Source organism: Oncorhynchus clarkii, chromosome 7, assembly GCF_045791955.1.
Source record: "Oncorhynchus clarkii lewisi isolate Uvic-CL-2024 chromosome 7, UVic_Ocla_1.0, whole genome shotgun sequence".
NCBI classification, from domain to species: Eukaryota; Metazoa; Chordata; class Actinopteri; order Salmoniformes; family Salmonidae; genus Oncorhynchus; species Oncorhynchus clarkii.
In genome coordinates this window covers 1822671-1894467 of record NC_092153.1, presented here as the reverse complement: position 1 = coordinate 1894467, position 71797 = coordinate 1822671, and the positions used below count along the sequence as shown (strand labels likewise).

At 44.5% G+C, this 71797-nt stretch overlaps 3 protein-coding genes and 1 pseudogene across 3 annotated transcripts; 1 reads left to right on the top strand and 3 right to left on the bottom strand.

Annotated features, from left to right (window-relative positions):
• Positions 1 to 13398: 13398 nt before the first annotated feature.
• LOC139412712 (zinc finger protein 658B-like) lies at positions 13399 to 21397 on the bottom strand. Its single transcript, XM_071159376.1, has 3 exons — positions 21336 to 21397; positions 17754 to 18011; positions 13399 to 15346 (listed from the first exon to the last, which is right to left on the bottom strand). Exons 2-3 carry the CDS (start codon positions 17857 to 17859, stop codon positions 13911 to 13913), a joined length of 1542 nt encoding a protein of 513 aa, XP_071015477.1. The 5' UTR covers positions 17860 to 18011; positions 21336 to 21397; the 3' UTR covers positions 13399 to 13910.
• Positions 21398 to 28605: 7208 nt separating this feature from the next.
• On the bottom strand, positions 28606 to 41267 carry LOC139413975 (zinc finger protein ZFP2-like; annotated as a pseudogene).
• Positions 41268 to 44124: 2857 nt separating this feature from the next.
• Positions 44125 to 48428, bottom strand: LOC139412716 (zinc finger protein 79-like). The gene is made up of 3 exons (XM_071159379.1): positions 48323 to 48428; positions 46490 to 46738; positions 44125 to 45435 (listed from the first exon to the last, which is right to left on the bottom strand). The coding sequence occupies exons 1-3, from the start codon at positions 48348 to 48350 to the stop codon at positions 44504 to 44506; spliced, it is 1209 nt and encodes a 402-aa protein (XP_071015480.1). The 5' UTR covers positions 48351 to 48428; the 3' UTR covers positions 44125 to 44503.
• A 7296-nt stretch (positions 48429 to 55724) lies between these two features.
• Positions 55725 to 69869, top strand: LOC139412711 (NTPase KAP family P-loop domain-containing protein 1-like). Its single transcript, XM_071159375.1, has 12 exons — positions 55725 to 55788; positions 58113 to 58241; positions 60553 to 60827; positions 62329 to 62493; positions 62870 to 63142; positions 63464 to 63679; positions 67207 to 67320; positions 67451 to 67873; positions 68124 to 68258; positions 68343 to 68444; positions 68539 to 68733; positions 69576 to 69869. Exons 1-12 carry the CDS (start codon positions 55776 to 55778, stop codon positions 69867 to 69869), a joined length of 2334 nt encoding a protein of 777 aa, XP_071015476.1. The 5' UTR covers positions 55725 to 55775.
• Positions 69870 to 71797: the final 1928 nt, after the last annotated feature.

The window sequence follows — 71797 nt, the reverse complement described above, 5'->3', positions numbered from 1 at the left end:
AGTCAAAAGTATAACATTTTGGATGACATGGGTCCCATTATGTCTGGTGAAAACCAAACACTGCATTCCACAGTAACCTTATACCAACGGTCAAGCATGGTGGTGGTAGTGTGATGTTTGGGGATGCCATGCTGCCTTCGGACCTGGATGAAGCATGGCGGTGGTAGTGTGATGTTTGGGGATGCCATGCTGCCTCAGGACCTGGATGAAGCATGGCGGTGAAAGTGTGATGTTTGGGGATGCCATGCTGCCTCAGGACCTGGATGAAGCATGGCGGTGGTAGTGTGATGTTTGGGGATGCCATGCTGCCTCAGGACCTGGATGAAGCATGGCGGTGGTTGTGTGATGTTTTGGGGATGCCATGCTGCCTCAGAACCTGGATGAAGCATGGTGGTGGTAGTATGGTGGTTTGGGGATGCCATGCTGCCTTCGGACCTGGATGAAGCATGGCGGTGGTAGTGTGATGTTTGGGGATGCCATGCTGCCTCAGGACCTGGATGAAGCATGGCGGTGGTTGTGTGATGTTTTGGGGATGCCATGCTGCCTCAGAACCTGGATGAAGCATGGTGGTGGTAGTGTGGTGGTTTGGGGATGCCATGCTGCCTCGGGACCTGGATGAAGCATGGCGGTGGTAGTGTGATGTTTGGGGATGCCATGCTGCCTCAGGACTTGCCTGAATAGGGTTAAAAATAGGTTTTCTCTGGTTGTAGTCTGGATGTAGCTCTTCTTCTTCAAAGGAAATGGATCACCTGAGACCTTTGATAACAGGCATCCCAAATGGCACCTGGTTCCCTTTATAGTGCACTACTTTAGACCAGAGCCCTATGGCACCCTATTCTCTATTTGGTGCACTAGTTTTGATCAAAGCCCTATGGCACCCTATTCCCTATATAGTGCACTAGTTTTGACCAAATCCCTATGGTAGTAGTGCACTAAATAGGGAGCCATTTGGACACGAACCAGGTCTAGTATAATATGGTGCATTATGCTGGACCCGAGATGTCTCTGTTCATGATGTAAAAAAACAAATGAGATTAGTCCGTCCTCTGATTTAATAAAAGGGTTCCTGGTTGCTATCACACTGTGAGATGAGATGGTGTGATGTGACTGTAAATTAGATGGTACAATTATATAGAAGGAGAGAGAGAGAGAGAGAGAGAGAGAGAAGATAGAGAGAGGTAGAGAGAGAAGGAGAGAGAGGGAGTAGATAGAGAGAGGTAGAGAGAGAAGGAGAGAGAGGGAGTAGATAGAGAGAGGTAGAGAGAGAAGGAGAGAGAGGGAGTAGATAGAGAGAGGTAGAGAGAGAAGGGGAGAGAGGGAGTAGATAGAGAGAAGTAGAGAGAGAGGAGAGAGAGAGAGAGAGGTAGAAGATAGAGGTAGAGAGAGAGGTAGAAGATACAGGGAGAGAGAGAGGTAGAGAGAGAGGGAGAGAGAGAGAATATATATATATATATATATATATATATATATATATATATATAGAGAGAGAGAGAGAGAGAGAGAGAGAGAGAGAGAGAGAGGTAGAAGATAGAGGGAGAGAGAGAGAGAGAAAGAGAGGAAGAGAGATGGAGAATATGGAGAAAGAGAGAGAGGTGGGGGGGTGCTTTGTATGTACACCTGGCCACCCTGCTTCTCCTCTCCCCTCTTCTCCTCTCCCCTCCTCTCCTCTCCCGGGGTGATAATGCTCAAATTGCAGCCCTGCCTAATAACAACCTTGAGGCTCTTGAAATGTAGTTATTTTATCGCTGTAAGAGGAAAGCTTTCATCATATTTACCCCCACCCTGTCACCCCCACCACCCCCGAGGTATCTGATATTGACAATAAAACAGGACAGGTGGGGGAAGGGTGAGATTTAGTGATCGCGCTCCAACTCAGGCTTTCATTAAGACCTTCACCACCAGAGCCTGAAAACCTTCAGGCTCTAACAGGACCAATCACAGACTAGGCTTTGTAATGTGGACCAATCACAGACTAGGCTATTTAATGTGGACCAATCACAGACTAGGCTCTTTAATGTGGACCAATCACAGACTAGGCTCTTTAATGTGGACCAATCACAGACTAGGCTCTTTAATGTGGACCAATCACAGACTAGGCTCTTTAATGTGGACCAATCACAGACTAGGCTCTAACAGGACCATATCACAGACTAGGCTCTTTAATGTGGACCAATCACAGACTAGGCTCTTTAATGTGGACCAATCACAGACTAGGCTCTAACAGGACCATATCACAGACTAGGCTCTTTAATGTGGACCATATCACAGACTAGGCTCTTTAATGTGGACCATATCACAGACTAGGCTCTTTAATGTCGACCAATCACAGACTAGGCTCTTTAATGTGGACCATATCACAGACTAGGCTCTTTAATGTGGACCAATCACAGACTAGTCTCTTTAATGTGGACCATATCACAGACTAGGCTCTTTATTGTGGACCAATCACAGACTAGGCTCTTTAATGTGGACCAATCACAGACTAGGCTCTTTAATGTGGATCATATCACAGACTAGGCTCTTTAATGTGGACCAATCACAGACTAGGCTCTTTAATGTGGACCAATCACAGACTAGGCTCTTTAATGTGGACCAATCACAGACTAGGCTCTAACAGGACCATATCACAGACTAGGCTCTAACAGGACCATATCACAGAATAGTCTCTTTAATGTTGACCAATCACAGACTAGTCTCTAACAGGACCATATCACAGACTAGGCTCTTTAATGTGGACGAATCACAGAGTGGCTCTTTAACTGCAGAGCTTTAGATGTGTTTACTCAGCTTCACTACGGGGGGGGGGGGGGGTGGAGACATGACAATATGACATCACTCATACTATGGGGGGTGAAGAGAGACACATGACAATATGACATCACTCATACTATGGGGGGTGAAGAGAGACACATGACAATATGACATCACTCATACTATGGGGGGTGAAGAGAGACATGACAATATGACATCACTCATACTATGGGGGGGTGAAGAGAGACACATGACAATATGACATCACTCATACTATGGGGGGTGAAGAGAGACACATGACAATATGACATCACTCATACTATGGGGGGGTGAAGAGAGACACATGACAATATGACATCACTCATACTATGGGGGGTGAAGAGAGACACATGACAACACTCATACTATGGGGGGTGAAGAGAGGCACATGTCAATATGACATCACTCATACTATGGGGGGTGAAGAGAGACACATGACAATATCACATCACTCATACTATGGGGGGTGAAGAGAGACACATGACAATATGACATCACTCATACTATGGGGGGTGAAGAGAGACACATGACAATGTGACATCACTCATACTATGGGGGGTGAAGAGAGACATGACAATATGACATCACTCATACTATGGGGGGGTGAAGAGAGACACATGACAATGTGACATGTGTTACGCACACCACTACTTACCTAACCTTCCCTCTCCTATCTTACCTGCCTACCCACCACCCATCTAATTTAGCACCACCTGGTGCCCTAACCAGAATACAGGGGGTGGTCCGCCCAGGTCTTACCTAGTGTGCCTAGACAGTGAATATACTATGGGTATATGTATGCCCGCGGGCCTCTTGGCTAAACACTCCCTAGGTGCCTCCCCTTCTCCCCTGGGAACAAACCAAACTGAATTTTACAAACAATTTCACAATCAAAAAACAGTCCTTTTTGTCATAGACATAACCTCAGTAGGACCGGCTACAAAAATACTGGCAACAAATTATACCTCCTCGCAACAACGAAAACACAGGCCATACTAATCATCTCCCTCTGAGAACAACCAACACAGTGTGTAACCCACAGCTATCAGCCTTCTATTTCAGCAATCATCTCTCCTCTGAGAACAACCAACACAGTGTATAACCCACAGCTATCAGCCTTCTATTTCAGCAATCATCTCTCCTCTGAGAACAACCAACACAGTGTATAACCCACAGCTATCAGCCTCCTCTCTCAGTAATCATCTCTCCTCTGAGGACAACCAACACAGTGTGTAACCCACAGCTATCAGCCTTCTCTTTCAGTAATCATCTCTCCTCTGAGGACAACCAACACAGTGTGTAACCCACAGCTATCAGCCTTCTCTCTCAGCAATCATCTCTCCTCTGAGAACAACCAACACAGCTATCAGCCTTCTCTCTCAGCAATCATCTCTCCTCTGAACAACCAACCCAGTGTATAACCCACAGCTATCAGCCTTCTCTCTCAGCCATCATCTCTCCTCTGAGAACAACCAACACAGCTATCAGCCTTCTCTTTCAGCAATCATCTCTCCTCAGAACAACAGAACACTGGCTTTCATAGCTGGAGAAGGAGTCTAATGGGACACAGCTGTATCCTGACAAGGGGGCGGGGTCAGCTCCAATTAGCCATGGAGTCGACCAATCAGCAGCTCGGGGGATTTCAGGAAGCCATCCTGAAACACACACGTAACAAACCACAACACAGAAATTGGGGAGCGTAACAACGTGTAAAACAACACATTACACTGCACCTATCACACTACTATGACTGACCCTGTACAACAACACATATCATACTACTATGACTGACTCTGTACAACAACACATATCACACTACTATGACTGACCCTGTAAAACAACACCTATTATACTAATATGACTGATCCTGTAAAACAACACCTATCATACTACTATGACTGATCCTGTAAAACAACACCTATCATACTACTATGACTGACCCTGTAAAACAACACCTATCATACTACTATGACTGACCCTGTAAAACAACACCTATCATACTACTATGACTGACCCTGTAAAACAACACCTATCATACTACTATGACTGACCCTGTAAAACAACACCTATCATACTACTATGTCTGACCCTGTAAAACAACACCTATCATACTACTATGACTGACTCTGTAAAACAACACATATGTGTCAATCACAAACATACAGTGTCTATACTACATGCTACCATGACTAGGTTTGGCTTTCTCCCTGCTGTCTGTTTCTCCCTGCTGTCTCCCTGCTCTCTGTTGTCCCTCAGAACATCAGAGAAACTAGCTGTGGCCATGGTGACTGTGTGTTGCCAGCTCTGTTATATATGAATGACTCTAGCACCACCTGGTGATGTAATATTTTATATAAATGACTCTAGCGCCACCTGGTGATGTAATATTTTATATAAATGACTCTAGCGCCACCTGGTGATGTAATATTTTATATAAATGACTCTAGCGCCACCTGGTGATGTAATATTTTATATAAATGACTCTAGCACCACCTGTTATTACATGCGCTATAGACTCAAAGGGGAAGCGAACGATCATCTGGGCAGTGTCCCAATAGCACCCTATTCCTTATATAGTGCACAACTCTTGATCAGGACCCATAGTCTGATATACTTCACGACTTGACCAGGAGCCCTCCCCCTCCTAGGCCCCTGTTCTGTGGAGCCCTCCTCTTCCCCCTCCTCCTAGCCCCCTGTCCTATGTAGCCTTCCTCCTCCTGGCCGCCTGTTCTGCGAAGCCCCCCTCCTCCTCCTCCTAGCCCCCTGTTCTGTGGAGTCCTCCTCTTCCTCGTCCTAGCCCCCTGTTCTGTGGAGTCCTCCTCCTCCTAGCCCCCTGTTCTGTGAAGCCCCCCTCCTCCTCTTCCTAGCCCCATGTTCTGTGGAGTCCTCCTCCTCTTCCTAGCCCCCTGTTCTGTGGAGTCCTACTCCTCTTCCTAGCCCCCTGTTCTGTGGAGCCCTCCTCTTCTTCCTAGCCCCCTGTTCTGTGGAACCCTCCTCCTCTTCCTAGCCTCCTGTTCTGTTAAGCTCTCCCCCTCCTAGCCCACTGTTCTGTGGAGTCCTCCTCCTCCTAGCCCTCTGTTCTGTGGAGCCCTCCTCCTCCTAGCCCCCTATTCTGTGGAGTCCTCCTCTTAGCCCCCTGTTCTGTGGAGCCCTCCTCCTCCTAGCCCCCTGTTCTGTGGAGCCCTCCTCCTCCTCCTAGCCCCCTGTTCTGTGGAGCCCTCCTCCTCCTAGCCCCCTGTTCTGTGGAGCCCTCCTCCTCCTAGCCCCCTGTTCTGTGGAACCCTCCTCCTCTTCCTAGCCTCCTGTTCTGTGAAGCCCTCCTCCTCCTAGCCCCCTGTTCTGTGGAGTCCTCCTCCTCCTAGCCCCCTGTTCTGTGGAGTCCTCCTCCTAGCCCCCTGTTCTGTGGAGCCCTCCTCCTCCTAGCCCCCTGTTCTGTGGAGCCCTCCTCCTCCTAGCCCCCTGTTCTGTGGAGTCCTCCTCCTCCTCTTCCTAGCCCTCTGTTCTGTGGAGCCCTCCCCCTCCTAGCCCCCTGTTCTGTGGAGCCCTCCAGATCCTCTTCCTAGACCCCTGTTCTGTGGAGCCCTCCTCCTCCTAGCCCATAGATGGTGCTAAACCCATACAATTCTACATAGCTGCTGAGACAACATGAAGGCCTACCACTATATCACATTTAGTTACTTTCTAGAGACATGGTTTCACGAGCCAACGCAAACTACGTTGTGTTTCGGAGGACGCATGGCTTTCGACCTTTGTCTCTCCCGAGCCCGTACGGGAGTTGTAACGATGGGACAAGATAGTAATTACTAACAATTGGATACTACGAAATTGGGGAGAAAAGGGAGGTAAAATGTATTTTTTTAAATAAAATAAAACTGCACGCAGACATAAAATGGTTATCCATGAGTTCATCTGACTGTGGGCAAGTAGATAATGGGCTTAAACCAGGGGTGTCAAAGTCAAATGGACGGAGGGCCAAATAAAAAAATCAGCTACAAGACGAGGGCCGGACTGTTCGAATGTTCATTGAAAAATTTTTAAATGACGCATATAGTCTAGTGAACCTAATTGAACCTACTGAAAACCTAACAAATATATTACAATATGATCAGATAAATAAAGCAATATTTTCTTATGGCTCTGTCAGTAATCTTTAATTTTCAACAGACACAAAAGACAAATTTCCTTTATATAAATATCCCCATAACATGAACATTAAATGAAAGAAACCGGTATTCAAGGCACCATCAGTAGACTATATTTTCTATTTTAGCAAAAGTGGGCTAAATTTACTTCAAAGAAAAAACAATAATAGCAATTTTCTATCATCCACTCAACTGAAATATTTTTAAAATATAATTGGATTGAAATACAAAAAAATAAAGTGCAAAAATCTATTAATCAAAAACAACACTTTGTTTAAGGAGAAGTAACATGCAGTGAAAACAAATATTAAATTTTAACTTTTAAACTTGAACTGAGTAAAAACTCTAAATATGTGATTGCACAGTAATGTTCACTTGTTTGAGGTTGAGGGTGATACTTGGTGGTGTCCCATCTTTTCCACAAGTTCATCAATGTTCGGGGTAAGGCTCTGAGCTGAAGAAATCCTCAGAATTGAGTGGAGGTGTTCAGCAGTAAGTCGACTTCTGTGTGATGTTTTGTTCAGGTTCATCAAAGAAAACAGTTGTTCACACAGGTATGTGCTGCCAAACATAGACAACGTTTGAGCAGCCTGGATGCGCAGCTGGGGCATTGTGCCGGGGAGGAAACGGGCGAACTCCGCAGCACCCACTGCCGCATATTTTGCCCTCAGTGCATCATTGCATTGGAGGTCAATCAACTCCATTTGGAGGTTTGGTGGTGAGCTTTCCACGTCAACAGCAAATGGGTTACCGAGCAGTTCCAACCTGCTTTTTTGTGCTTCAAAGTCAGCAAATCGGCGTCGAAAGTCAGCGGCAAGCATACCTATTTTATCAGCCAACTGTGTGCTCGGGAACGCACTGGTAGAGAGCTTCTCTTTCATGGTCTGGCAGCTGGGAAAGTGGCTCAAATTTTCTTTCCGCATCTGCGTCTCCCACAGAGTCAGTTTGGTTTTAAATGCCTTCACTGTACTGTACATATCAGAGATGACACGATCCCGACCCTGCAGCTGCAAGTTTATTGCATTCAGATGACTCGTAATGTCACACAGAAAAGCCATTTCACACAGAAACATTTCGTCTCGGAGTTGTGTTGTGTCTTTCCCTTTGCTGTCCAAGAACAGACAAATCTCCTCACGAAGCTCGAAACATCTTTGAAGCACCTTTCCCTGGCTTAGCCATCGCACCTCTGTGTGATAAGGCAAATCACCATGCTCCGTTTCTAACTCCGTCAGAAATGCCTTGAACTGGCGGTGATTCAAACCTTTGGCTCTGATAAAGTTAACTGTGCGCGTGATGATGCTCATTACATGCTCCATTTTCAAGGCTTTACCGCACAACGCTTCCTGGTGTATGATACAATGATAAGCTGTCAGCTCACCTGTCGCGTTTTCCTCTTGCATCTTTTCCCGTATCTTCGCCACCAGTCCGCTCCTGTGTCCACACATCGCAGGTGCTCCGTCGGTTGTCAAACCCACGAGTTTTTCCCAAGGCAGCTCCATCTCATTTACACATCTTGACACCTCTTCATACAAATCATGCCCCGTAGTTGTGCCATGCATAGGACGTAAAGCCAAAAACTCCTCTGTCACGCTTAGGTTGGAGTCCACTCCGCGGATGAAAATTGACAACTGGGCAATGTCAGAAATGTCGGTGCTCTCATCCACAGCCAAGGAATATGCAATAAAATCTTTTCCCTTTTTCACAAGCTGCTCTTTTAGATTGATGGACAACTGGTCTACTCTCTCGGCAATGGTGTTTCTGCTCAGACTCACATTTAAAAAGAGTTGCCTTTTTTCTGGGCAAACTTCGTCACAAACTTTAATCATGCAGTTTTTGATGAAATCCCCCTCCGTAAATGGCCGGGCTGATTTAGCGATCTCTTCTGCCAAAATAAAACTGGCCTTGACAGCAGCCTGGCCTTGTGATTTGGCTTTTTTGAACAGAGCCTGTCGAGATTTGAGGCCTCGTTTTAATTCCTCTGCCTTTTGTAGCCTTTGTTCCATGTCCATATTCTTGTTTTTGTCCGCGTGTTTCGTTTCATAATGTCGTCTCAGATTATACTCTTTCAGTACCGCCACACTTTCTCCACACAGAAGACACACAGGTTTTCCAGCTACCTTCGTGAACATATACTCCGACTCCCACCTTGTTTGAAACCCCCGGTTCTCAGTATCCACCTTCCGTTTTGCCATTTTTGATGGGTATCTGAAAGTTAATTTTACTGTGATGCTGACGACTGCTGTGCCAATAAATATTGAAATGAAGCAGCCTACTGCTCGGTGCGTCACCTTTGCATTGTGGGAAATGTAGTATTGGTGCGTGTAAAAGATCTGCGGGCTGCCGGCTTGCTGCGGGCCGGTTCTAATAATAAATCAAGATCATCCCAGGGGCCGTAAAAAACCTTCTTGCGGGCCGGATGTGGCCCGCGGGCCTTGACTCTGACATATGTGGCTTAAACTGTCAAAATCAAACCATCTCTGCATAGCTAGCATTAGCTGATCAATGTAACCTGTTGGTGGCTAATTGACTGGCAAGTAACGTTAGCATGTTTTCTATGCTAACTTTAGCTAGCTATATAACTTATACAGTTGAAGTCGGAAGTTTACAAACATTTAGGTTGGAGTCATTAAAACTCGTTTTTCAACCACTCTACACATTTCTTGCTAACAAACTATAGTTTTGGCAAGTCGGTTAGGACATCTACTTTGTGCATGACACAAGTAATTTTTCCAACAATTATTTACAGACAGATTATTTCACTTATAATTCACTGTATCACAATTCCAGTGGGTCAGAAGTTACATACACTAAGTTGACTGTGCCTTTAAACAGCTTGGACAATTCCAGAAAATGATGTAATGGCTTTAGAAGCTCCTGATAGGCTAATTGACATCATTTGAGTCAATTGGGGGTGTACCTGTGGATGTATTTCAAGGCCTACCTTTAAACTCAGTGCCTCTATGCTTGACATCACAGGAAAATCCAAAAAAATCAGCCAGGACTTCATAAAAAAATTGTAGACCTCCACAAGTCTGGTTCATCCTTGGGAGCAATTTCCAAATGCCTGAAGGTACCACGTTCATCTGTACAAACAATAGTACGCAAGTATAAACACCATGGGACCACGCAGCCGTCATACCGCTCAGGAAGGAGACGCGGTCTGTCTCCTAGAGATGGACATACTTTGGTGCAAAAAGTGCAAATCAATCCCAGAACAACAGCAAAGGACCTTGTGAAGATGCTGGAGGAAACAGGTACAAAAGTATCTAGATCCACAGTCAAACAAGTTCTATATCGACATATACCAGCAACAGTGTGTGAAAACCTTGTGAAGACTTACAGAAAACGTTTGGCCTCTGTCTTTGCCAACAAAGGGTATATAACAAAGTATTGAGAAACTTTTGTTATTGACCAAATACTTATTTTCCACCATAATTTGCAAATAAATTCATTAAAAATCCTACAATGTGATTTTTCTGGATTTATTTTTCTCATTTTGTCTGTCATAGTTGAAGTGTACCTATGATGAAAATTACAGGCCTCTCATCTTTTTAAGTGGGAGAACTTGCACAATTGGTGGCTGACTAAATACTTTTTTGCCTCACTGTATATCCACAGTCAAATAAGTTCTATATCGACATAACCTGAAAGGCCGCTCAGCAAGGAAGAAGCCATTGCTCCAAAACCGCCATAAAAAAGCCAGACTAGGTTTGAAACTGCACATGGGGACAAAGATCGTACTTTTTGGAGAAATGTCCTCTGGTCTGATGAAACAAAAATAGAACTGTTTGGCCATAATGACCATCGTTATGTTTGGAGGGAAAAGGGGGAGGTCTGCAAGCCGAAGAACACCATCCCAACCGTAAAGCACTGGGGTGGCAGCATCATATTGTGGGGGTGGCAGCATCATGTTGTGGGGGTGGCAGCATCATGTTGTGGGGGTGGCAGCATCATGTTGTGGGGGGGCTTTGCTGCAGGAGGGACTGGTGCACTTCACAAAATAGATGGCATCATGAGAATAGAAAATGATGTGGAGATATTGAAGCAACAACTCAAGACATCAGTCAGGAAGTTAAAGCTTGGTCGCAAATGGGTCTTCCAAATAGACAATGACCCCAAGCATACTTCCAGTAGTGGCAAAATGGCTTAAGGACAACAAAGTCAAGGTCATCACAAAGCCTCAATCCTATAGAAAATGTGTGGGCAGAACTGAAAAAGCGTGTGAGCAAGGAGGCCTACAAACCTGACTCAGTTACACCAGCTCTGTTGGGAGGAATGGGCCAAAATTCACTCAACTTATTTGTGGGAAGCTTTGGCTACCCAAAACGTTTGACCCAAGTTAAACAGTTTAAAGGCAATGCTACCAAATACTAATTGAGTGTATGTAAACTGACCCACTGGGAATGTGATGAAAGAAATACAACCTGAAATAAATCATTCTCTATTATTATTCTGACATTTCACATTCTTAAAATAAAGTGGTTATCCTAACTGACCTAAAACAGGGAATTTTTACCAGGATTAAATGTCATGAATTGTGAAAAACAGAGTTTAAGTGTATTTGCTAAGGTGGATGTAAACTCCGACTTCAACTGAATATATCTGAAGTACAATATAAAATGCACCACGCAACAACTTCTAAGACTTTACTGAGTTACAGTTCATACAAGGAAATCAGTCAATTTAAGCCCCAACCTGGGGATTTCACTGGGCAGGGATGCAGCCATGGCCTTGGAGGGCATAGGCCCACCCACTTGGGAGCCAGGCCCAGCCAATCAGAATGAGTTTTCCCCCACAAAAAGGCTTTATTACAGACAGAAATACTCGTCAGCACCCCGACGATCTCGCAGGTGAAGAAGCCGGATGTGGAGGTCATGGGCTGGTGTGGTTACACATGGTTTGCAGTTGTGAGGCTGGTTGGACAAACTGTCCCCCACCCCCCAAAAAATACATTGGAGGCAGCTGATGGTAGCTCTGGTGGATATTCTTGCAGTCAGCATGTCAACTGCACGTTCCCGCAAACCTTGAGACATATGTGGCATTGTGTTGTGACAAAACTGCACATTTTAATAAAGTGGCCTTTTATTGTACAATGCACAAGGTGCACCAGTGTAATGATCATTCGGTTTAATCAGCTTCTTGATATGCCACATCTGTGGATGGATTATCATGGCAAAGGAGAAACGCTCATTAACAGGGACGTAAACACATTTGCCCACAACATTTGAGAGAAATAAGCTTTTTGTGTATTTAGAACATTTCTGGGATTTTTTATTTCAGCTCATGAAACATGGGACCAACACTTTACATGTGGCGTTTTATATTTTTGTTCAGTGTAGTGAGACAACCTGAACCTGTCAGTCGATAATGGGTTACTAAAATCAACATCCGCTACAACAGTTTAATTAAATGACTTCCATCAAATCCCGAGTGGTGCAGCGGTCTAAGACACTGCATCTCAGTGCAAGAGGTGTCACTGCAGTACCTGGTTCGAATCCATGCTGCATCACATCCGGCTGTGATTGGGAGTCCCATAGGGACTACTAAAAGCTGCTTGAACTGTCAAGTCTCGACATGTTCTGGGGCAATGGAGAGCGGGAGATAGCTGTCTATCAAAATATTTTTACAGGCACCTGAAAGCTGGCTAGGCAACAGGAGAGCGACCCATCTGTCCACCACTAAACTTTGTACCGGCTGCTAAAAAATGCAAGAGAATTTTTATTTATTTTTTTAAATGTATTCAGACATCTAATGTACAGGATTTCCCATTTTTTATTTAACCTTTATGTAAATATTCGATTTCCCGCACAAACGCCAGTATGCATTCTAAAAACGGTGGAAAAGGCAACATGTGACAATAACACAACTGATGGCAGTTGCTAACTACTGTAGTTAACTAGCCTCTGTAGCTAGCAAGCAATGCTAAAAGAGATTGCAAACGGGTTAGCATAACTAGCCAAACAAAAAACATTTTTTTCCCCCTAAATATTAGCTAATTGACTAGTATTCATGAGGCCAGCAAACAAATTCCTCACATACTAGGAACGTATTTCCTCCAACGTTATACTGAAAAAGGAGCTTCTCGGTCACAAAACAAGTTTTCTGGAGACTTGTGGGAGTGCTGATGACGTCGCTCACTGTGTGCGCTTTCGGTAGCCGGATTGCACCCAGACTGAGGAAAAATCCACACACAATTGTCGTGACTTTACTTTCATTAATCTGATGACTGTTATGTATCTAAATCAGCTAACTCTGTTTGTTACCCGATTAAATTAATCATGTAACAATTAACTCATTAGGAATTTTTGGGGCACCATGAGAGCATCTCCCGAATTAAACTCTAAAAAAGGTATTTACCTATCACATCCATAAAACAGTCAACGTATTAATCATAACCTCGTCTCATATCATCATTCTGAACCGTCGTAACCTCCTGCATCTGCAAAAACCCCAGCCTTACTTATGATTCAGTACTACACAAATTGATTTAAATATTTATTTACTAGCTAACTAAATGATAACACAGGATAAACACACACACTTAATACATGAGAAAAGGTCCCTAGCGGACTGACACAATATAGTGTATTTATTTTATTTTTTTACAAAAGGAGAGAGAGAAAAACGACCCTTATCATTGCTACATTTTAGAAACTATTCTCACAGTAATCATATACTTTGCAGACGAGAAGAAATCATGAATGTATTTACGTGTGAATGCCTTCGTTCGTTGGTTATCTGTCGGAACCAGACCTTCTTAGGAAGGGTGTGCAGCCTTTCCATGCGGCACGTTTGTAAGGTTCTGATTGTCCAAAAGGGTTTCCTCTAAAATGAGTTCCGGCACCTATTTCAGTCCAAGTCAAGCAATGAGATTAAAATCACCTATTTCAGTCCAAGTCAAGCAATGAGATTAAAATCACCTATTTCAGTCCAAGCAAAGCAATGAAATTAAAATCACTCCATCACCTAATTTTAATCTTAGCTGGTCTGAGAGAACTGATGAGTCTTCTCTCCTTTATGTATACGTCGGTGTGTTTTTAAGTTGCTCTGTTGAGAGAAACTCTTCCCACAGACAGAGCAGTAGTAAGGCTTCTCTCCTGTGTGTATACGTTCATGTGTGTTTAAATGGTTCTGTTGAGAGAACCTCTTCCCACAGTCAGAACAGACATAAGGCTTTTCTCCAGTGTGTGTTCTCAGATGAATTTTTAGATCAAATGATGTTGTGAAGCATTTTCCACAGTCACAGCAGGAGTAAGGCTTCTCTCCTGTGTGTAGACGTTGGTGTTTCTTGAAGCTGCTCTGTTGAGAGAAACTCTTCCCACAGTCAGAGCAGATGTAAGGCTTTTCTCCAGTGTGTGTTCTCTGGTGAACTTTTAGATCAGATGATGTTGTGAAGCATTTTCCACAGTCAGAGCAGGAGTAAGGCTTCTCTCCTGTGTGTAGACGTTGGTGTTTCTTGAAGCTGCTCTGTTGATAGAAACTCTTCCCACAGTCAGAGCAGACATAAGGCTTTTCTCCAGTGTGTGTTCTCTGGTGAACTTTTAGATCATATGATGTTGTGAAGCATTTTCTACAGTCAGAACAGGAGTATGCCTTCTTTTCTATGTGAAGACGTTCATGTGATTTTAAATAGTTCCGTTGGGAGAAACTCTTCCCACAGTCAGAGCAGTGGTAAGGCTTCTTTCCTGTATGTATACGTTCATGCGATTTTAAGGTACCCAATCGGGAGAAACTCTTCTCACAGTCAGAACATGAGTATGGCTTCTCTCCTGTATGTATACGTTGGTGTGCTTTTAAGCTACCCTGGTGGGAGAAACTCTTCCTACAGTCAGAGCAGTAGTAAGGCTTAATTCCTGTATGTATACGTTTATGCAATTTTAGGGTACCCAATCGGGAGAAGTTCTTTCCACAGTCAGAGCAGGAGTATGGCTTCTCTCCTGTATGTATACGTTGGTGTGCTTTTAAGCTACCCTGGTGGGAGAAACTCTTTCCACAGTCAGAGCAGATGTAAGGCTTCTCTCCAGTGTGTGTTCTCATATGAACTGTTAGCTCCGATGAGGTTGTGAAGCATTTTCCACAGTCACAGCAGGAGTATGGCTTCTCTCCTGTGTGTAAACGTTGGTGTTTTTTTAGGTTGGTCTGTTGAGAGAAACTCTTCCCACAGTACGAGCAGGAGTACGGTTTCTCTTCTGTGTGCACTCTCTGATGAAATGTCAGAGCCTTTGATGTTGTGAATCTCTCCCCAGAGTCAGTACAGGAATACAGATTCTCTCCCGTGTGGATTTTTAAGTGTATTTTTAGCTTTGATAAACCTGGGAACATCTCCTCACAATGTGGACAGTGGTGAGACCTCTTAGCTCTGTGATCTTCCGGCTGTTGCTCTCTGGATGTAGAGAATGTCTCAACGTGGTCTCCTGTGTGAACGACATCAGAAGAACCAGTCAGTTGGTGTGATACACAGTACCAGTCCAAAGTGTGGACACACCAACTCATTCAACTGGTTTTCTTTAACTATTTACTGTGCAAAGTTGTCATCAAGGCAAAGGGTGGCTACTTAGAATACAATATATATTTTGATTTTGTTTAACACTATTTTGGTTACTACATGATTCCATACGTGTTATTTCATAGTCTTGATGTCTTCACTGTTATTCTACAATGTAGAAAATAGCAGAAATAAAGAAAAACACTTGAATGAGTAGGTGTTGTCAGGATTCACCTAGGGGGTCATGATTTGGGGCTGTACAAATATTTGATGTATTAGAATAATTGATTATGCGTATGTTATATTAATAGAAGGGGAGGGGTTAAAAGGCCCCTCCCTCCTTACATTTATAAGGTTTTATACTACGGATTAACAATATCTATTCATTGTCGAGGTTTAGTATTGTTCTACAGTTATATTTTAGTTCTCTCTCTCTCTCTCTCTTTCTGCCTCATTATAAAGAGGCCCCTCTTAGAAATGTGTGACTTAGACAGAACTCTGCAGGGGAGTGAAGGAGATGAGACTAGGTAAACATTCCACTATAAATCCACTTTGGGGACGAGGGGACATTTACTGCTAAGTGTTTAGCTGACAGTTAATAAAGGACCTGTTTATACAGCTCTGTAGGCCTGGTTTTGGTCCCAGGAGTAGAGGATGATGATGTCGGCAGTGACATCATCAAGGCGCGACTCAGGGTGTAATAAAACAACTGGAGGCCTTTCGTTAGACGCAGAACTTACTCTGAAACATGCGTGCCATGTTCCTGGTTTGTCAACGTCTGTCTGCAAATTGCATTAATAAAAGGTTTTTGAATGATTTAATTAAAGATAAGATTGTCATAATGCTAATTTCACCAACGAACCAATGATTGACAAGGAAGGAAGTAAGGAACGAACCGTAACGGTGTGTCCAAACGTTCGACTGGTACTGTACTTATTTTGAGTTTGAGTTTATTTTTATTTTTACAGGGACAGTGCACATTAATCAACGTTTCAGTAAAAGTGCCGGTTTTAGCCAGCCGGCTAATGAGACCCCTCATTTTATGGAGCTACATTTACATTGCCTGCTCTTTGGGGTTTTAGGTTTCTGTAAAGAACTGTGTGACAACTGCTGATGTACAAAGTGTATCATAAAATACATGTGGCATGTATAAGTGCTGAACAGAAACCCAGCCTCAATCCCCAAAGAGCAAGCAATGCAGATGTAGAAGCACAGTGGCCACGAAAAACTCCCCAGCAAGCAGGAACCTAGGAAGAAACAGAGAGGAACCAGACTCTGAGGGGTGGCCGGTCCTCTTCTGTCTGTACCGGGTGACATATGTATTCATATCAGTAGCCTGTACAATACAGGGGAATACAACTATTCTAAAAGTGGGTAACAGTCTGGGTTGGGGTCAATTCCTTTAAATAACAGTCAATTCAGAAAGTAAACCAAATTCCAATTCCACATTTTGTTAATTTAAAGGCATTGAAGAGAATTGGAATTTCAGTGTATTTCCCCAAATATCTGGAATTGACACCAACCCTGACAACAGTCTAAGGCAAAAAGGAGTGAAAATAATTATCCATAATCATCGTCCACTCACTATCACAAGGGTTAGTAACTACACAGACTCATTTCATATCATCCTCCACTCACTATCACAAGGGTTAGTAACTACACAGACTAATTTCATATCATCCTCTACTCACTATCACAAGGGTTAGTAACTACACAGACTCATTTCATATCATCCTCCACTCACTATCACAAGGGTTAGTAACTACACAGACTCATTTCATATCATCCTCCACTCACTATCACAAGGGTTAGTAACTACACAGACTCATTACATATCATCCTCCACTCACTATCGCAAGGGTTAGTAACGACACAGACTCATTTCATATCATCCTCCACTCACTATCACAAGGGTTAGTAACTACACAGACTCATTACATATCATCCTCCACTCACTATCGCAAGGGTTAGTAACGACACAGACTCATTTCATATCATCCTCCACTCACTATCACAAGGGTTAGTAACTACACAGACTCATTTCATATAATCCTCCACTCACTATCGCAAGGGTTAGTAACTACACAGACTCATTTCATATCATCCTCCACTCACTATCACAAGGGTTAGTAACTACACAGACTCACTTCATAGGACTTTAAAACACTGGCAGTTTGTCTACTTCACTTCTTTAGTCTACACTCTGAACACTCCAGATAGACCAGTTGTTCAGGGATGTGATGTCAGAATTACAGAATTCAACCTATCAATAAGCTGGTCATAACTTAAGGAGGTCTAATTTATGAAGATAACTTATGGATAGAACCTGCTCTTACCATGACTAACAGTTGTCCTAATCTTCTCCTCCTCTTCTTCTTCATCTTTAATGTTGACCTTCAGCTCCAGTGTTTGACTGCAGTCTTCCAGCTTCACTGATGCCATCTCTGGATCCTGCAGAGCAAACTGAACAAACTGGACACTGTCACAATCAGGACCCAGTGACTGTAGGTTTCTACTCAGTGTGGAAGGAGAGAGGCAGGCTGGGTTTGTCCTCACTGTTGATGTTACCGCCCTCAGACTTAATCTGAGTTGGTCTGTAGTAATAAAGACAAGCGGAAAACAATCTTGACAGTTCTGGTGCTTTCTTTGTCCTCAAAAAATGTATTATCTTTTTTTGTTGTTCAATTCTCTCATTTCAAAACAAAACATTCATTCAAAACATTAGACAGAAAGTTCACCCTTTAAATAACACAAAGTAAGAGATGGATCTAAATGTACAGAATGGTTACCTGGAGGAAAATGAGGGAGGGTTATGCTGTTTCCATTTCAGTCAAGGAGAGGGTTTAGTATTGTTTTAATCTCGTCCAGAAGAGGGTCCTGTCATTTGTAATTGGTGAAATTTCAATATTGCTCAGTGTTTAAGAATGAGTTGCTTATTAGGCTTTATAAACTAGGTGGTTGGAACCCTGAACGCTGATTGGCTGACAGCCGTGATATATCACACCATATACCAGGGGGATGACAAAACATTCCCGTTTACTCTTCTAATTACGTTACGTACGTTATAATAGCAATAAGGCACCTCAAGGGTTTGTGGAATATGTCCAATATATCAGGGTTAAGGGCTGTATCCAGGCCCTCCACAACAGCCCTTATCCGTGGTATATTGGACATATAACAAACCCCCTCTGACCTTATCGATTAAATAAATCAATGTGTGGCTGATGCCTCCCCTCATCTCTGATTCTCTGCTGCACAATATCAAGTGGGACTATGGGCTATTTAGTGTGATGTCAATCAAATGATCCATAGCCTATAGAATACCAAGTGCATGCTGGGAGGAAGCACAGAGCAAAGTTATACTGTATTTCTAAGACAGTTGCTGAGATAGTGTAAATACAACTAGGCTGCATTACACACCACAAAAGGTTATTCCCAACCCTGAGCCCCGACTTGCTCTGCTTGTTGATTCAAAACGTTTTTTTTTAAATGCTACCTAACCAATGGCTGTGATGTGTCGGTCAATGGTGGCAGTTGAGGAAGAGAGTGAAAGGTTTCTTCACATTTTGTTGTTGTTGATTAGACCAAGTTCCCCAAAAACATAAACCACCATCTTGCACGCGGACTAGCCTATTCCTCAACCCACCCGGGACTTTTTAAATAGCCTACCTCCATGTCAGTGAAGGGCTGTTGAGTTAAAACCCAGACTCCACTTGAGGGGTTATGCCATAGGCCTCTTTTAGTGAAGAAGATGTCAAAAAAGCACAGGCCTACCACTTGTTCGATTAACATGAAGAAAATAAAACTGATCCGATTATATAAAGAGATCTATAACAGTGTTTTTGGTCAGCGCTGCTTTACGCTAGAAACAGGAAAGATAACCAGGAAAGAAGTGACTCAGATGCAAATCACGGTTTCATTTCTTTGACGTTCAGAGGCTGAGATATAACCTTCTATATCCTACGAGACTAAACGAAAAGAAATATACTAATCTAATTCTGTCACTATCAATTTATTAAGCTATTTACTGGTCTGTACAATAGAAGATGTTTAAACCCAGACAGCTTTTAGGGAAATGCTTGTTGGGATAAAGACACAGAATGAGAGTAGCCAGCAGTTAGAGATTTACATTTCTCTGCTAAAAGACTGGATGGTCAATCCGATATCTTAATGCAGATGCATCCTCAGCAGACATCCGGGCTTTTATACTTCTAGCGCTTACCGGAGCAGAGCTGTTGTCAAGGAAGTGAGTTTGTGTTTATACTGGACCTCCCGCCCACCAATCATGTCAATGCAGACAGAATAAAAGACAATTCATGTTTGATCCCAAAATGTGTCCGGAAGCTTCTTAGGGAGGGTTTGACACAATTTCTGAACCCACGGAGGCAGAGGTCAAATCAAGCTCCTATCAAGCTCCTATACGGAGCCCTTCACACTGTTACAAAACTTGAAGAGGCACACGGCGATGCGTTAGGAGCTTGATTTGACCTCTGCCTCCGTGGGTTCAGAAATTGTGTCAAACCCTCCCTAAGAAGCTTCCGGACACATTTTGGGATCAAACATGAATTGTCTTTTATTCTGTCTGGAGTGGAAAGGTAGCTTGTCTTTTACTCTGTCTGGAGTGGAAATGTTGAACTATTTAAAGCACCATGATCAGATGGTCTCACATTTGATTATTTGTAAACAGGGAGTTTAGTTGCAAACGAGACACATTGATTTGGCATCGGAGAAATATGATAAGATGAACACACAGGCCTCTCTCTCTCTCTCTCTCTGTCCATTCTTAACCCGTGTGGTAATAAAAAAGATTCTACTAATAAGTAAAATAACGTAGACTTGCATGAAATGTTTATAAAAGGCATTGTTTTTCTCAGACCTGCAAATACAATGATAGATTCATGCAATGCTTTCACCATAAAATAGATGTCAACCCCTACTCTTGTTCACGGTGGTTTGCGAACCCACGACCTTCTGTCCCGCAGCCCTGAACGCTATCAGAATTCCTGCGTTGCCATGCAACGCTTACAGGACGAAGAACAGTTAATAAAGTTCATATCTAAAGGCTCTGGTCTGTCCAAGAAGTGTTGGTAAACGGTAGACATGTTCTCTACTATCAATCATGTTTTAATCATTATTTTGGCTATGGGGGATATTTTTTTAAATTTTTATTCAGCGTTCAGGGAGGGTTTATGTCAAATATATTTTGCTCACCAGACGGACATCCATTTTCCTTTCAGATATCCGTATTAAAAAATAATGTTCACTACCCAAGTGCAGTTAATCTATAGTAGTCTTCCTAAATTCACAAATTACTAAGTAAACAATTAATACAAGGTTGCAGTTTGAGGCAGAACTATGTCATATTTTCCACTTTCACTCACAAAAACATATTGTATTTCCCATTCACACCATAGTAACAATTATAAATAAATATGGAAACTGAATGTGTCTGAATATTGTTACAGTGACATGTAGAAATCAGACGAACGTGACATTCTGCTTGTAAACAGTAAAACAACCCTGAAACTGTCTCTCTGGTGCAGCCGCACAGCCTGCAAGTCTATTGACTCAGACCGAGAGGCGCCGCCATTTTACCAGCTCATAAACATATGGAAATAATCAGAATAATAAACATGTCAAACGAACTCACAAATCTCAAATCAATTGATTCTTTATGAAATTAGATTGACGAAATAATGTACATTCATTCACTCTGACAAACCCAAAGTCTAAACTTAGCTAGCTAAATGTGACTTCTAAAATTATATTTAATCACGTTCTTCACTCACTCGGTTCAGCACAAAACTAAAACGTCATAAAACCTTTAACAAACGCGATAACATATTGACGGATTTGCTACCTAACATGTTACGACATGTTCTTTCGATATTAGAAAGTTTAAACGTGCTAATGCATACCTTTAGTTAATACTTCTGAAACGGACACAACCGCTATCGCCTTCAGAGAACAATTGTGGCCGAAGCCTGCCCGGAACTTCCTGTTCCCCGACTATCAAAACGCAACAGGACTACTTCTTCTTCTTCGGTGGGTTTAATGGTGGTTGGCATTCAATATGTTGCATTAGTTTATTTAGTAAATCTTTTCTTAACCCAGGTGTTGCAAGAAGGCCAATAAGGGTATTATCTTTGAAAAACAAGGGTCCTGAAAAACGGACGTTTCTTTTTTTGTTGATCAAGATATAACTGAGGGAGTCAAACAAACACTTTTTGGTTGTAATCAAGCTCTGACTTCACTACTTGTTTTGACCAGTGCCTATAGTCTGATAGACTTCGTACTTTGCGCTGATTATTTGAATTAAACACACCACTTATTTTGTTCATAAAGCTGTAGGAATTTAATTAAGTGTCTGGTTAAGATCATTTGAAATGCTCAGCCTCCGGCAGATTACTCCTCTACTTTACTGAGAGAGAGAGAGCACCTGATTGTTCAACTACTTGAATTTACATGGTTGTTACGAGAGAGAGGGAGAAAGGGAGGGAGAGAGAGGGAGAAAGGGAGAGAGAGAGGGAGAAAGGGAGGGAGAGAGAGGGAGAGAGAGAGAGAGACATAGAGAGAGAGAGAGAGAGAGAGAGAGAGAGAGAGAGAGAGAGAGACATAGAGAGAGAGAGACATAGAGAGAGAGAGACAGAGAGAGATAGAGAGAGAGAGAGAGAGAGGGAGAAAGGGAGGGAGAGAGAGAGAGAGACATAGAGAGAGAGAGACATATAGAGAGAGAGAGAGAGAGAGAGAGAGAGACATAGAGAGAGAGAGACAGAGAGAGAGATAGAGAGAGACAGAGAGAGAGAGAGAGACAGGATACATTTTATTGACCCTGTTCTGTGGAGCCTTCCTACTCCTCCTCCTCATCCCCTGTTCTGTGGAGCCTTCCTACTCCTCCTCCTCATCCCCTGTTCTGTGGAGCCTTCCTACTCCTCCTCCTCATCCCCTGTTCTGTGGAGCCTTCCTACTCCTCCTCCTCATCCCCTGTTCTGTGGAGCCTTCCTACTCCTCCTCCTCATCCCCTGTTCTGTGGAGCCTTCCTACTCCTCCTCCTCATCCCCTGTTCTGTGGAGCCTTCCTACTCCTCCTCCTCATCCCCTGTTCTGTGGAGCCTTCCTACTCCTCCTCCTCATCCCCTGTTCTGTGGAGCCTTCCTACTCCTCCTCCTCATCCCCTGTTCTGTGGAGCCTTCCTACTCCTCCTCCTCATCCCCTGTTCTGTGGAGCCTTCCTACTCCTCCTCCTCATCCCCTGTTCTGTGGAGCCTTCCTACTCCTCCTCCTCATCCCCTGTTCTGTGGAGCCTTCCTACTCCTCCTCCTCGTCCCCTGTTCTGTGGAGCCTTCCTACTCCTCCTCCTCGTCCCCTGTTCTGTGGAGCCTTCCACCTCCTCCTCCTCGTCCCCTGTTCTGTGGAGCCTTCCTACTCCTCCTCCTCGTCCCCTGTTCTGTGGAGCCTTCCACCTCCTCCTCCTCGTCCCCTGTTCTGTGGAGCCTTCCTACTCCTCCTCCTCATCCCCTGTTCTGTGGAGCCTTCCTACTCCTCCTCCTCGTCCCCTGTTCTGTGGAGCCTTCCTACTCCTCCTCCTCATCCCCTGTTCTGTGGAGCCTTCCTACTCCTCCTCCTCGTCCCCTGTTCTGTGGAGCCTTCCTACTCCTCCTCCTCGTCCCCTGTTCTGTGGAGCCTTCCACCTCCTCCTCCTCGTCCCCTGTTCTGTGGAGCCTTCCTACTCCTCCTCCTCGTCCCCTGTTCTGTGGAGCCTTCCACCTCCTCCTCCTCGTCCCCTGTTCTGTGGAGCCTTCCACCTCCTCCTCCTCGTCCCCTGTTCTGTGGAGCCTTCCTACTCCTCCTCCTCGTCCCCTGTTCTGTGGAGCCTTCCACCTCCTCCTCCTCGTCCCCTGTTCTGTGGAGCCTTCCACCTCCTCCTCCTCGTCCCCTGTTCTGTGGAGCCTTCCACCTCCTCCTCCTCGTCCCCTGTTCTGTGGAGCCTTCCACCTCCTCCTCCTCGTCCCCTGTTCTGTGGAGCCTTCCTACTCCTCCTCCTCGTCCCCTGTTCTGTTGAGCCCTCCACCTCCGGGCCCCCTGTTCTGTGGAGCCTTCCTACTCTTCATCCCCTGTTCTGTGGAGCCTTCCACCTCCTCCTCCTCGTCCCCTGTTCTGTGGAGCCTTCCACCTCCTCCTCCTCGTCCCCTGTTCTGTGGAGCCTTCCACCTCCTCCTCCTCGTCCCCTGTTCTGTGGAGCCTTCCTACTCCTCCTCCTCGTCCCCTGTTCTGTTGAGCCCTCCACCTCCGGGCCCCCTGTTCTGTGGAGCCTTCCACCTCCTCCTCCTCGTCCCCTGTTCTGTGGAGCCTTCCTACTCCTCCTCCTCGTCCCCTGTTCTGTTGAGCCCTCCACCTCCGGGCCCCCTGTTCTGTGGAGCCTTCCACCTCCTCCTCCTCGTCCCCTGTTCTGTGGAGCCTTCCTACTCCTCCTCCTCGTCCCCTGTTCTGTTGAGCCCTCCACCTCCGGGCCCCCTGTTCTGTGGAGCCTTCCACCTCCTCCTCCTCGTCCCCTGTTCTGTGGAGCCTTCCTACTCCTCCTCCTCGTCCCCTGTTCTGTTGAGCGCTCCACCTCCGGGCCCCCTGTTCTGTGGAGCCTTCCTACTCCTCCTCCTCATCCCCTGTTCTGTGGAGCCTTCCTACTCCTCCTCCTCGTCCCCTGTTCTGTTGAGCCCTCCACCTCCGGGCCCCCTGTTCTGTGGAGCCTTCCTACTCCTCCTCCTCATCCCCTGTTCTGTGGAGCCTTCCTACTCCTCCTCCTCGTCCCCTGTTCTGTTGAGCCCTCCACCTCCGGGCCCCCTGTTCTGTGGAGCCTTCCTACTCCTCCTCCTCATCCCCTGTTCTGTGGAGCCTTCCTACTCCTCCTCCTCGTCCCCTGTTCTGTTGAGCCCTCCACCTCCGGGCCCCCTGTTCTGTGGAGCCTTCCTACTCCTCCTCCTCATCCCCTGTTCTGTGGAGCCTTCCTACTCCTCCTCCTCGTCCCCTGTTCTGTTGAGCCCTCCACCTCCGGGCCCTCTGTTCTGTGGAGCCTTCCTACTCCTCCTCCTCGTCCCCTGTTCTGTTGAGCCCTCCACCTCCGGGCCCTCTGTTCTGTGGAGCCTTCCTACTCCTCCTCCTCGTCCCCTGTTCTGTTGAGCCCTCCACCTCCGGGCCCTCTGTTCTGTGGAGCCTTCCTACTCCTCCTCCTCCTCGTCCCCTGTTCTGTTGAGCCCTCCACCTCCGGGCCCTCTGTTCTGTGGAGCCTTCCTACTCCTCCTCCTCCTCGTCCCCTGTTCTGTTGAGCCCTCCACCTCCGGGCCCTCTGTTCTGTGGAGCCTTCCTACTCTTCATCCCCTGTTCTGTGGAGCCCTCCACCTCCGGGCCCTCTGTTCTGTGGAGCCTTCCTACTCTTCATCCCCTGTTCTGTGGAGCCCTCCACCTCCGGGCCCTCTGTTCTGTGGAGCCTTCCTACTCTTCATCCCCTGTTCTGTTGAGCCCTCCACCTCCGGGCCCTCTGTTCTGTGGAGCCTTCCTACTCTTCATCCCCTGTTCTGTGGAGCCCTCCACCTCCGGGCCCTCTGTTCTGTGGAGCCTTCCTACTCCTCCTCCTCGTCCCCTGTTCTGTGGAGCCCTCCACCTCCGGGCCCTCTGTTCTGTGGAGCCTTCCTACTCCTCCTCCTCGTCCCCTGTTCTGTGGAGCCCTCCACCTCCGGGCCCTCTGTTCTGTGGAGCCTTCCTACTCCTCCTCCTCGTCCCCTGTTCTGTGGAGCCCTCCACCTCCGGGCCCTCTGTTCTGTGGAGCCTTCCTACTCCTCCTCCTCGTCCCCTGTTCTGTTGAGCCCTCCACCTCCGGGCCCCCTGTTCTGTGGAGCCTTCCTACTCTTCATCCCCTGTTCTGTGGAGCCTTCCTACTCCTCCTCCTCATCCCCTGTTCTGTGGAGCCTTCCTACTCCTCCTCCTCATCCCCTGTTCTGTGGAGCCTTCCTACTCCTCCTCCTCATCCCCTGTTCTGTGGAGCCTTCCTACTCCTCCTCCTCATCCCCTGTTCTGTGGAACCTTCTTACTCCTCCTCCTCATCCCCTGTTCTGTGGAGCCTTCCTACTCCTCCTCCTCATCCCCTGTTCTGTGGAACCTTCCTACTCCTCCTCCTCATCCCCTGTTCTGTGGAGCCTTCCTACTCCTCCTCCTCATCCCCTGTTCTGTGGAACCTTCCTACTCCTCCTCCTCATCCCCTGTTCTGTGGAGCCTTCCTACTCCTCCTCCTCATCACCTGTTCTGTGGAGCCTTCCTACTCCTCCTCCTCATCCCCTGTTCTGTGGAGCCTTCCTACTCCTCCTCCTCATCCCCTGTTCTGTGGAACCTTCCTACTCCTCCTCCTCATCCCCTGTTCTGTGGAGCCTTCCTACTCTTCATCCCCTGTTCTGTGGAACCTTCCTACTCCTCCTCCTCATCCCCTGTTCTGTGGAGCCTTCCTACTCCTCCTCCTCATCCACTGTTCTGTGGCCTCTCCCCATATGAAATCTGTAATTACAACTAATGAATTCATGCTCAGGATTCATTGAGGATGTCTATCATATACTGGGTAGATTAATTATGCTTCAAGGTTGAATCTGGATAGGAGAAGGAAAACAGAAAGTATCTGAAAATGATCACTGTGTTGAACTCAATGCACAACGTTTGACCTGGGCCCTATGCACTTTATAGGGAACCCTACAGCTACAGCCACACGTCAGTACAGGCCTGAGTACAGTCTGAACAGCCCGTTGTCATAGCAGCCACGCCATCAGTAGGTCAAGAACTCACTGTTAAATCCATTATAAAAAATATTTGTAAAAAAATGGAAAGAATATGGCACAAGGGCTACTTCTGACTAAAGAAGGCCGTCCACCAAAACTCAGTGACCCGGGTAAGGAAGGTATTAGACCGAGAAGCAACCAAGAGGCCAATGGTAACTGTGAAAGAGCTGGAGAGATCCACAGCTGAGACGGGGGGGAAACCGTCCATGGGACAACTACCACCTGTACATTCCACAAAGCTGGGCTTTATGGAAGCCCGGCGAGAGAAATAAGCCATTGCTGAAGAAAGGCGAGACCTGAATCCAATTGAGAATCTGTGGCCTTTGAAATTGCTGTTGACTAATGTTCCCCATCCAACTTGAAAGCGCTTAAGTCATTTTCCCACGAAAAACGGCAGGATTCAGATGTGCAAAGTTCTTAAAGACCCAGAAAGACTCACAGCTGTAATTACTGCCAACGGTGCTTCTGCTAAGTATTGACTTGGGGGTGAATACTTATGCAACCAACAAGTTTAGTTGTTTTTTGTTTTGTAACTTTTGTGTCACAATAGGAAAAATACACTACATCTCATGGGCATTAATATGGAGTTGGTCCCCCCTTTGCTGCTATAAGAGCCGCCACTCTTCTGGGAAGGCTTTCCACTAGATGTTGGGACATTGCTGTTATAACAGCCTCCACTCTCCTGGGAAGGCTTTCCACTAGATGTTGGGACATTGCTGCTATAACAGCCTCCACTCTTCTGGGAAGGCTTTCCACTAGATGTTGGGACATTGCTGCTATAAGAGCCACCACTCTTCTGGGAAGGCTTTCCACTAGATGTTGGGACATTGCTGCGGAGACTTGCTTCCATTCAGCCCAAAAAAAGCATTAGCGAGGTAAGGGCACTGATGTTGGGCGATTAGGCCTGGCTCGCAGTCTGCGTTCCAATTCATCCCAGAGGTGTTTGATGGGGTTGAGGTCAGAGCTCTGTGCAGGCCAGTCAAGTTCTTCCACACCGATCTTGACAAAACCATTTCAGTATGGATCTCGCTTTGTGCACGGGGCCATCGTCATGCTGAAACAGGAAAGTCCCTTGTCCAAACTGTTGCCACAAAGTTGGAAGCACAGAATTGTCTGGAATGCCATTGTATACTGTAGTGTTAGATTTACCTTCACGAGAACTGAGGGGTTTTGCCCGAACCATAAAAAACAGCCCTAGACCATTATTCCCCCTCCACCAAACTTTACAGTTGGCACTATGCATTCGGGCAGGTAGCGTTCTCCTAGCATCTGCCATAACCCAGATTCGTCCGTCGGACTGCCAGGCCTGATTCATCACTCCAGAGAATGCGTTTTCACTGCTCCAGAGTCCAATGCCGGCGAGCTTTACACCACTCCAGCCGACGCTTAGCATTGTGCATGGTGATCTTAGGCTTGTGTGTGGCTGTTCGGTCATGGAAACCCATTTCATGAAGCTCCAGACGAACAGTTCTTGTGCTGACATTGCTTCCAGAGGCAGTTTGGAACTTGGTAGTGAGTGTTGCAACCGAGGACAGACGATTTTTATGCACTACCACTTTGCGGCTGAGACGTTGTTGCTCGTAGACGTTTCCACTTCACAAGAACAGCACTTACAGTTGACTGGGGCAGCCTTAGCACGGCAGAAATTTGACAAACTGACTTGTTGGAAAGGTGGCATCCTATGACGGTGCCACTTTGAAAGTCACTGAGCTCTTCAGTAAGGCCATTCTAACGCCAATGTTTGTCTATGGAGATTGCATGGCGGTGTGCTCGATTCTATACACCTGTCAGCAACGGCTGTGGCTGAAATAGCCGAATCCACTAATTTGAAGGGGGTGTCCACATACTTTAGTATATATAGTGCAGTTTGCACCTTCTTAAGTATGTCAGGGCTGGACATGAGCTTTTCTTGCCACTTGTCCAAATTATTTTTTACTTGTCCAATAGTTAAAAATACTTCTCTGAAACTGAAAAATTATATAGTAGTAAAAAAAAAAAAAGAACTATTGGCAGATGCAATTTGATAATTCTTGTCATTTTTATTTAACCTTTATTTAACTAGGCAAGTCAGTTAAGAACAAATTCTTATTTTCAATGACGGCCTAGTGGGTTAACTGCCTGTTCAGGGACAGAACGACAGATTTGTACCTTGTCAGCTCGGGGATTTGAACTTGCGGTTACTTTCGGTTACTAGTCCAACTCTCTAACCACTAGGCTACCCTGCCGCCCCATAATAACAGTGTAACAACCCCTGACTCTCCAACAACATGGAAACTATGGAAACTAACCATGGAAACTAACCATGGAAACTAACCATGGAAACTAACCATGGAAACTAACCATGGAAACTATAACCAACTGAATCCGCAGACCATAAAGTGCATCACGGGAGTTTATTGACATTTTCCTTTGTGGGGCAGAACTGATGAATTACCGTATAATACGAATAGAATTAACAACCTATGACAGACTAATTAAATCTGCTAGACGTGTGTTAACCTCACAATAGCAACGTACATAGATAAAGAGATCATCTCTACAACGCAGTGATTAAAATGTCACAGAACACAATGAAGTTTAAGTCCACATGTCAGTGAATAACACATACCAATTTATATTCTATAACAGATAATTTACTTATGAATGATGTATGTTGTGGAAGCTAAATACAAAACAGTACCGGCACCTATTTCAGTCTAAGTCAAGCAATGAGATGAAAATTGAGTGATGGGAGTTTAATCTTAGCTGGTCTGAGAGAACTGATGAGGCATCTGTCCTTTATGTATACGTTGGTGTGTTTTTAAGTTGCTCTGTTGAGAGAAACTCTTCCCACAGACAGAGCAGTAGTAAGGCTTCTCTCCTTTATGCATACGTTCGTGTGTTTTTAAGTTGCTCTGTTGAGAGAAACTCTTCCCACAGACAGAGCAGTAGTAAGGCTTCTCTCCTGTGTGTGTACGTTGATGTGTGTTTAAATGGTTCTGTTGAGAGAACCTCTTCCCACAGTCAGAGCAGATGTAAGGCTTTTCTCCAGTGTGTGTTCTCAGATGAACTTTTAGATCAGATGATGTTGTGAAGCATTTTCCACAGTCACAGCAGGAGTAAGGCTTCTCTCCTGTGTGTATACATTGGTGTTTTTTTAAGCTACCCTGGTGGGAGAAACTCTTCCTACAGTCGGAGCAGTAGTAACGCTTCTTTCCTGTATGTATACGTTCATGTGATTTTAAAGTATCCAATCGAGAGAAACTCTTCCCACAGTCAGAGCAGTAGTAAGGCTTCTCTCCTGTGTGTATACGTTGGTGTGATTTTAAATGGTTCTGTTGAGAGAAACTCTTCCCACAGTCAGAGCAGGAGAACGGCTTCTCTCCTGCATGTATACGTTGGTGTGCTTTAAAGTTACACAGGTGGGAGAAACTCTTCCTACAGTCAGAGCAGAAGTAAGGCTTCTCTCCTGTGTGTATACGTTGGTGTGATTTTAAATGGTTCTGTTGAGAGAAACTCTTCCCACAGTCAGAGCAGGAGAACGGCTTCTCTCCTGCATGTATACGTTGGTGTGCTTTAAAGTTACACAGGTGAGAAAAACTCTTCCCACAGTCAGAGCAGATGTAAGGCTTTTCTCCAGTGTGTGTTCTCTGATGAACTGTTAACTCAGACGATGTTGTGAAGCATTTTCCACAGTACGAGCAGGAGTAAGGCTTCTCTCCAGTGTGCACTCTCTGATGGAGTGTCAGAGCCCTTGATGTTGTGAATCTCTTCCTACAGTCAGTACAGGAATACAGATTGTCTCCTGTGTGTGTTTTTAAGTGTACTTTTAGCTTTGATAGAATTGGAAAATTCTCCTCACAATGTGGGCAGTGGTGAGACCTCTTAGGTCTGTGATCTTCCTGCTGTGTCTCTCTGGATGTAGAGAATGTCTCAACGTGGTCTCCTGTGTGAACAACATCAGAAGAACCAGTCAGTTGGTGTGATATACAGTACCAGTCAAATGTTTGGACACCTACTCCTTCCAGGGTTTTCATTTATTTTTTACAATTTTCTACATTGTAGAATAATAGTGAAGACATCAAAAATATATTTTAGATTTTTCAAAGTAGCCACCCTTTGCCTTGATGAAAGCTTTGCATTCTCTCAACCAGCTTAATGAGGAAGTCATCTGGAATGCATTTCAATTAACAGGTGTGCCTTGTTAAAAGTTACTTTGTGGAATTTCTTTCCTTCTTAATGCGTTTGAGTCAATCAGTTGTGTTGTGACAAGATAGGGGTGGGATACAGAAGAGCCCTATTTGGTAAAATACCATCCATATTATGACAAAAACAGCTGAAATAAAGCAAAGAGAAACAACAGTCCATCATTACTTTAACACATGAAGGTCAGTCAATACTCAATCATTTCAAGAACTTTGAAAGTCTCTTCAAGTGCAGTCACAAAAATCATCAATCGCTATGATGAAACTGGCTTTCATGAGGACCGCCACAGGAAAGGAAGACCCAGAGTTACCTCTGCTGCAGAAGATAAGTTCATTAGAGTCAAGTGCACCTCCGATTGCAGCCCAAAGAAATGCTTCACAGAGTTCAAGTAACAGACATCTCAACATCAACTGTTCAGAGGAGACTGCGTGAATCAGGCCTGCTGCGAAGAAACCACTACTAAAGAACACCAATATGAAGAAGAGAATTGCTTGGGCGAAGAAACACAAGCAATGGACATTAGACCGGTGGAAATCTGTCCTTTGGTCTGTCCTTTTGGTTCCAATTGCCGTGTCTTTCTGAGATGTGGTGTGGGTGTACGGATGATCTCTGCTTGTGTGGTTCCCACCGTGAAGCAATGGAGGTGGTGTGGGGGTGCTTTGCTGGTGACACTGTCAGTGATTTATTTAGAATTCAAAGCCACACTTAACCAGCATGGCTACTGGTGTGCCCTAGTAAGAAGACCACTTTGTGCAGCTCACAGCACTATAATCTCCAATGTACATAATATAAGTAAGTCTACCTGATAAGCTTCTCAGTAAAGCATTAAAAACAATCAAGCAACCCATAAAAGTGCTAAAAATAGCCCATATTAATATATGTAACCTAAAAAACAAGGTTCATGATATCAATAACTTGCTAGTTACAAATGACATTCATATTTTGACTATCTCTGAAACTCTACTTAGATAATACCTTTGATGATACAGTGGTAGCAATACATGGTTATAACATCTACAGAAAAGACAGAAATGCCAATGGGGGAGGTGTTGCTGTTTATATTCAGAACCACATTCCTGTAAAGATTAGAGACGATCTCATGTTAAATACTGTTGAAGTAATACGGCTACAGATTCATCTACCTCACCTAAAGCCCATTCTAGTGGGAAGCTGCTATAGACCACCAAGTGCTAACCGTCATTATCTGGATAACGTGTGAAACATTGACTGGCTCTCATCAAGCTGCCCACTCAAAAAAAAAAAAACAAAAAAAAAGCAGCCAACAAGTGCTCATCAAATGTGGGAACTCCTTCAAGACTTTTGGAAAAGCATTCCAGGTGAAGCTGGTTGAGAGAATTCCAAGAGTGTGCAAAGTACTTTGAATAATATCAAATATATTTTTGATTTGTTTAACTCTTTTTATTTTGGTTACTACATGATTCCATGTGTTATTTCATAGTTGGTCTTCATTGTTGTTCTACAATGTAGAAAGTAGTAAATAAATAAGAAAAACCCTTGAATGAGTAGGTTTGCTGGAATGCAGGAACAGAGGAACATAGGAAGAAACCTAGAAAGGAACCGAGGGGTGGCCAGTTCTCTTCTGGCTGTACCGGGTGACTTATGACTTCATATCAGTAGGCTGTACAATACAGGGGAGTAAAACTATTCTAAAAGTGGGTAACAGTCAGGGTTGGGGTCAATTCCTTTTCAATTCCAATCAATTCAGAAAGTAAACCAAATTCCACATGCTGCTAATTGAAAAGCATTGAAGAGAATTGGAATTTCAGTGTATTTCCTGAATGATCTGGAATTGACACCAACCCTGACAACAGTCTAAGGCTAAAGGGGTGAAAATAATTACCCAGAATCATCGTCCACTCACTATCACAAGGGTTAGTAACTACACAGACTAATTTCATAGAACTTTAAAACACTGGCAGTTTGTCTACTTCACTTCTTTAGTCTCCTCTCTCCTAGCTTTAGACCTCTATAACTTATGACCCAGTCTAACTTATGGCCCAGTCTAACATGGCCCAGTCTAACTTATGACCCAGTCTAACTTGTGACCCAGTCTAACTTGTGACCCAGTCTAACTTGTGACACAGTCTAACTTGTGACACAGTCTAACTTATGGCCCAGTCTAACTTATGGCCCAGTCTAACTTATGGCCCAGTCTAACTTATGGCCCAGTCTAACTTATGAGGAACCTGCTGTTACCATGACTAACAGTTGTCCCAATCTTCTCCTCCTCTTCTTCATCTTTAATGTTGACATTCAGCTCCAGTGTTTGACTGCAGTCTTCCAGCTTCACTGATGCCATCTCTGGATCCTGCAGTGCAAACTGGGCTCCACTGTCACAATCAGGGCCCAGTGACTGTAGGTTTGGACTCCTTGTGGAAGGAGAGAGGCAGGCTGGGTTTGTCCTCACTGTTGATGTTACCGGCCTCAGACTAAATTCAAGTCGTCCTGTAGTAACAATGAGAAACATAAAACAATCTTGACAGTTCTGGTGTTTACTTAATTCTCAAAAGATAATATATTTTTTGTTGTTCAATTCTCTCATTTCAATAGATCAGGTAGCTAAGCATTGCCAACAAAACATTAATTCAAAACATTAGAAAAAATTCACCCTTTAAATAACACAAATAAGAGATGATCTAAATGTACAGAATGGTTACCTGGAGGAAAATGAGGGAGGGTTATGCTGTTTCCATTTCAATCAAGGAGAGGGTTGAGTATTGTTTTAATCTAGTCCAGAAGAGGGTCATGTCATTTGTAATTGATGACATGTCAATATTTCTCAGTGTTTTACAATTACTTGCTTTTTAGGCTTTATAAACTGGGTGGTTTGAGCCCTGAACGCTGATTGGCTATATATCAATGTGTGCCTGATGCCGCCCCTCATCTCTGATTCTCTGCTGGGCAATATCAAGTGTGACTATAACTTTGCTCTGCGCTTCTCCCAGCATGCACTTCGTATCCTATAGCCCAGGGCTCTCCAACCCTGTTCCTGGAGAGATACCCTCCTGTAGGTTTTAACTCCAACCCGGTTCCTGGAGAGCTACCCTCCTGTAGGTTTTAACTCCAACCCCATTGGTTCAGTTTATAAAATTAGGTGTGCTAGATTAGGGTTAGAGCGAAAGCCTACAGGACTGTAGCTCTCCAGGAACAGGGTTGGAGAGCCCTGGGCTATAGGATACGAAGTAAATGCTGGGAGAAGCGCAGAGCAAAGTTATAATATGGTTCTAGGATAGTTGCTGGGATGGTGTAAATACAACTAGGCTGCATTACACACTGCAAAGTTTTTCCAACCCTGAACAGCGGCCTGCTCTGTGCTTGTTGAGCCAAAACTTTTTTTGAAATGCCGTCTAACCAATGCTGTGCTGTGTCGGCCTATCCTAACCAATGGCTGTGCTGTGTCGGCCTATCCTAACCAATGGCTGTGCTGTGTCGGCTTATCCTAACCAATGGCTGTGCTGTGTAGGCATATCCTAACCAATGGCTGTGCTGTGTCGGCTTATCCTAACCAATGGCTGTGCTGTGTAGGCATATCCTAACCAATGGCTGTGCTGTGTCGGCTTATCCTAACCAATGGCTATGCTGTGTAGGCATATCCTAACCAATGGCTGTGCTGTGTCGGCTTATCCTAACCAATGGCTGTGCTGTGTCGGCTTATCCTAACCAATGGCTATGCTGTGTAGGCATATCCTAACCAATGGCTGTGCTGTGTCGGCCTATCCTAACCAATGGCTGTGCTGTGTCGGCTTATCCTAACCAATGGCTGTGCTGTGTCGGCCTATCCTAACCAATGGCTGTGCTGTGTCGGCCTATCCTAACCAATGGCTGTGCTGTGTCGGCTTATCCTAACCAATGGCAGTGCTGTGTAGGCATATCCTAACCAATGGCTGTGCCGTGTCGGCCTATCCTAACCAATGGCTGTGCTGTGTCGGCCTATCCTAACCAATGGCTGTGCTGTGTAGGCCTATCCTAACCAATGGCTGTGCTGTGTAGGCCTATCCTAACCAATGGCTGTGCTGTGTCGGCTTATCCTAACCAATGGCTGTGCTGTGTCGGCTTATCCTAACCAATGGCTGTGCTGTGTAGGCTTATCCTAACCAATGGCTGTGCTGTGTAGTCCTATCCTAACCAATGGCTGTGCTGTGTAGGCCTATCCTAACCAATGGCTGTGCTGTGTAGGCCTATCCTAACCAATGGCTGTGCTGTGTCATCCTAACCAATGACTGTGCTGTGTAGGCCTATCCTAACCAATGGCTGTGCTGTGTCGGCCTATCCTAACCAATGACTGTGCTGTGTCGGCCTATCCTAACCAATGGCTGTGCTGTGTCATCCTAACCAATGACTGTGCTGTGTAGGCCTATCCTAACCAATGGCTGTGCTGTGTCGGCCTATCCTAACCAATGACTGTGCTGTGTCGGCCTATCCTAACCAATGGCTGTGCTGTGAGGAAGAGAGCGAAAGGTTTCTTCAGATTTTTTTGTTGATTAGGCCAAGTCCCAAAAAATACACACAATCTTGCGCATGGACTAGCGCACACTCACCATGCACTTTTTAAATAGCCTACCTCCATGTCAGTGAAGGGCTGTTGAGTTAAAACCCAGACTCCACTTGAGGGGTTATGCCATAGGCCTCTTTTAGTGAAGAAGATGTCAAAAAAGCACAGGCCTACCACTTGTTAGATTAACATGAAGAAAATAAAACTGATCCGATTATATAAAGAGATCTATAACAGTGTTATTGGTCAGCGCTGCTTTACGCTAGAAACAAGCTGTAAAATAACCAGGGAAGAAGTTACGTTGTTTCCTTGACATTCAGAGGCTGAGCTACAACCTTCTATAGCCCATGAGACAAACAAAAGACTTCTAATCTAATTCTGTCACTACCAATTTATTAAGCAATTTACTTTCTGTACAATAGAAGATGTTTAAACTAGAGGTCGACCGATTCATCGGAATGGCCGACTAATTAGGGCCGATTTCAAGTTTTCATAACAATCGGAAATCGGTATTTTTGGACACCGATTTGGCCTACTTTTTTTTTTTTTTTACAACTTTATTTAATCTTTATTTAACTTGGCAAGTCAGTTAAGAACACATTCTTATTTTCAATGACGGCATACCAGGGAACGGTGGGTTAACTGCCTCGTTCAGGGGCAGAACGACAGATTTTCACCTTGTCAGCTCGGGGGATTCAATCTTGCAACCTTACAGTTAACTAGTCCAACGCTCTAACCACCTGCCTCTCATTGCACTCCACGAGGAGCCTGCCTGTTACGCGAATGCAGTAAGCCAAGGTAAGTTGCTAGCTAGCATTAAACTTATCTTATAAAAATCAATCAATCTATCATAATCACTAGTTATAACTACACATGGTTGATGATATTACTAGTTTATCTAGCTTGTCCTGCGTTGCATATAATCGATGCGGTGCGTATCGTTGCTCCAATGTGTACCTAACCATAAACATCAATGCCTTTCTGAAAATCAATACACAGAAGTATATATCTTTAAACCTGCATATTTAGCTAAAAGAAATCCAGGTTAGCAGGCAATATTAACCAGGTGAAATTGTGTCACTTCTCTTGTGTTCATTGCACGCAGAGTCAGGGTATACGCAACAGTTGGGGAATTTTAGGTAATTATGACATAACATTGAATGTTGTGCAATGTAACAGGAATATGGATGCCACCCGTTAGATAAAATACGGAACGGTTCCGTATTTCACTGAAAGAATAAACATCTTGTTTTCGAGATGATAGTTTCCGGATTCGACCATATTAATGACCTAAGGCTCGTATTTATGTGTGTTATTATGTTATAACTAAGTCTATGATTTGATAGAGCAGTCTGACTGAGCGGTGGTAGGCAGCAGCAGGCTCGTAAGCATTCATTCAAATAGCACTTTAGTGCGTTTTTCCAGCAGCTCTTCGTTGTGCGTCAAGCATTGCGCTGTTTATGACTTCAAGCCTATCAACTCCCGAGATTAGGCCCGTGTAACCGATGTGAAATGGCTAGCTAGTTAGCGGAGTGCGAGCTAATAGCGTTTCAAATGTCACTCGCTCTGAGACTTGGAGTGGTTGTTCCCCTTGCTCTGCATGGGTAACGCTGCTTCGAGGGTGGCTGTTGTCGTTTTGTTCCTGGTTCGAGCCCAGGGAGGAGCGAGGAGAGGGACAGAAGCTATACTGTTACACTGGCAATACTAAAGTGCCTATAAGAACATCCAATAGTCAAAGGTTAATGAAATACAAATGGTATAGAGATAAATAGTCCTATAATTCCTATAGTAACTACAACCTAAAACATCTTACCTGGGAATATTGAAGACTCATGTTAAAAGGAACCACCAGCTTTCATATGTTCTCATGTTCTGAGCAAGGAACTGAAACGTTAGCTTGTGGGAAATGCTTGTTGGGTTAAAGACACAGAATGAGAGTAGCCAGCAGTTAGAGATTTACATTTCTCTGCTAAAACACTGGATGGTCAATCCGATATCTTAATGCAGATGCATCCTCAGCAGACATCCGGGCTTTTATACTTCTAGCGCTTAACGGAGCAGAGCTGTTGTCAAGGAAGTGAGTTTGTGTTTATACTGGACCTCCCGCCCCCACTTCCTGCCCACCAATCATGTCAATGCGGTGCTATACGGAGCCCTTCACATTGTTACAAAACTTGAAGAGGCACAAGGCGATGCGTTAGGAGCTTGATTTGACCTCTGCCTCCGTGGGTTCAGAAATTGTGTCACACCCTCCCTAAGAAGCTTCCGAACACATTTTGGGATCAAACATGAATTGTCTTTTACTCTGTCTGGAGTGGAAAGGTAGCTTGTCTTTTTATACTTCTAGCGCTTAACCGAGCAGAGCTGTTGTCAAGGAAACGAGTTTGTGTTTATACTGGGCCTCCCGCCCACCAATCATGTCAGATGGTCTCAGATTTAGTTATTTGCAAACCGGGAAAATTTCGTTGCAAACAAGAAACACTGATTTGGCATTGGAGAAATATGGAGATGAACACATAGGCCTTTCTACATTCTTAGCCTGTGTGGTAATAAGAAACATTTGGCTAATACGTAAAATGACGTAGACTTGTATGAAATGTTTATAAAATGCTTTTTCCCCCCCTCAGATCTGCAAATACGATGATAGATTAATGGAATGATTTCACCATAAAATAGATGTCAACCCTTACTCTTGTTCACGGTGGTTTGCGAACCCACGACCTTCTGTCCCGCAGCCCTGAACGCTATCAGAATTCCTGCGTTGCCATGCAACGCTTACAGGACGAAGAACAGTTAATAAAGTTCATATCTAAAGGCTCTGGTCTGTCCAAGAAGTGTTGGTAAACGGTAGGCATGTTCTCTACTATCCATCTTGTTTTAATCAATATTTTGGGGTATAAAGAGAGCGTCTTTTTTATTTCAAGCGTTCAGGGAGGGTTTATGTCTAATATATTTTGCTGGCCTCCATTTTCCTTTCAGATATTTTCTCCATGTAACCCTTATTAAACATGTTCACTCTACGTGCAGATAAGCTACAGCAGACTTCCTAAAATCCACGTTAATGCATAAATGACTAAATAAACAATTAATACAAGGCTGCAGTTTGAGGCATAACTATGTACTATTTTCCACTATTTCACTCACAACCGATTGTATTTCCCATTCACACCATAGTAACAACTATAGATAAATATAGAAACAACTGAATGTGTCTGAATATTGTTACAGTGACATGTAGAAATCAGACGAACATGACATTCTGCTTGTAAACAGTAAAACAACCCTGAAACTGTCTCTCTGGTGCAGCCGCACAGCCTGCAAGTCTATTGACTCAGACCGAGAGGCGCCGCCATTTTACCAGCTCATAAACATATGGAAATAATCCGAATAATAAACATGTCAAACGAACTCACAAATCTCAAAATAAAATGGATTCTTTATGAAATTAGATTAACGAAATAATGTACATCCATTCACTCTGACAAACCCAAAGTCTAAACTTAGATAGCTAAAATTATATTTAATCACGATCTTCACTCACTCGGTTCAGCACAAAACTAAAACGTCATAAAACCTTTAACAAACGCGATAATACCTTGACGGATTTGTTACCTCACATGTTACGACATGTTATTTCGATATTAGAGCGTTTAAACGTGCTATTGCATACCTTTAGTAATACTTCTGAAACGGACACAACCGCTACTGTCTTCACAGTTCCACAGACTTCATTGTGTCTGGAGCCTACCCGGAACTTCCTGTTTCCCGACTATTAATATATATATATATATATATACAGTTGAATTCGGAAGTTTACATCCACCTTAGCCAAATACATTTGAACCCAGTTTTCACAATTCCTAACATTTAATCCTGGTAAAAATTCCCTGTCTTAGGTCAGTTAGGATCACCACTTTATTTTTAAGAATGTGAAATGTCAGAGTAATAGTAGAGACAATGATTTATTTCAGCTTTTATTTCTTTCATCACATTCCCAGTGGGTCAGAAGTTTACATGCACTCAATTAGTATTTGGTAGCATTGCCTTTAAATAGTTTAACTTGGGTAAAACGTTTCAGGTGGCCTTCCACAAGCTTCCCACAATAAGTTGGGTGAATTTTGGCCCATTCCTCCTGACAGAGCTGGTGTAACTGAGTCAGGTTTGTAGGCCTCCTTGCTCGCACACACTTTTTCAGTTCTGCCCACAAATGTTCTATAGGATTGAGGTCAGGGCTTGAGGTCAGGGCTTTGTGATGGCCACTCCAATACCTTGACTTTGTTGTCCTTAAGCCATTTTGCCACAACTGGAAGTATGCTTGGGGTCCATTTGGAAGACCCATTTGCGACCAAGCTTTAACTTCCTGACTGATGTCTTGAGATGTTGCTTCAATATATTCACATAAATTTACTTCCTCATGATGCCATCTATTTTGTGAAGTGCACCAGTCCCTCTTGCAGCAAAGCAACCCCACAACATTATGCCGCCACCCCCGTGCTTTACGGTTGGGATGGTGTTCTTCAGCTTGCAACCCCCCCCCCCCCCCCCCCCCCCCTCCTTTCCCCCCCCCCCCTCCTTTTCCTCCAAACATAATGATGGTCATTATGGCCAAACAGTTCTATTTTGTTTCATCAGACCAGAGGACATTTCTCCAAAAAAGTACAATCTTTGTCCCCATTTGCAGTTGCAAACCGTAGTCTGGCTTTTTTATGGCGGTTTTGGAGCAGTGGCTTCTTCCTTGCTGAGCGGCCTTTCAGTTTATGTTGATATAGGACTTGTTTAACTGTGGAAATAGATACTTTTGTACCTGTTTCCTCCAGCATCTTCACAAGGTCCTTTGCTGTTGTTCTGGGATTGATTTGCACTTTTCGCACAAAAGTACATTCATCTCTAGGAGACAGAACGCTGCGTGGTCCCATGGTGTTTATACTTGCGTACTATTGCTTGTACAGATGAACGTGGTACCTTCAGGCGTTTGGAAATTGCTCCCAAGGATGCTCCCAAGGAGCCAGAAATCTTGCTTCTTTGTAGGTGACCAAATACTTATTTTCCACCATAATTTGCAAATAAATTCATTAAAAATCCTACAATGTGATTTTCTGGATTTTTTTTCTCATTTGGTCTGTCATAGTTGAAGTGTACCTACGATGAAAATTACAGGCCTCTCTCATCTTTTTAAGTGGGAGAACTTGCACAATTGGTGGCTGAGTAAATACTTTTTTGCCCCACTGTATATACACACATAAACTCTGCAAAAAAGAAAAAAAAGAAAAATCCTCTCACTGTCAACTGCGTTTATTTTCAGCAAACTTAACATGTGTAAATATTTGTATGAACATGAGTTTCAACTGAGACATAAACTGAACAAGTTCTACAGTCATGTGACTAACAAAAATTGAATAATGTGTCCCTGTATAAAGGGGCGGTCAAAATAAAAAGTAAGTCAGTATCTGGTGTGGCCACCAGCTGCATTAAGTACTGCAGTGCATCTCCTCCTCATGGACTGCACCAGATTTGCCAGTTCTTGCTGTGAGATGTTACCCCACTCTTCCACCAAGGCACCTGCAAGTTCCCAGACATTTCTGGGGGGATTGGCGCTAGCTCTCACCCTCCGATCCAACAAGTCCCAGACATGCTCAATGGGATTGAGATCCGGGCTCTTCCCTGGCCATGCAAGAACACTGACATTCCTCCACTTGCAAAAAATTGTGCACAGAATGAACAGTATCGCTGGTGGCAGTGTCATGCTGGATGGTCATGTCAGGATGAGCCTGCAGGAAGGGTACCACATGAGGGAGGATATCTTCCCTGTTATTCACAGCGTTGAGATTGCCTGCAATGACAACAAGATCAGTCCGATGATGCTGACACACCGCCCCAGACCATGACGGACCCTCCACCTCCAAATCGATTCCACTCCAGACAGAGTACAGGCCTTGGTGTAGCGCTCATTCCTTTGACGATAAATGTAAATCCGTGGTGAGACAAAACCGCGACTCGTCAGTGAAGAGCACTTTTTTGCCAGTCCTGTCTGGTCCAGCAACAGTGAGTATGTGCCCATAGGCGACGTTGTTGCCGATGATGTCTGGTGAGGACCTGCCTTACAACAGGCCTATAAGCCCTCAGTCCAGCCTCTCTCAGGTTATTGTGGACAGTCTGAGCACTGATGGAGGGATTGTGCCTTCCTGGTGTAACTTGGACAGTTGTTGTTGCCATCCTGTACCTGTCCCGCAGGTGTGATGTTTGGATGTACCGATCCTGTGCAGGTGTTGTTACACGTGGTCTGCCACTGCGAGGACGATCCGCTGCCTGTCTTGTCTCCCTGTAGCGCTGTCTTAGGCATCTCACAGTACGGACATTGCAATTTATTGCCCTGGCCACATCTGCAGTCCTTGCAGCATGCCTAAGGCACATTCACGCAGATGAGCAGGGACCCTGGGCATCTTTCTTTTGGTGTTTTTCAGAGTCAGTAGAAAGGCCTCTTTAGTGTCCTAAGCTTTCATAACTGTGACCTTAATTGCTTAAGCTGTTCTTGTCTTAACGACCGTTCCACAGGTGCATGTTCATTAATTGTTTATGGTTCATTGACCAAGCATGGGAAACAGTGTTTAAGCCCTTTACAATGAAGATCTGTGAAGTTATTTGGATTTTTACAAATTATATTTGAGAGACAGGGTCCTGAAAAGGGGACGTTTATTTTTTTGCTGGGTTAATATATATGGAAATCAGTCCATTTCAATGCAATTAATTAGGCCCTAATCTATGAATTTCACATGATTGGGCAGGGATGCAACCTTGGAGGGCAAAGGCCCACCCACATGGGAGCCAGGCCCAGTCAATCAGAATAAGTTTTTCCCCACAAAATTGCTTTATTACAGACAGAAATACTCCTCAGCAACCCCCTCAGCCAATCCCGTAGGTGAAGAAGCCGGATGTGGAGGTCGTGGGCTGGTATGGTTACATGTGGTCTGCGGTTGTGAGGCCGGTTGGACAAACTGCCAAATTCTCTGAAAATGAGACTGGAGGCGGCTTATGGTAGAGAAATTAACATTAAATTATCTGGAAACAGCTCTGGTGGACATTCTTGCAGTCAGCAAGCCAACCACAAACCTTGTGAGACATCTGTGGCATTGTGTTGTGACAAAACTGCACATTTTAATAAAGTAGCGTTTTATTGTCCAAAGCACAAGGTGCACCTGTGTAATGATCATGCTGTTTAATCAGCTTCTTGATATGCCACACCTGTGGATGGATTATCATGGCAAAGGAGAAACGCTCATTAACAGGGACGTAAACACATTTGTGCACAACATTTGAGAGAAATAAGCTTTTTGTGTATTTAGAACATTTCTGGGATTTTTTATTTCAGCTCATGAAACGTGGGACCAACACTTTACATGTGGCGTTTTATATTTTTGTTCAGTGTAGTGAGACAACCTGAACCTGTCAGTCGATAATGGGTTGCAAAAAAAAAATCAACATTCACTACCACAGTTTAAACTATTCAACAACTTACGTGCAAATGGGGAATCCTGTACATTTGTTCTCCCTCTGTATCATGTGAAAGGAAACTCCTATTTCCAGGTCTGAATACATTTTATTATCCTTTTTTTAGCAGCTGGTTCAAGGTTTTGTAGTGGTGGTAGATGGATGAGGAGCTTTCCAGGTGTCTGGACAGTTTTTTCCCCCTCATCAATCGACACACGATACCCCATAATGACAAAGCAAAAACTGTTTTTTTGATTTTTTTTTTTTTTGGGGGGGGGGGGTTAAAAACTCAAATATTGCATTTACATAAGTATTCAGACCCTTTACTTAGTACTTTATTGAAGCACGTTTGGCAGCGATTACAGACTCGAGTCTTCTTGGGTATGATGCTACAAGCTTGGCAAACCTGTATTTGAGGAGTTTCTCCCATTCTTCTCTGCAGATCCTCTCAAACTCTGTCAGGTTGGATGGGGAGCGTCACTGCACAGCTAGTTTCAGGTCTCTCCAGAGATGTTCAATCGGGTTCAAGTCCGGGCTCTGGCTGGGCCACTCAAGGACATTCAGAGACTTGTCCCGAAGTCACTCCTGCGTTGTCTTGGCTGTGTGCTTAGGGTCATTGTGGTCCTGAGTGCTCTGGAGCAGGTTTTCATCAAGGATCTCTCTGCAATTTGCTCCGTTCACCTTCACCCTAAATCCTGACTAGTCTCTCAATCCCTGCTGCTGAAAAACATCCCCACAGCATGATGCTACCACCACCATGTTTCACCGTAGGGATGGTGACAGGTTTGCTCCAGACGTGATGCTTGGCATTCAGGCCAAAGAGTTCAATCTTGGTTTCATCAGACCAGAGAATCTTGTTTCTCATGGTCTGAGAGTCCTTTAGGTGCCTTTTGGCAAACTCCAAGCAGGCTGTCATGTGCCTTTTACTGAAGAGTGGCTTCCGTCTGGCCACTCTACCATAAAGGCCTGAGTGGTGGAGTGCTGCAGAGACGGTTGTCCTTCTGGAAGATTCTCCCATCTCCACAGAGGAACTCTGGAGCTCTGTCAGAGTGACCATCGATTGCTCAATTTGGACGGGTGGCCAACTCTAGAAGAGTCTTGGTGGTTCCAAACTTCTTCCAATGAAGAATGATGGAGGCCACTGTGTTCTTGGTTACCTTCTATGCTGCAGAAAGGTTTTGGTACCCTTCCCCAGATACATGCCTCAACGTAATCCTGTTTCAGGATCTACTGACAATTACTTTGACCTGATGGCTTGGTGTTTGCTCTGACATGCACCGTCAACTGTGGGACCTTATATAGACAGGTGTGTGCATTTCCAAATCATGTCCAATCAATTGATTTTACCACAGGTGGCCTCCAATCAAGTTGTAGAAACATTTCAATGATGATCAACGGAAAACCTGAGCTCAATTTCAAGTCTCATAGAAAAGGGTCTGAATACTTATGTAAAGAAGGTTTCTGTTTTTTTTATTTTTAATACATGTGCAAGAAATTTCACTATCAAACTTTAGAATGAGGATGTAAAAAAAGATTGAAAAAGGGAAGGGGTCTGAATACTTTACGGATACACAGTATATATTTTTTTTACTATCCAAAGTTTGGGGCCTAAAACATCCGGGGCTGACGCCCCGAAAGCCCAGGACTAGTAACGCCACTGGATGCAATTATCCAAACCCATTGATGATGAATAACTATAATAACTAACCTAGTTTTTAAAAGACAATTTAATAAACACATGTAGGTGTTTCAGAGGCTGTGTATCATTAAACAAGTAACTATGTAATAAAAACCAACCCCCCCCCCCCCCCCCACCCAAACTAATGGTGACTGATCATCACACCATCTCTATCTGATACATGTTGTGAGTTCCGGCGCTTGACTTGAGCAGGAACTTAACGGAGTGGAGTACCAGGCCCTCAAATGTTCTACTGCTTGAGCTCCTGTTCCTGTTATAGATGAGCTCAAAAGTATTGTGGAGGTCCTGAAGCTAAAATATAAACAGTACCGGCACCAAAAATAAGTGTCGGCACCTATTTCAGTCCAAGTCAAGCAATCAGATAAAAATCACTCCATCACTCAATTTTAATCTCAGCTGGTCTGAGAGAACTGACGAGGCTTCTCTCCTTTATGTATACGTTGGTGTGTTTTAAATTGGTTCTGTAGAGAGAAACTCTTCCCACAGACAGAGCAGATGTAAGGCTTCTCTCCTTTGTGTTTACGTTGGTGTGTTTTTAAGTTGCTCTCTTGAGAGAAACTCTTCCCACAGTCAGAGCAGTAGTAAGGTTTCTCTCCTGTGTGTATACGTCGGTGTGTTTTTAAGTTGCTCTGTTGAGAGAAACTCTTCCCACAGTCAGAGCAAGAGTATGGCTTCTCTCCTGTATGTATACGTTGGTGTGTTTTAAAGCTACCCTGGTGAGAAAAACTCTTCATACAGTCAGAACAGGAGTAAGGCTTCTTTCCTGTATGGGTACGTCCATGTGATTTTAAGGTATACAATCGGGAGAAACTCTTCCCACAGTCAGAGCAGGAGTATGGCTTCTCTCCTGAATGTATACGTTGGTGTGCTTTAAAGTTACACAGGTGGGAGAAACTCTTCCCACAGTCAGAACAGATGTAAGGCTTTTCTCCAGTGTGTGTTCTCTGATGAACTGTTAGCTCAGATGATGTTGTAAAGCATTTTCCACAGTCACAGCAGGAGTAAGGCTTCTCTCCTGTGTGTAGACGTTGGTGTTTTTTGAAGTTGCTCTGTTGAGAGTAACTCTGCCCACAGTACGAGCAGTAGTAAGGCTTCTCTCCAGTGTGCACTCTCTGATGGAGTGTCAGAGCCCTTGATGTTGTGAATCTCTTCCCACAGTCAGTACAGGAATACAGATTCTCTCCTGTGTGTATTTTTAGGTGTAATTTTAGCTTTGATATAATTGGGAAAATCTCCTCACAATGTGGGCAGTGGTGAGACCTCTTGGCTCTGTGATCTTCCTGCTGTTGCTCTCTGGATATAGAGAATGTCTCAACATGGTCTCCTGTGTGAACAACATCGGAAGAACCAGTCAGTTGGTGTGATATACATGTCAAATGTATTTTATGGAGCTACATCTGCTTTGCTCTTCTGGGTTTCTGTTAAGCACTTTGTGGTGCAAAAAGGGTTTCATAAAATACATTTGACATGTATAAGTGCATTACAGAAACCCAGCCTAAAACCCCAAAGAGCAAAGCAATGCAGATGTAGAAGCACAGTGGCTAGGAAAATAACTCCCTAGAAGGCAGAAACCTAGAAAGGAACCAGACTCTGAGGGGTGGCCAGTCCTCTTCTGTCTGTACCAGGTGACATATGACTTCATATCAGTAGGCTGAACAATACAGGGGAATAAAACTATTCTAAAAGTGGGTAACAGTCTGGGTTGGGGTCAATTCCTTTAAATAACAGTCCATTCAGAAAGTAAACCTAATTCCAATTCCACATTTTCCTAAATGAAAAGGTTTGAAGAGAATTGGAATTTCAGTCTATTTCCCAAAATATCTAGAATTGACTCGAACCCTGGTAACGGTCGAAGGCAAAAGGAGTGAAAATAATTATCCATAATCATCGTCCACTCACTATCACAAGGGTTAGTAACTACACAGACTCACTTCATATCACCCTCCACTCACTATCACAAGGGTTAGTAACTACACAGACTCATTTCATATCATCCTCCACTCACTATCACAAGGGTTAGTAACTACACAGACTCATTTCATATCATCCTCCACTCACTATCACAAGGGTTAGTAACTACACAGACTCACTTCATATCACCCTCCACTCACTATCACAAGGGTTAGAAACTACAGACTCATTTCATATCATCCTCCACTCACTATCACAAGGGTTAGTAACTACAGACTAATTTCATAGAACTTTGAAACACTGGCAGTTTGTCTACTTCACTTCTTTAGTCTACTCTCTGAACACTCCAGATAACCCAGTTGTTCAGGGATGTGATGTCAGAATTACAGAATTCAACCTATCAAAAGACTGGTCATAAGTTAAGGTCTAATTTATGAAGATAACTTATAGATAGATCCAGCTCTTACCATGACTGACAGTTGTCCTAATCTTCTCCTCCTCTTCTTCATCTTTAATGTTGACATTCAGCTCCAGTGTTTGACTGCAGTCTTCCAGCTTCACTGATGCCATCTCTGGATCCTGCAGTGCAAACTGGGCTCCACTGTCACAATCAGGACCCAGTGACTGTAGGTTTGAACTCAGTGTGGAAGGAGAGAGGCAGGCTGGGATTGTCCTCACTGTTGACGTTAACGGCCTCAGACTTAATCTGAGTCGGCCTGTAGTAATAAAGAGACACGGACACAAAGTTATTGTCTTAACAGTTCTGGCGCTTTCTATATTATCTAAAAATGTATTTTTTCTTGTTCAATCATCTCATTTCAACAGATCAGGTAGTTAAACATTGAGAACAAAACATTAATTCATATTAGACATAAAGTTCACACTTTAAATGACCCAACGTAAGAGATACATGTACAGAATCTAAATGTACAGAATGGTTACCTGGAGGAAAATGAAGGTTATGCTTTTTCAATCTCAGTCAAGGGGAGGGTTTAGTATTGTTTTAATCTAATCCAGAAGGGGGTCATGTCATTTGTAATTGATGGATAGTTTGTGCCCTTAACACTGATTGGCTGACAGCCATGGCATATTAGACCATATACCACAGGTATGACAAAACATTCCTTTTTACTGTTCTAATTACATTGGTAACCAGTTTATAATAGCAATAATTATGTATCCAGGCCCTCCACAACAGCCCTTATCCGTGGTATATTGGCCATATAACAAACCCCCTCTGGCCTTATATGCCTCCCCTCATCTCTGATTCTCTGCTGGGCAATATCAAGTGGGACTATAGGCTATTTAATGTGATGCCAATCAAATGATCCATAGCCTATAGAATACCAAGTGCATGCTGGGAGGAAGCACAGAGCAAAGTTATACTGTATTTCTATGACAGTTGCTGGGATGGTGTAAATACTGGGAAAGGTTATTCCAACCCACACGTGTTAATCCCAAACGTGTTTAATGCTGTATAACCAATGGCTGTGCTGTGATTTTATTGTTGATTAGGCCTAGTCCCCAAAAATATACTATTCCTCCACACACCAGGCCTCTTTTAATGAAGACAATGTCCAAAAGCAAGCATTCAGGGGGGGGGGGGGGTTAAGTTCAATATATATTTTGTTGACGGGATGGCCATCCATTTTGCTTTCAGAGGACCTTATTGTAAATAATGTTCACTCCCTAAGTGCAGTTAATATATAGTAGACGACCTAAATTCACATAAATAAACGTTTAATACAAGGTTGCAGTTTGTTTGATGCAGTACTATGCACCATTTTCTACTTATTTCACCCACAAAAAAACGATTGTATTTCCCATTCACACCATAGTAACAATTATAGATAAATATAGAAACTGAATGTGTCTGAATATTGTTACAGTGACATGTAGAAATCAGACGAACGTGACATTCTGCTTGTAAACAGTAAAACAACCCTGAAACTGTCTCTCTGGTGCAGCCGCACAGCCTGCAAGTCTATTGACTCAGACCGAGAGGCGCCGCCATTTTACCAGCTCATAAACATATGGAAATAATCAGAATAATAAACATGTCAAACGAACTCACAAATCTCAAATCAATTGATTCTTTATGAAATTACTTTGACGAAATAAGGTAAATTAATAAACTCTGAAAACCCCAAAGTCTGTCAGCTAGCTAACTATATGACTAACATTATATTTTTTAGCACGTTCATCACAAACCTTTATTAACAAACGCGATAATAACTTGACGGATTTGTGACCTGACATGTTATTTCGATATTATAAAGTTTAAACGTGCAATGACATACCTGTTAGTAATACATTTGAAACGGACATAAAAGCTATCGTCTTCAGAGAACAGTTCTGGCGCTTTCATTATGGCTGACGCCTGCCCGGAACTTCCTGTTCGCCGACTCCCGTAGCGCAACAGGACTTGTCCTTGTTTGGTCGGGTTTAATGGCGGTTGGTCAATATGTTGCAGTACCACCCCAACTGGACTTTAGTATAAACCACGTTTCCCCAACTGGCGGCTCACGGGTGGTTTTATTTGTCCCCCCAAGTTTTAATGAGCAAAACAAATAACCATAATAGACTGTAAACACACCAGGAAATCAGCTCCAAGTGATTTTAAATACAAATATAATAATTTGTATTCATTTATTTTTATTGAACCTTTATTTAACTAGGCAAGTCAGTTAATAAGAACGAATTCTTATTTACACTGACGGCCTACGGGGGAACAGTGGGTTAACTGCCTTGTTCAGGGGCAGAGAGAGAGATTTTAACCTTGTCAGCTCGGGATTCGATCCAGCAACCGGTTACTGGCCCAAGTGGTGGAAAAAGTACCCAATTGTCAATCTTGAGTAAAAGTAAAGATACCTTAATTAATATAACATTTCTCAAGGGGAAGTCACACAGTAAAATACTGCTTGAGTTAAAGTCTAAAAGTGTTTGATTTTAAATATACTTAAGTATCAAAAGTACATGTATTTGATAAAATATATTTAAGTATAAATCATTTCAAATTCCATATATTAAACAAACCAGACGGCACCATTTTCTTGTTTTTTTACATTTACGGATAACCAGGGGCATGCTCCAACACTCAGACATGATTTACAAACGAAACATTTGTGTTTAGTGAGCCCGCCAGATCAGAGACAATAGGGAGGACCAGAGATTTTCTCATGATAAGTGCGTGAATTGGACCATTTTTTCTGTCCTGCTAAATGCATTCTAAATGTACAAAGTATAAATATTTATTTAATGTAGTGTATAATATTTATATTTGTGTATGTGACGGTTGTTAAAGTACTATGTGAATTTCACCAGCCTCATATATTAATATGTCGTGTTGATCTGTTATTATGCATGCCTGCATCCTGGGAGAAGGGGAGTGTGTACTTACGTTTTGCCCTGCGTGCTCGTGCTCAAATCATTTTGATGCACTGAGAGAGGTAGGCACGCCTTTTCTGTCGTCTTCAGAAACGTTTGATTCTTTTAAGCACAAAGTCATACACACAGTGTTTTGTTCATGAATAATGTTGTATATTTAGAGGTTACTCATAAGTGGATGGTGTTGTTAAGATGCACTTGTAATTGTACTTTTTAGGATGATATCAATATTCTGAATTCAACATGTGGTTAATAGCAGGCTATTTTATTGTATGTGTGAACGATGGTTAGCTCCTCGAATGATCCCAGACCCTCCTATTGTGCATCTGTTGTAGAAAGAGGTGACGATTCACAGAACATAATGTGGCTCTACAAATGTTTTATTTCCTTTTGGATGCAGGTATGTGGTTTTATCTATGTATAATATGTCACGTGTTGATGCATAATAAGGAGAGGCTGTACTCATTGTTGAATTCGAAAATAATTTTGATGCACTATGAGAGAAAGAGGCGGACGACTCGCAGAACATAATGTGGCTCTACAAATGTTTTATTTCCTTTTGGATACAGATGCAAGATGCAGAGAGTCAGTTCTGATTCATTAAAACTACCTGATCTCCAAAGTCCACGTCTATAGTGTCAATTAACCACACACAACGCAGAGTTACAGCGGTGCAGCACAGCGCCGGTTACATGTATACATATATACAGTACCAGTCAAAAGTTTGGACACACCTACTCATTCAAAAAAATATGTATTTTTATTTTTTTTAACTATTTAGTACTTTGTAGAATAATAGTGAAGACATCATAACTATGAAATAACACATGCGGTAACCAAAATGGTGTTAAACAAATCAAAATAGATTTTAGATTCTTCAAAGTAGCCGCCTTCTACCTTGAGGACAGCTTTGCTCACTCTTGGCATTCTCTCAACCAGCTTCATGAGGAATGCTTTTCCAACAGACTTGAATGAGTTCCCACATATGCTGAGCACTTGTTGGGTGCTTTTCCTTCACTCTGTAGTCCAATTTATCCCAAACCATCTCAATTGGGTTGAGGTCGGGTGATTGTGGAGGGCCAGGTCATCTGATGCAGCACTCCACCATTCTCCTTCTTGGTCAAATATCCCTTCTTGGTCAAATATCCCTTGCTGTGGTAGCCATGCTGGTTAAGTGTGCCTTGAATTCTAAATAAATCCCAGACAGTGTCACCAGCACACCACCTCCTCCATGCTTCACGGTGGGAACCACGGAGATCATCCATTCACCTACTCTGCGTCTCACAAAGAGGCAGCGGCTGGAAGCAAAAATCTGAAATTTGGACTCATCAGACCAAAGGACAGATTTCCACCGGTATAATGTCCAGTGCTCGTGTTTCTTGGCCCAATCAAGTCTCTTCTTATTATTGGTGTCCTTTAGTAGTGGTTTCTTTGCAGCAATTTGACCATGAAGGCCTGATTCACGCAGTCTCCTCTGAACAGTTAATGTTGGAGATGTGTCTGTTACTTGAACTCTGTGAAACATTTATTTGGCCTGCAATCTGAGCTGCAGTTACCTCTAATGAACTTATCCTCTGCAGCAGAGGTAACTCTGGGTCTTCCTTTCCTGTGATGGTCCTGATGAGAGACAGTTAACTCTAATGAACTTATCCTCTGCAGCAGAGGTAACTCTGGGTCTTCCTTTCCTGTGGCGGTCCTGATGAGAGACAGTTAACTCTAATGAACTTATCCTCTGCAGCAGAGGTAACTCTGGGTCTTCCTTTCCTGTGGCGGTCCTCATGAGAGACAGTTAACTCTAATGAACGTATCCTCTGCAGCAGAGGTAACTCTGGGTCTTCCTTTCCTGTGGCGGTCCTCATGAGAGACAGTTAACTCTAATGAACGTATCCTCTGCAGCAGAGGTAACTCTGGGTCTTTCTTTCCTGTGGCGGTCCTCATGAGAGTCAGTTTCATCATAGCGCTTGATGGTTTTTACGACTGCACTTCTTCAAATGTTCCAGATTGACTGACCTTCTGACCTTGTCTTAAATTAATGATGGACTGTCGTTTCTCTTTGCTTATTTGAGCTGTTCTTGTCATAATATGGACTTGGTATTTTACCAAATAGGGCTATCTTCTGTATCCCACCCCTACCCCGTTACAACACAACTGATTGACTCAAATGCATTAAGAAGGAAAGAAATTCCACAAATGAACTTTTAACAAGGCACACTTGTTAATTGAAATGCAGTCCAGGTGACTTCCTCATGAAGCTGGTTGAGAGAATTCCAAGAGTGTGCAAAGCTGTCATCAAGGCAAAGGGTGGCTACTTTAAAGAATCTAAAATATTTTGTTTAACACTTTTTTGGTTACTACATGATTCCATATGTGTTATTTCATTGTTTTGATGCCTTCACTATTATCCTACAATGTAGAAATTGTAAAAAATTTATAAAAACCCTTGAAGGAGTAAGTGTTCTAAAACGTTTGACTGGTACTGTATATCCACAGTGTTCTGTCATCATTCTTGCTCTGTGGAGGAACTTGTGGCTTCAAGCAACCCTACAGCTACAGCCAGTACATGTCAGTACAGGCCCGAGTACAGTCTGAACAGCCCGTTGTCATAGCAGACATACCATCATTAGATCAAGTATTCAGGAACTTTAAACTGCAGCCCCTTCCCCTCCCTGCCGCTTAGCCCCGCCCTCTTCTATCAGTTCACAGATCTGAAAGGACAGGATAGGTGGAAACAACAATCAATAGGCTGTGTGGTGTGTGGAACCTCCGCCATGTTGCTTTCACCCAGGTCTTTCATGTATTCCTTTCAGTTACCCCTGAGGAGGTGGGATCTAGGGAGGGGGAGGGAGCTGAGGTCTGAAATGGAATCTAGAATCAGGTAATGATAGATGTATCCAAGGCAACGGTTCTTAAAGTTCTACTGCTACCTCACTTCCTGGTGAGAGTCATTGAACCATAGCTAAAGAGACTTATCCCCAGGCTAACATTCCACATTCCTAATATAATATAGAGAATTGCTCAAGAAGGGAATAGTGAAGACAACTTGTGTAAGTTGGCCTCCCGAGTGGCGCAGTGGTCTAAGGCACTGGAGATTCTGGGTTCGAATCCAGCTAGGCCTATTCAATGAAACCCTGGCTGTTGACGTAGGAAACAGATCGCAAAGCAGGGAATCACCATTCCCCGCTGAGCTCATTTCTGGAAATGGGCAAGTTCACCTTTCTCATCCATAAACACATACAGTATCAAGTGCAACTTCACTGTCCTCTGCAGCTCACAGCAGCAGGATGGGGAGTCTGTTCATCAGGAGGGATGGCTACCGTGGAGGCTCAAAACAATGATTAGGATCACATTTCCTCCATTTAAATATTAGACCTATGGGGACACCTATACATTTGGCTACCAGGCACGGGTGATCATTGTAGCCTTTTATTGTCTGGACATGATGTTGAAATATCTTCACGCCAGGCTTCCTTCATAGACTCAACTGAATGGAAGAAATACAGTTAAGAATTACAGGGGGCTGTTTAGAAAGAAAAGAAAACGTTAAGATTGAAAGGCCAGTCTCTTTGGCAATGACAAGGAGTGGCAAGGAGTGGATTGTTAGCTAAAGAGACTCGTAGTCAAGCTAATTGAGCCCTACAGACAGACGGAATAGAGAGAGAGACCCCTACAGACAGACCACATAGAGAGAGAGACCCCTACAGACAGACCAAATAGAGAGAGAGAGAGCCCTACAGACAGACGGAATAGAGAGAGAGACCCCTACAGACAGACCGAATAGAGAGAGAGAGCCCTACAGACAGACCGAATAGAGAGAGAGAGCCCTACAGACAGACCAAATAGAGAGAGAGAGAGCCCTACAGACAGACGGAATAGAGAGAGAGAGAGAGAGCCCTACAGACAGACGGAATAGAGAGAGAGAGAGCGAGAGAGCCCTACAGACAGACGGAATGGAGAGAGAGAGCCCTACAGACAGACCGAATAGAGAGAGAGAGCCCTACAGACAGACCGAATAGAGAGAGACCCCTACAGACAGACCGAATAGAGAGAGAGAGAGAGAGAGAGCCCTACAGACAGACCGAATAGAGAGAGAGAGCCCTACAGACAGACCGAATAGAGAGAGAGAGAGAGAGAGAGAGAGCCCTACAGACAGACCGAATAGAGAGAGAGCCCTACAGACAGACCGAATAGAGAGAGAGAGAGAGAGCCCTACAGACAGACCGAATAGAGAGAGAGACCCCTACAGACAGACCGAATAGAGAGAGAGCCCTACAGACAGACCGAATAGAGAGAGAGACCCCTACAGACAGACCGAATAGAGAGAGCCCTACAGACAGACCGAATAGAGAGAGAGAGCCCTACAGACAGACCGAATAGAGAGAGAGAGCCCTACAGACAGACCGAATAGAGAGAGAGAGCCCTACAGACAGACCGAATAGAGAGAGAGAGAGAGAGAGCCCTACAGACAGACCAAATAGAGAGAGAGAGCCCTACAGACAGACCGAATAGAGAGAGAGAGCCCTACAGACAGACCGAATAGAGAGAGAGAGCCCTACAGACAGACCGAATAGAGAGAGAGAGCCCTACAGACAGACCGAATAGAGAGAGAGAGAGCCCTACAGACAGACCGAATAGAGAGAGAGAGAGAGCCCTACAGACAGACCGAATAGAGAGAGAGGGAGAGAGAGAGCCCTACAGACAGACGGAATAGAGAGAGAGAGCCCTACAGACAGACGGAATAGAGAGAGAGAGAGAGAGAGAGCCCTACAGACAGACTGAATAGAGAGAGAGAGCCCTACAGACAGACCAAATAGAGATAGCCCTACAGACAGACCAAATAGAGAGAGAGAGAGCCCTACAGACAGAAGGAGAAATGATCTAGTGAATAATTAGCTTTTAGCTGATATCTGCATTGTAAAGCTGTACAGCGGGCAGGAAGTTAGCCAGGCAGGCCCTGGGCTAGGGGTGTAAAGTTCACCACACCTTAGCCATTGTAGAGGTGGGTAGCAGCATTCTCTCTGTGGATCTCTCTCTCAGTCACAACAAGACAACATCTATTGATCCTGTTCCTGATCTGTGTTAGGAGGAGGAGTGGGTTCTGAGACTTCCAACTGAAAGGTAAGACCTCTGTTTCATCTGATGGGTTTTGATTGGATACAGGGCATTGTAGTGTACCTCAGATAGCTGAATTCTAAGTGGTTGCTCATGGTCAGTAAGCACTATGCTATCTTATAAAGAACACACCCACCTTATCCTGGACACACCCACCTTATCTTGGACACACCCACATTATCCTGGACACACCCACCTTATCCTGGATACACCCACTTTATCCTGGCAAGTCCGACTAACTGCATGTACACTACACATAGCCTATTGGATGAATAGTAACTCAGTAACTCACTGGATGTATAGGAACTCAGTAACTCACTGGATGTATAGTAACTCACTGGATGTATAGTAACTCAGTAACTCACTGGATGTATAGTAACTCAGTAACTCACTGGATGTATAGGAACTCAGTAACTCACTGGATGTATAGGAACTCAGTAACTCACTGGATGTATAGTAACTCACTGGATGTATAGTAACTCAGTAACTCACTGGATGTATAGGAACTCAGTAACTCACTGGATGTATAGTAACTCAGTAACTCACTGGATGTATAGTAACTCAGTAACTCACTGGATGTATAGGAACTCAGTAACTCACTGGATGTATAGTAAGTAACTCAGTAACTCACTGGATGTATAGGAACTCAGTAACTCACTGGATGTATAGTACCTCAGTAACTCACTGGATGTATAGGAACTCACTGAATGTATAGTAAGTCTAAATAGCACCAGAATGACAGACACTGTATACATTGAGGTGTATTTTGTCACCAAGTCATTTTATTTCTATATCATCTACTGCTGCACTTTCTATATAACACTGCTGTTATATTAGTATTCAATTCCCCAACCCTCCCTCTCTCTCCCTCTTTTTCCCTCCTCCTTCTCATTCACCTCCACCCTCTCTCTCTCTGTTTCTCTCTGTCTCTCTCTGTCTCTCTCTCTACCTCTCTCCCACTCTGTGTCCCTTCTCTTTCTCTCTCTCTCTCTCTCTCCCTCTCTTTTCCCTCCCCCTTCTCATTCACCTCCACCCTCTCTCTCTCCCTCTCTTTTCCCTCCCCCTTCTCATTCACCTCCACCCTCTCTCTCTCCCTCTCCTTTTCCCTCCCCCTTCTCATTCACCTCCACCCTCTCTCTCTCTCTCCCTCCCTCTCTTTCACCTGAGGATTTGTAAGTGTTATTCTTGTCATTCACAGATCACAAACAGCCATACATTACCATTATTCTCTGGGTGCCGTTGGCAACAACCAATACAATGATAACAAAAGGTGAGCTCTCTCTTGAGAGAGATCATTGAGATTCCAGATTCCATTTCCTCCTCCAAATTGTTAGTTTCTAGGGTCCCTCACTCTCAACCCATCTCTGAGTTACCCTAGACCAATTATGGCTGTGTGAACAGAATAGAACAGAACAGCACCTGAGTGTTTGCATAATGATGTACTGGGCCTGTTCTGTAGCAGCTGGAATACACAAACACAGGACAGTGTCCCAAATGGCACCCTATTCCCTATGTAGTGCACCTCTTTGGACCAGGGCCCTATTCCCTATGTAGTGCACTACTTTGGTCCAGGGCCCTATTCCCCCATAGGGTTCTGGTCAAAAGTAGTGCACTACATAGGGAATAGGGCCCAGGTCCAAAGTAGTGCACTACATAGGGAATAGGGAGCCATTTCAGATGCAGTCATACTGTAGGTTTTAAAAAGAGGAAGTTGTGTGCAACTGGTATTAATTAGGACATTTGATAACGTTTATTATCCCATTGGAGGAAATTCATGTGGTCACATGCTTTAGTAATACATATTTACAGTGGAGGTCACTCCCATCATTCAGAAAACACTGTCAATCATTAAATACATATCTTTTGGTATATATTTCATTAGTCCATTGTTGATATAGTCCCCAAAATGTTTTGCAGGTCAGATATTGAATTTTCAAAATTAACAGTGGGACAAAAAAGTATTTAGTCAGCCACCAATTGTGCAAGTTCTCCCACTTAAAAAGATGAGAGAGGCCTGTAATTTTCATCATATGTACACTTCAACTATGACAGACAAAATGAGAAGAAAACAATCCAGAAAATCACATTGTAGGATTTTTAATTTATTTATTTATTTGAATTTATTTGCAAATTATGGTGGAAAATAAGTATTTGGTCAATAACAAAAGTTTATCTCAATACTTTGTTATATACCCTTTGTTGGCAATGACAGAGGTCAAACGTTTTCTGTAAGTCTTCACAAGGTTTTCACACACTGTTGCTGGTATTTTGGCCCATTCCTCCATGCAGATATCCTCTAGAGCAGTGATGTTTTGGGGCTGTTGCTGGGCAACACAGACTTTCAACTCCTTCCAAAGATTTTCTATGGGGTTGAGATCTGGAGACTGGCTAGGCCACTCCAGGACCTTGAAATGCTTCTTACGAAGCCACTCCTTCGTTGCCCGGGCGGTGTGTTTGGGATCATTGTCATGCTGAAAGACCCAGCCACATTTCATCTTCAATGCCCTTGCTGTTGGAAGGAGGTTTTCACTCGAAATCTCACTAAACATGGCCCCATTCATTGAGTTTTTACCAAAAAGTTATATTTGGTTTCATCTGACCATATGACATTCTCCCAATCTTCATCTGGATCATCCAAATGCTCTCTAGCAAACTTCAGACGGGCCTGGACATGTACTGGCTTAGGCAGGGGGACACGTCTGGCACTGCAGGATTTGAGTCCCTGGCGGCATAGTGTGTTACTGATGGTAGGCTTTGTTACTTTGGTCCCAGCTCTCTGCAGGTCATTCACTAGGTCCCCCCGTGTGGTTCTGGGATTTTTGCTCACCGTTCTTGTGATCATTTTGACCCCACGGGGTGAGATCTTGCGTGGAGCCCCAGATCAAGGGAGATTATCAGTGGTCTTGTATGTCTTCCATTTCCTAATAATTGCTCCCACAGTTGATTTCTTCAAACCAAGCTGCTTATCTATTGCAGATTCAGTCTTCCCAGCCTGGTGCAGGTCTACAATTTTGTTTCTGGTGTCCTTTTGACAGCTCTTTGGTCTTGGTCATAGTGGAGTTTGGAGTGTGACTGTTTGAGGTTGTGGACAGGTGTCTTTTATACTGATAACAAGTTCAAACAGGTGCCATTAATACAGGCAATGAGTGGAGGACAGAGGAGCCTCTTAAAGAAGAAGTTACAGGTCTATGAGAGCCAGAAATCTTGCTTGTTTGTAGGTGACCAAATACTTATTTTCCACCATAATTTTACAAATAAATTCATTAAAAATCCTACAAAAAAAAATTCAGGATTTTTTTTTTTTTTTTTTTCATTTTGTCTGTCATAGTTAAAGTGTACCTATGATGAAAATTACAGGCCTCTCTCATCGTTTTAAGTGGGAGAACTTGCACAATTGGTGGCGGACGAAATAATTTTTTGCCCCACTGTATAACTTTCAAAATACAGAAATACAGCCGGTATTTTGGTCCATTTATTTTTATCTTGTAGATGTTTTGTTTGTAGTTTCCCACTACATTTTAACTACTTAACCGAACCTATCAAAATGCCTGGAAGGAACGTCCTGTGTTACATTTATCTCTCTTGATTCTATAGATTTGCCGTCGGATCACATCTATGCGTACGCTCTGTCCAAGACTCTGATTAAAGTGTCCTCTCCTGCTACAGTGGGCCTCTACTCATCATGTCAGAACCGCATCAACATGATCCTCAGATATATAGAGGGTAGGTAGACACCACATGATCCTGTCTTATAGAGGGTAGACACCACATGATCCTGTCTTATAGAGGGTAGACACCACATGATCCTGTCTCATAGAGGGTAGGTAGACACCACATGATCCTGTCTTATAGAGGGTAGGTAGACACCACATGATCCTGTCTCATAGAGGGTAGGTATACATCACATGATCCTGTCTTATAGAGGGTAGGTAGACACCACATAATCCTGTCTCATAGAGGGTAGGTAGACACCACATGATCCTGTCTCATAGAGGGTAGGTAGACACCACATGATCCTGTCTCATAGAGGGTAGGTAGACACCACATGATCCTGTCTTATAGAGGGTAGGTAGACACCACATGATCCTGTCATATAAAGGGTAGACACAACATGATCCTGTCATATAGAGGGTAGGTAGACACAACATGATCCTGTCTTATAGAGGGTAGACACAACATGATCCTGTCATATAGAGGGTAGGTAGACACCACATGATCCTGTCTTATAGAGGGTAGGTAGACACCACATGATCCTGTCTTATAGAGGGTAGACACAACATGATCCTGTCATATAGAGGGTAGGTAGACACCATATGATCCTGTCTCATAGAGGGTAGGTAGACACCGCATGATCCTGTCTCATATAGGGTAGGTAGACACAACATGATCCTGTCATATAGAGGGTAGGTAGACACCACATGATCCTGTCTCATAGAGGGTAGGTAGACACCACATGATCCTGTCTCATAGAGGGTAGGTAGACACCACATGATCCTGTCTCATAGAGGGTAGGTAGACACCACATGATCCTGTCTTATAGAGGGTAGGTAGACACCACATGATCCTGTCTCATAGAGGGTAGGTAGACACCACATGATCCTGTCTCATAGAGGGTAGGTAGAAAACCACATGATCCTGTCTTATAGAGGGTAGGTAGACACCACATGATCCTGTCTCATAGAGGGTAGGTAGACACCACATGATCCTGTCTCATAGAGGGTAGGTAGACACCACATGATCCTGTCTTATAGAGGGTAGGTAGACACCACATGATCCTGTCTCATAGAGGGTAGGTAGACACCACATGATCCTGTCTTATAGAGGGTAGGTAGACACCACATAATCCTGTCTCATAGAGGGTAGGTAGACACCACATGATCCTGTCTCATAGAGGGTAGGTAGACACCACATGATCCTGTCTCATAGAGGGTAGGTAGACACCACATGATCCTGTCTTATAGAGGGTAGGTAGACACCACATGATCCTGTCATATAGAGGGTAGACACAACATGATCCTGTCATATAGAGGGTAGGTAGACACAACATGATCCTGTCTTATAGAGGGTAGACACAACATGATCCTGTCATATAGAGGGTAGGTAGACACCACATGATCCTGTCTCATAGAGGGTAGGTAGACACCGCATGATCCTGTCTTATAGAGGGTAGGTAGACACCACATGATCCTGTCTTATAGAGGGTAGACACAACATGATCCTGTCATATAGAGGGTAGGTAGACACCACATGATCCTGTCTCATAGAGGGTAGACACCACATGATCCTGTCTTATAGAGGGTAGGTAGACACCACATGATCCTGTCTCATAGAGGGTAGGTAGACACCACATGATCCTGTCTCATAGAGGGTAGGTAGACACCACATGATCCTGTCTCATAGAGGGTAGGTAGACACAACATGATCCTGTCTCATAGAGGGTAGGTAGACACAACATGATCCTGTCTCATAGAGGGCAGGTAGACACCACATGATCCTGTCTCATAGAGGGTAGGTAGACACCACATGATCCTTATAGAGGGTAGGTAGATACAACATGATCCTGTCTTATAGAGGGTAGGTAGACACCACATGATCCTGTCTCATAGAGGGTAGGTAGACACCACATGATCCTGTCTCATAGAGGGTAGGTAGACACAACATGATCCTGTCTCATATAGGGTAGATATAGAGGGTAGTTACACCCAACATGATCCTGTCTCATAGAGGGTAGGTAGACACCACATGATCCTGTCTCATAGAGGGTAGTTACACACAACATGATCCTGTCTCATAGAGGGTAGGTAGACACCACATGATCCTGACATATAGAGGGTAGATACAACATGTTTCTGTCATATAGAGGGTAGATACAACATGATCCTGTCATATATAGTGTTGACGATATTCATCCAAGCAGGATGCTCAGCGTTAGAAAGTAGCCCTAACACCCAGAGCTAGAATGAATATATCCTTATCTCACTGTTCTCTTTCTCTCTCTCTCTCTGTCTCTCTTGCTCGCTCGCTCCTTGACTAGTCCACATGGAGCAGGAGGCAGAGAGGAGGGAGCAGAGTTACCAGGGCAGGTCCAAGCCTCGTTCCGTCAAAGCCTCCATCACTGGTCTCCTAGCTCTGATCTGCAGGCTGCTGTTCTACCGACCCGTCTGGACCGAGGAGAACCAGCGGCGGAAGAATGTCCGGTTCATCTATGTTCGGTTCTCCGCATGGCACTTCGCCGGGAGTGACCTCCTCTGGGCGGGGCTGGTGATGAGACTGTGCCTGGCACTGCAGGAGAGCTTTGGGAAACTTCAGGTGGGTTACCTAGAGGTTAGAGGTTAACTTCAGGTAGGTAGCCTAGAGGTTAAAGGTTAACTTCAGGTAGGTAGCCTAGAGTTTAGAGGTTAACTTCAGGTAGGTAGCCTAGAGGCTAGAGGTTAACTTCAGGTAGGTAGCCTAGAGGTTAGAGGTTAACTTCATGTAAGTAACCTAGAGGTTAGAGGTTGACTTCAGGTAGGTAACCTAGAGGTTGACTTCAGGTAGGTAACCTAGAGGTTAGAGGTTAACTTCAGGTCGGTGACCTAGAGGTTAGAGATTGACTTCAGGTAGGTGACCTAGAGGTTAGAGGTTAACTTCATGTAAGTAACCTAGAGGTTAACTTCAGGTCGGTGACCTAGAGGTCAGAGATTGACTTCAGGTAGGTAACCTAGAGGTTAGAGGTTAACTTCATGTAAGTAACCTAGAGGTTAGAGGTTCACTTCAGGTAGGTGACCTAGAGGTTGACTTCAGGTAGGTGACCTAGAGGTTAGAGGTTAACTTCAGGTAGGTGACCTAGAGGTTAGAGGTTAACTTCAGGTAGGTAGCCTAGAGGCTAGAGGTTAACTTCAGGTAGGTAGTCTAGAGGTTAGAGGTTAACTTCAGGTAGGTAACCTAGAGGTTAGAGGTTAACTTCATGTAAGTAACCTAGAGGTTAGAGGTTGACTTCAGGTAGGTAACCTAGAGGTTGACTTCAGGTAGGTAACCTAGAGGTTAGAGGTTAACTTCAGGTCGGTGACCTAGAGGTTAGAGATTGACTTCAGGTAGGTGACCTAGAGGTTAGAGGTTAACTTCATGTAAGTAACCTAGAGGTTAGAGGTTAACTTCAGGTCGGTGACCTAGAGGTCAGAGATTGACTTCAGGTAGGTAACCTAGAGGTTAGAGGTTAACTTCATGTAAGTAACCTAGAGGTTAGAGGTTGACTTCAGGTAGGTAACCTAGAGGTTGACTTCAGGTAGGTAACCTAGAGGTTAGAGGTTAACTTCAGGTCTGTGACCTAGAGGTTAGAGATTGACTTCAGGTAGGTGACCTAGAGGTTAGAGGTTCACTTCAGGTAGGTGACCTAGAGGTTAGAGGTTAACTTCAGGTAGGTGACCTACAGGTTGACTTCAGGTAGGTAACCTAGAGGTTGACTTCAGGTAGGTAACCCAGTGGTTAGTGGTTGACTTCATGTAGGTAACCTAGAGGTTGACTTCAGGTAGGTAACCTAGAGGCTAGAGGTTGACTTCAAGTAGGTGACCTAGAGGTTAGAGGTATACTTCAGGTAGGTGACCTAGAGGTTAGAGGTTCACTTCAGGTAATTAACCTAGAGGTTGACTTCCGGTAGGTAACCTAGAGGTTAGCGGTCTCCCTCATAAAATAGGTCCTTTGACCTCAACAGGACTTCCTGTATAAATAATGGTTAAATCCAATAAGAGGTGAGAGCTTTGTCAGTTCCAAACCCAGTTCTGACTGGAAACATCAAGATAACGGACAAGAAAGTCTTCTTGTTGTTCTTCAGCTGGGTCTGTACCGCGTGGCGCAGCACAACGAGGAGGATGAGGTGAGGAAGAAGGTGATTGAAAACACATCGTCAGAGTGGAGATCTAAGAAGTTCTGCTGTTTCCCTCTCTGGTCCCTGGTCCTGGCCGTGCTGCTGGCTGCTCTCACAGTCCTCGTCTTTCTGGTGAGAATCAGAAGGTTGTTAGAGGTTGCTTCCCAAATGACACTCTTTTGCCTTCAATGTGCACTACCTTGGAGTAAAAGTAGTGCACTATGTAGGGAACGGGGTTCCAACCTGGGATAGAACCATAGTAACAAGTCCATTCATGTTCTAGTATCCCATAATATGTTTAGCATAAACAAGGAAGAATTGTAAACAAAGGGACCAGTAAAGCAAGGTGATACAATATGACTACGAGTGAGGGAATCTTTGGTAGCATGAAAAAGTTCACCAATCAGCATTAAGATGGAAAAATAACACATTCATTGTGAATTTCAGCAAACAAGTCAGAGAACACGGAGTAGGACGTTGTCCTGACCTTGTGTTCCTGCACCTATAGGTGAAGTATGGCTTCCCGGAGGTTCCAGACGCACCTGAACTGGACGGACTGGGATCCGGAAACGGAACAGGAGGAGAAGAAGGTCCGAGTGAAGCCCAAAGAGGGACCGGCGTGTTGGAGGGCCTGGCGTTCGCTGTCTTCGGGCTTCCTGCAGCAGCAGCTATACGATTCATCTTCCAGATGGGAAAGAACCTGATCTTCAACCAGGACCTGCACGTCCGTAAGGCGCTGGACAACGAGAGGGTCAGCGGCCAACTGGGGTTCATGAACGAGGTGAGGGAGGATATAATGGCACCCTATTCCCTACAGAGTGCACTACTTTAGACCAGGGCCCTATGGCACCCTATTTCCTACATAGTACACTATTTTAGATCAATTCACCAACTTTTGACCAATGAATCAGCTCCCTAACCTGCTTTCTCCAACTTTTTATCTTTCTTTCTCTCTCACTCTCTCTATCACCTCTCTCACTTTCTCTATCACCTCTCTCACTCTCTCTATCACCTCTCTCACTTTCTCTATCACCTCTCTCTCTCTGTTTCTCTGCCTCTGTTTGTCTCTCTCTCTTTCTCTCTCTCTCCCTTCCTCTCCCAGGTGAGGAAGGAGATGTGGCTGTTGTCCAGGTTCATCCTGTTCATGGAGGTGTTTGAGCAGAGGAGGATCCGCGTGGTTCTGGAGATCACTAACCTGGATCGATGTGCTCCTAAGAAGATCGTTGGTGTCCTGGATGCTATCAGTATACTGCTCTCTGATGAGGAGTCCCCCTTTATCTCTCTGCTGGCAGTCAACCCTGAGGTCCTGGTTCAACAGGTACATATTGTGTTATCAGTCAACCCTGAGGTCCTTGTTCAACAGGTACATATTATATCAGTCAACCCTGAGGTCCTGGTTCAACAGGTACATATTATATTATCAGTCAACCCTGAGTCAACCCTGAGGTCCTCAGTCAACCCTGAGGTCCCGGTTCAACAGGTACATATTGTGTTATCAGTCAACCCTGAGGTCCTGGTTCAACAGATACACATTATATTATCAGTCAACCCTGAGGTCCTGGTTCAACAGATACACATTATATTGTCAGTCAACCCTGAGGTCCTGGTTCAACAGATACACATTATATTATCAGTCAACCCTGAGGTCCTCAGTCAACCCTGAGGTCCTGGTTCAACAGGTACATATTGTATTATCAGTCAACCCTGAGGTCCTGGTTCAACAGGTACATATTGTATTATCAGTCAACCCTGAGGTCCTGGTTCAACGGGTACATATTGTGTCATCAGTCAACCCTGAAGTCCTGGTTCAACAGGTACATATTGTGTTATCAGTCAACCCTGAGGTCCTGGTTCAACAGGTACATCTTATATTATCAGTCAACCCTGAGGTCCTGGTTCAACAGGTACATATTGTTATATCAGTCAACCCTGAGTCAACCCTGAGGTCCTCAGTCAACCCTGAGGTCCTGGTTCAACAGGTACATATTGTGTTATCAGTCAACCCTGAGTCAACCCTGAGGTCCTCAGTCAACCCTGAGTCAACCCTGAGGTCCTCAGTCAACCCTGAGTCAACCCTGAGGTCCTCAGTCAACCCTGAGGTCCTGGTTCAACAGGTACATATTGTATTATCAGTCAACCCTGAGTCAGCCCTGAGGTCCTCAGTCAACCCTGAGGTCCTGGTTCAACAGGTACATATTGTGTTATCAGTCAACCCTGAGGTCCTGGTTCAACAGGTACATCTTATATTATCAGTCAACCCTGAGGTCCTGGTTCAACAGGTACATATTGTTATATCAGTCAACCCTCAGTCAACCCTGAGGTCCTGGTTCAACAGGTACATATTGTGTTATCAGTCAACCCTGAGTCAACCCTGAGGTCCTCAGTCAACCCTGAGTCAACCCTGAGGTCCTCAGTCAACCCTGAGTCAACCCTGAGGTCCTCAGTCAACCCTGAGGTCCTGGTTCAACAGGTACATATTGTATTATCAGTCAACCCTGAGTCAGCCCTGAGGTCCTCAGTCAACCCTGAGGTCCTGGTTCAACAGGTACATATTGTGTTATCAGTCAACCCTGAGGTCCTCAGTCAACCCTGAGGTCCTGGTTCAACAGGTACATATTGTGTTATCAGTCAACCCTGAGTCAACCCTGAGGTCCTCAGTCAACCCTGAGGTCCTGGTTCAACAGGTACATATTGTGTTATCAGTCAACTCTGAGTCAACCCTATACATTCTATTATATTCTATACATATGAACAACAACTTACAGACAGACGCATACAAACAATGGCCAGACCCGCAGGCTCACACCCCCATCCCGGACCACACCCCCATCCCGGACCACACCCGGATCCCAGACCACACCCCCATCCCTGACCACACCCCCATCCCTGACCCCACCCCCATCCCTGACCACACCCCCACCCTTGACCACACCCCATCCCAGACCACACACCCATCCCTGACCACACCCCCATCCCTAGTGCCTGCATCATTGTTTGCCACTTGGCCTTAAATTGTGCCAATTTGTTTTCTCGTCACCCATGCTATTTCAATAATAAATCATTAGATGTTTTCATTGTGTTAATGATGGCGGATCATTTCATTTCCACGTTCATTTGAGTCGTTTTTTTCAAGATGAGTGATGAGAAGAGAATGGTCCAGCCCGTTGGGTATCTCCCATGTCTTGAAATATGCAGACAGATTTCTACAGTTTTAATCAACAGCAGCGGTCACAGAATTAAGCCCTGTGGAAGACGCTTTTTAAATTCCCGGGTTGAGTTCAGTACTAAACAGAAATAAGTATATACAGTATAGTAGTAATAATAATAATAATAATAATAATAATAATAATAATAATAATCATAATCATAATAATCATAATACAATCTGGGTAACTGTTGGGACCCTCATGATAAGAATAAGTCACACACAGTAAAGTATATCCCCTATAGCAGTGGTTCCCAACTCCAGTCTTCCAGTACCCCAACAGTGGTACCCAACTCCAGTCCTCCCAACAGTGGTCCCAACTCCAGTCCTCCAGTGGTTCCCAACTCCAGTCCTCCCAACAGTGGTTCCCAACTCCAGTCCTCCAGTACCCCAACAGTGGTTCCCAACTCCAGTCCTCCAGTCCTCCAGTACCCCAACAGTGGTTCCCAACTCCAGTCCTCCAGTACCCCAACAGTGGTTCCCAACTCCAGTCTTCCAGTACCCCAACAGTGGTTCCCAACTCCAGTCCTCCAGTACCCCAACAGTGGTTCCCAACTCCAGTCCTCCAGTACCCCAACAGTGGTTCCCAACTCCAGTCCTCCAGTGGTTCCCAACTCCAGTCCTCCAGTGGTTCCCAACTCCAGTCCTCCAGTGGTTCCCAACTCCAGTCCTCCAGTGGTTCCCAACTCCAGTCCTCCAGTGGTTTCCAACTCCAGTCCTCCAGTACCCCAACAGTGGTTCCCAACTCCAGTCCTCCAGTACCCCAACAGTGGTTCCCAACTCCAGTCCTCCAGTACCCCAACAGTGGTTCCCAACTCCAGTCCTCCAGTACCCCAACAGTGGTTTCCAACTCCAGTCCTCCAGTACCCCAACAGTGGTTCCCAACTCCAGTCCTCCAGTACCCCAACAGTGGTTCCCAACTCCAGTCCTCCAGTGGTTCCAACTCCAGTCTTTCAGTACCCAGTGGTTCCAGTACTCCAGTGGTTCCCTCCAGTCCTCCACTACCCCCAACAGTGGTTGGGAACCACTGTTGGGGGTAGTGGAGGACTGGAGTTGGGAACCACTGTTGGGGTACTGGAGGACTGGAGTTGGGAACCACTGTTGGGGTACTGGAGGACTGGAGGACTGGAGTTGGGAACCACTGTTGGGGTACTGGAGGACTGGAGGACTGGAGTTGGGAACCACTGTTGGGGTACTGGAGGACTGGAGTTGGGAACCACTGTTGGGGTACTGGAGGACTGGAGTTGGGAACCACTGGAGGACTGGAGTTGGGAACCACTGTTGCGGTACTAGATTACTGGAGTTGGGAACCACTGTTGGGGTACTGGAGGACTGGAGTTGGGAACCACTGTTTGGGGTACTAGATTACTGGAGTTGGGAACCACTGCTGGGGTACTGGAGGACTGGAGGGAACCACTGTTGGGGTACTGGAGGACTGGAGGACTGGAGGGAACCACTGCTATAAGTCAAGTGTATATCTTCCAAAACTGCATACAAGTTAAAAAAAAAAATAGCCTCAGCACTGAAATGTTGACTATTTAAATGATTTACAGTGGAAGAAGGTGAATCAATATAATGAATATTATTTACAGTGGAAAAATGTGAATAGGGCAATAATGCAGTTTGTTTCTCTCCAACAGGTGAACTATGCAGACGGGTGCTTCAGTAAAGAAGACAGAGCCTATGCCTTCTTGAACCGCATCGTGACCCTGGCCTTCACCATACCGCCGCTCTGCCACACCTCCAAGCACAAGGTGTTCTATATGAAATGGATACATTGTATCAAATAACTCAGCGTTTGCTGCCATTCATAATCTGTGTGATGCTTCCAAAATGTGTAAAAAAAAATATATTCTCTCTCTCTCTCTCCGTCTCTCTCCCAAGGTGTTCTACAATATCATTAGCGGCCAATCAGAGATCACGGAAGAAGCCAACGGTCATGGGTCAAAGGGGATCGAGCTGAGAGAGCTGAACCTGGGCAGCCCGAAGTCATCCCTCTCCTGGATCGAGAGCACCCCCCAAACAAAGGAGACGTCAATTATTCTGACGGAGACCAGTACTCCTTTGATAGACAACGACCACATCAAGGAGGCGCACGTGGCGTTTGCGCTGAGTGAGGACGAGGTGGACAAGGCGATAGAATCAGCGCTGGAGAGCATCCTGTCCAGTAACAGAGGGAACCTCCACCACTACATCTCTGATGACACCATGTCCATGAGACGGGTCATCAACTCCATCAGGGTCACCGTGGTGCTCATGGAGGCTCTGAAGACTGAGCTGCCTCCGCCAGAGAACATCGCTGCCTGGGTACTGTAACACTCCTCTTTATGTTGTGGAGAGGGAGGGAGGGAGGGAGGGAGGGAGAGAGAGAGAGAGGGAGGGAGAGAGGGAGGGAGGGAGGGAGGGAGGGAGGGAGGGAGGGAGGGAGGGAGGGAGTCATACAAATGATAAGATTAGAAAAACGTAAGTCGGTTGGGGCGTCTGATATGTTTGTTGGCCTTTACTGTGGGGATAGAAAACATGGACTGGACTAACAGTTATGTTCACCACATTACAGGTCGTTCTTGCCAACCATTGGCCATGTCGTCTCAGCTGGATCCTACAGTGTCTGGAGGACGAGCAGCAGAGAGCAGAGATTGATGACGCTGTCGGGACGGCGACAGTCGTCGACGAGTCCAAGGCTTTGTGGGAGGTCTGCTAAATGGCATATATTATTATAATTAAATTCCACATTATTATTTTATATATTATTAATGCATTATATACATTATAATAGGTGTTCAGCGACTCGAGGATGGAGCTTCACATGATGAGGGAGGAGATCGAAGACCTGCTGGAGCAGGACGGAGATCCAGAGATGTTTGAGATGTTCCTCAAGGTGTGTGTTCCGTTTACGCTCCTTCGAGACAGATTTGAACCAGCGACCTGTGTTTGTGTGTGCAACACTTCATCTTCATCTTCCAATCGTCCAGGTGCATTTCCAGTTCAGGGTGAGAGACGCGGAGAGGTTCAAGCTGACCACGGTTAACCTGGATCATTCTATCAGGAGGGAGCTGGCACGGATCAGAGGGACCACCGGACTGAAGAATTCTGGGTGGGGGAGGAACCTGGCTCCTCTCAACATCAGGACTGTTATCAACATGACCTCTGAGGACGTCTGCAAAGCGGTAGGGGGTTGGTTGTGTCCCACATGGCACCCTATTCCCTATATAGTGCACTCCATTAGACCAGGGTCCATAGCCACCTTTAGACCTCAGATAAATACAATAAAGATGTTTTTTTTATTTTATTTAACTAGGCAAGTCTGTTAAGAACAAATTCTTATTTACAATGCCTGTCAATGAGCAGTGGGTTAACTGCCTTGTTCAGGGGCAGAATTACATATTTTTACCTTGTCAGCTCAGGGATTTGATCTAGCAACCTTTTGGTTACTAGTCCAACGCTCTAACCACTAGGCTACCTTCCTCCTCTACACTCTAACCACTAGGCTACCTGCCACCTCTACACTCTAACCACTAGGCTACCTGCCTCCTCTACACTCTAACCACTAGGCTACCTTCCTCCTCTACACTCTAACCACTAGGCTACCTGCCTCCTCTACACTCTAACCACTAGGCTACCTGCCTCCTCTACACTCTAACCACTAGGCTACCTGCCTCCATCACACTCTAACCACTAGGCTACCTGCCTCCTCTACACTCTAACCACTAGGCTACCTGCCTCCTCTACACTCTAACCACTAGGCTACCTGCCTCCTCTACACTCTAACCACTAGGCTACCTGCCTCCTCTACACTCTAACCACTAGGCTACCTGCCTCCTCTACACTCTAACCACTAGGCTACCTGCCTCCTCTACACTCTAACCACTAGGCTACCTGCCTCCATCACACTCTAACCACTAGGCTACCTGCCTCCTCTACACTCTAACCACTAGGCTACCTTCCGCCCCTAACATGTTAAACTGAAATGTTCTTTCTATGTTCTGCATCTTTCCAAATTCCCCAAAAGCTGGCGAGGATGAACCTCCCTAAGAAGTACGCAGACATTGTCCGTAGCAATGACCTCACCGGCCAGGCGCTGGTCTTCGGTGATCCCGACGACCTCAAACAGCTGCTCCAGATGACCTTCGGGGAGTGGACAACCTTCAGACTCCACTTCCTGGGTATCGGTGGGAGGGCCCAAAGTGGAGCCAAGGCCAAGGCCACGTCCCTAAACCCCAAACAACTGACCAATCAGCAGTCCAAACAACCTCATTTCGGTCCCCACAGCCACGGGTCAACATTAAATCTGTCTTTTTCTTAATGCCGTGGCGAGATAGAGATGCATGATAAACGGAATGGTCTGTGTATTGATGTGTAGTGCCCATGAGAACCTACCTATCTATTGTGTAATGACAGTGAACTGCATTCCTCTGCCAGCTCCTGTAGAGCTTTCAGTTGCTCAAACCAGGGTAAAGTTCAAAGGAATGGTAACTGGTTAATAGTTACTTAGATTACATTTTCTATTACATTTAGTTACATTTAACTGGTTAATAGTTACTTAGATTACATTTTAGATTACATTTTTTTCCACCACTAGGTGGCGCTGCCATTGGATACATGTCAAAGGGACTTACTGTCAACCAACAAAATAAAATAACACACAGAACAATTTAAAAGGGAAAAAGTATAACAAAAAGGGTCTCTACTCGTATTACAGAGGGGTAAAAGCTTCGTTCGACACCAAGTTTAACTTTGTAGCACCTACAGATGAAATATGGTCTCAAGAGGAGGAGCCTGGGTAAGGCTGAAATGTCCTAAATATACAGACTTCTTTCAATTATTTATCAATTATGCTTTTTAGATACAAATGTCAATAATATGTCAACAATCCTACCAGTGGAGGCTGCTGAGGGGAGGACGGCTCATAATAATGTCTGGAACGGAGCGAATGGAATGGCATCAAACACCTGGAAACCATGGAAACCATGTGTTTGATGTATTTGATACCATTCCGTGGATTCCGCTCCAGTCAACACCACGAGCCTGTCCTCCCCAGATAAAGTTCCTCTCCAGTCAACACCACGAGCCTGTCCTCCCCAGATAAAGTTCCTCTCCAGTCAATACCACGAGCCTGTCCTCCCCAATTAAAGTGCCACCAACCTCCTGTGAAATCCATCCCCCATTAAATTGAGTGAAAATCCCCAAAGTCATGGTGTTTAATTTTTGTCCTGGTTTCATTGGTAAGATAATGCTCCTCTCCCTACAGGTGTGATTACTACCTCTGAGGGTTTAGAGCTTGAGGTAGTCACCTTATACAAGTACTTGGGAGTGTGGCTAGACGGTACATTGTCGTTCTCTCAGCACATATCAAAGCTGCAGGCTAAAGTTAAATCTAGACCTGGTTTCCTCTATTGTCATCGCTCCTCTTTCACCCCAGCTGCCAAACTAACCCTGATTCATATGACCATCCTGCCCATGCTAGATTATGAAGACGTACTTTATAGATTGGCCATCAGATTTGCCACCAATGTTCCTCATCCTCCACATACAACACCCGTTCTGCCAGTCACATTCTGTTAAAGGTCCCCAAAGCACACACATCCCTGAGTCGCTCCTCTTTTCAGTTCGCTGCAACAAGCGACTGGAACGAGCTGCAACAAACACTCAAACTGGACAGTTTTATCTCCATCTCTTCCTTCAAAGACTCCGTCATGGACACACTAACTGACAGTTGTGGCTGCTTTGTGTGATGTATTGTTGTCTCTACGTTCTTGCCCTTTGTGCTGTTGTCTGTGCCCAATAATGTTTGTACCCTGTTTTGTGCTGCTACCATGCTGTGTTGCTACCATGTCGTGCTGCTACCATGTTGTGTTGCTACCATGTTGTGTTGCTGCCATGCTGTGTTGTTGTCTCAGGTCTCTCTTTATATAGTGTTGTGTTGTCTCTCTTGTCGTGATGTGTGTTTTGTTCTATATTTTTATTAAATATATCTTTAATCACAGCCCCCGTTCCTGCAGGAGGCCTTTTAGCCTTTTGGTAGGCCGTCATTGTAAGTAAGAATGTGTTCTTAACTGACTTGCCTTGTTAAATAAAGGAACAAATGCATAAATAAATACAGGTGGAATCACTCCAACAGCATTATGAACTTTACTCTGGTTTAAGGTGGAATCACTCCAACAGCAGTATGAGCTTTACCCTGATTTAAGGTGGAATCACTCCAAGGCCATTATGAACTTTACCCTGGTTTCA

What these genes read in the sequence shown, in the direction of transcription:
- LOC139412712 (XM_071159376.1), bottom strand. Translation starts at nt 17,859, where the DNA reads ATGGCATCAGTGAAGCTGGAAGACTGCAGTCAAACACTGGAGCTGAAG. An exon ending in TAGGACAACTGTTAGTCATG is followed by an intron (nt 15,347 to 17,753) that starts GTAAGAGCAGGT and finishes TCGTTCACACAG; the next exon opens with GAGACCACGTTGAGACATTC.
- LOC139412716 (XM_071159379.1), bottom strand. Translation starts at nt 48,350, where the DNA reads ATGTCCGTTTCAAATGTATTACTAACAG. An exon ending in TTCAAATGTATTACTAACAG is followed by an intron (nt 46,739 to 48,322) that starts GTATGTCATTGC and finishes TTATTACTACAG; the next exon opens with GCCGACTCAGATTAAGTCTG. An exon ending in TAGGACAACTGTCAGTCATG is followed by an intron (nt 45,436 to 46,489) that starts GTAAGAGCTGGA and finishes TTGTTCACACAG; the next exon opens with GAGACCATGTTGAGACATTC.
- LOC139412711 (XM_071159375.1), top strand. An exon ending in CTGAGGTCCTGGTTCAACAG is followed by an intron (nt 63,680 to 67,206) that starts GTACATATTGTG and finishes TCTCTCCAACAG; the next exon opens with GTGAACTATGCAGACGGGTG. An exon ending in AGTCCAAGGCTTTGTGGGAG is followed by an intron (nt 68,259 to 68,342) that starts GTCTGCTAAATG and finishes ACATTATAATAG; the next exon opens with GTGTTCAGCGACTCGAGGAT.